Source organism: Ambystoma mexicanum, chromosome 9 (assembly GCF_040938575.1).
Source record: "Ambystoma mexicanum isolate Mex_15411 chromosome 9, UKY_AmexF1_1, whole genome shotgun sequence".
NCBI classification, from domain to species: Eukaryota; Metazoa; Chordata; class Amphibia; order Caudata; family Ambystomatidae; genus Ambystoma; species Ambystoma mexicanum.
The window spans coordinates 724,318,964-724,391,052 of NC_090931.1; positions in this window are offsets into that span (position 1 = coordinate 724,318,964).

The window sequence follows — 72,089 nt, forward strand, 5'->3', positions numbered from 1 at the left end:
TCTCCCTATTTTCCCTGGGAGATGTTTAGGGAAGGGATCTTGCTTCCCTCTTAGAAATCCTGGCCTTCCTTCACTGGCAAAAGCTGTAAGGCAGACTGTAACTTCAGCCAGGGTCCACATTAGTTCTTCTTGTTACTCCTTGTGAAGTCTTTAGATGATCTGTCCAAAATAGGGCATCAGCCTTCTTTTAAAGCCAAATGGGCCACATTGATTGTTGTAGGCTAAGCCTAACTAAATAAGCCAATCCTGGGTCCCCACCATCATTCTCCTGTATGCATGAGGTCATAACCAGAGTGCTTTGCAACAGAAAAGTTAGAGTGGTGAAAACATAGAATGCTAAGCCCTACCCATCCTCGTGTCTGTTGTGGATCAAAGTGTCTCTCTCATTAATTGAGCTCTCTGTGTCTCCCGATTAAAGCGATAGGTTTCCCTTGAAGCTGTGGCAAGACCAGACTTTTGGTCATAGCCAAACCACATACTCGTATAGTCAGAATGGGTTCGCCCTGCGGGGCTGACTACTGTAAATACATAGTCCCTGACATGACATGTCACTGAACTTGGTATTCAGAGGAGGGAGCTGGCTTTAGGTTTACACAGTGAATTTCAAAGGTTGTTGGTATTTCCTGTCTCCTTTGTTCATCTCTACAGCTAGGCCCCATGTGGGCCTGCTTGAAGTATTTTCTACTAGTATGATAACTATGTTAATTGATGCCACCATTCTGCAATGCTTACAAAAAAGGACAGGGCAAATACATGGAGCTTTTGATAGTTAATTAGGTTGGCCATGCCAGGAGGAAGGTTTTACCCTCCCGCTTCTGGGAAACATGGTGTAATCCTGACTGTAATATCCCAACAAAATATGACAGGGTGACTGCACCTGTAGGCTTGTACACCCAGAGTACACAGATCTATGTTTATGTCATGCAGTGAGCATTGGACATGTGTGCACATTATCCCCACATATTTTCCCTACTGATCTACCATCATTCACTTTCATATAAAGTTTAAAAAAAGCCCAGGTGAGCGCACACCCACCATGCAGATGGCTGAATTCCTCACATGCCCCCCAGTCTCAACATCTGAACCTACTGAGGATCTGGTTCGTCACCAAGGTGAAAGTACCAGCTGAGGCCATCTGCATTTCCATGCTGGCATCCGGGCTTGTGCTGGATGTCCATATCCAAACCCTGTAGGGTCATGGCTCAACACAAAAGCTTAGGGTTCTCCCCTTGCAGGGCCATTAACCATCCAAGAGCCTGTTGGTCCGTCTGGATTGTAAAGTGTTACTCAAAGATGTAGGGTATCAGCTTCTTTAGGGCCAACATGACAGTGTGAGCTTCTTTTTCAACGATGGCCCAGTTCCTTTCTCTTTTTGTCAATCACCTGCTAATGTAGGTGACATGTTCCTCTATCCCATGAGAGTTCAGCTGAGCTAACTCTGCTCCATCCCCAAATCACAAGTGTCTGTCTGGATAATAAACTCCTGATCATAGTCTGGCACTTTCAGAACTGGGGCCCTGCACAATCCATCCTTTAAATCCTGAAAGAACTTTTGACAGGCGAGGTTTCAAGTTACATCTTCTGAATCTTCTTGTTAATAACATCTTTCAGGCGCATGGAAATTGTCCCATACCACTTGATGAATGACCGGAAGAACCTGGTGAGACCTAGAAAGGCTCTCACCTGAGTCTTTGCAGTGGGGATGTCACAATCCTTCACATCCTGTACCTTCACTTCGAGAGGTTGTTTCTCACCTCCACTGACTAGGTGGCCTAAGTAAGTCAAGGTGCCCTGCGCTATCTGGCACTGTGGCCTTGCTAGTCAGACTTGCATTCTGCAGAGCCTGAAGCACTTGTTTCAGGAGGGATAGTTAATACTCCCAGGTGTGGCTGAAGACAGCAAAGTCATCTAAATAGGCGACACTGATGTTTTCCATACCAGACAAAACCTGGTTAACCATCTGATGAGAGGTAGCAGGGGCATTCTCCAATCCGAAGGGTATCACAGTGAACTACTAATGTCCTTCTGGGGTTGAGAATGCTGACCACTCTATCGCTCCATCTGTCAAGACGACCTGCCAATACCCTGCTGTGAGGTCAAAGGTACTCATGTACTTGGCAGCACTGAGCTTGTCAATGAGCGCATCTGCCTGAGGAATGGCATGAGCATCTGTCTTTGTGACAGAATTGAGCCCCCTGTAGTCCACACAAAAGCGAACTTCAGTCTTCAAACCACTGGTCTTTTTAGGGACCATTACCACTGGGCTAGCCCAGGGGCTGTGCGATGGCTCTATCACTCTTAGGGAAAGCATCTTGGAAGCTTCCTCCTTGATGGTGTCCCTGACCTAATCGGACATTCAGTGAATACTAATGTTTACCAGCTTACTGTCTCCAGTGTGGACATAATGGGTGCACCAATCTGTGTGACCTGGAATCAGTGAAAATAGACTGGCAAACTGTCCCAGTAAATGGCAACAGTCTGTCAGTTCCTGTTCTTACAGATCTGTTGCAAAGTTGACATATTCAACTGACTCATCTGTGGTTTCAGTGTGCAGAAGGTCTTGGAGGGGATCATTCTCCTCCTCAGACTCTCCACCAGTCACTAATGCCATGACCGAGTCATCCCGGCTATAATGTGGTTTTATCCGGTTGATGTGAAAACCCCTGAAAATCTGTTTAGGTCCTTTCACATCAATGAGATAATTCACCTCACTGACCTTTTCCAGCACACAGTAATGCCCAGTCCACTTTTCCTGAAGGGCACTGGGTTTGACAGGCTCCAAAATCCATAACCACTGGCCGGGAGAATAGACTGTCACTTTGGCCTTCTGGTTATGCTAGTGCTTCATCAGCTCCTGACTGGCCGTTAGGTTTCTCGTTGACTGTTCCATGTACTTTCCCATTTTAGACTGAAGGCCAAGTACATAGTCTAACACATCTCATGTAGAGGATCAGGGGTTGTTCTCCCATCCCTCTTTCAATAGACTGCTCTTTGACACATCACTGTAGGCGAACAGCAGGTATGGCAGGAGCATATCCCATTTTCTCCTCAGGTGCCCTTCCAAGCAACCTATCATGCCTTTCAGGGTATTGTTGAACTGCTCAACAAGCCCATTTGTTTGTGGATGGAAAGATGTAGAGAACCAGTAGGTGATTCCAGACTCTTCACACATAGCCTTCATATACGCTGATATGAAGTTTGATTCCCTTTCAGAAACAATATCCTTGGGGAATCCAACACGGGAGAATATCCCAATCAGACCGCTGCAACCAAAGGGGCTCTGATGCTCTTCAGAGAGACATCCTCAGGGTACCTTGTGGCATGGTCTGCCACCACCAAGATGTATATGTTCCCTGAGCTGGTTTGAGGATCCAAAGGACCCACAATGTCCAGGCCTATTCTCTTGAAAGGCCACCCAACCATGGGTAGTGGAATAAAGGGGGCCTTTGTGGTACCACCTGAATTACCAGAAGCTTGACAAGTTGGGCAGGACCGAACAAATTCCTTAACCTTAATGCCGAACTGCGGCCAGTGAAAGTGCGTGGACAATCGGTCCAATGTCTTAGTCACTCCCAAGTGACCCACTAAAGGAATTTGGTGAGCCTAATCTGAAATAAACTTTCTGTGGCACTGAGGAATCACCAACCTTCTGGTGACCTCGCCCTCAGAGTCTTTTGGCTCACTGTACAGGAGTCCATCCTCCCAGTACACATTGAACAGTCCAGGGGCCTCACCCTTAGCCTGCTCCTCTGCCTGCTTCTGCAGACCCGCCAGAGTGAGGCACTCTTTCTGGGCTGTGAACAGGTCAGTTTGATCTGGGCCACCAGCTCATGCAAACACATCCAGCTTGGGCAGGCCCTTCATATCTTTGCCCACCTGGTCCTTCACCTCAGGTTACTGCGCTGCACCAGGCAACTCTAAAGTCACAGACTCCTATGCTACCAAAGTAGGGTCCTCAGTGGCTACTGGCCTCTCTCCAGCAGAAGTAGGTAACTCAGTAGTCTGTGGAACTGGACTAGGAGCTACCAGGCTCACTGTGCTTTTAAAGATGCCCTGCATATTTGAACTTGCTTGTGCACAGTTGCTCACTGTTTTTTTCCAGCTGCCCTGCATATTTGAACTTGCTTGTGCCTAGCACTGCTATGATTTCATCTGCCCTGTTGTTCCTGTCTTGTTCTGCTCTTCTGCTTGTACCCACTCTTCCGCTCAACCCTTCAGTCCACTCCCACCCCCCTTTCTGTCCTCTTCCCCCACTTCCTCATCACCTATGGTGCTCTCTGTCTCTCCCATCTTCTCTAACTGTTTCTCTATTGACTATCCTGCTCTTCTCACTAAGTCTGGTAGGAAGAAGTGCAAACAGGATATCCTGGTGTCAAGCCAGGCCTCCCTATCGCAGATACACTGGCATTTCCTCCAGACAGACCCTCACTGACATCCTCTTTGCCGTTCCTTCACCAGACCTGTGGACTCTTCATATGGTCTCTGTGCTCTCTCCTTACTCTTCCTCGACTATTAATGGTGGCACCTGGTGGGAAGCCCTCCTGGCTTCCTTGCACTCCTCTAAGGTCATCATTAATGTTTACCTCAATATCACTGTCTTGGTACAAAGCCCTCAGGCCAACCCCCTCCTCTTTGATAGACGCTTCCCATGCCTTTTCATTTTCCTTTCCTCTCCTTTCCTCTCCCGCTATACCTTCTCTCCCATCTTCGGCTTTCTTGCCTCCATCCTCTGCCACAACTCTGGCACCCTCTTCCTCCTCCTCGCCTACCTTTCCCTCTCACCCTGCCTCCTCTGCCCTCCCTCAGGCTCCTTCTACACCTCTGTAGGGAGTACCTCTGATTTGTACCCCTACACGGAAGTCTTTCAAGGATGGCAACCTTCTCCACCTCGCCACTCGGAACTCTCACTCAGCCATCAAACACTCCTCTGACATCTGCTGTCTCCTGGAAGAACTCGACCTTGAAAACTTTGGTCTCATCGAGACATGGTTCATGGCCAGCTCTGTTACAAGCTTTGACACTCTCCTTCCTGATGGCTGCAAAATCCTCTTCGTGCCCAGACCCAACCGCTCCGGTGGGGGTTTAGCCCTGATCTTCCTGGTGTCTATTCCTGCCTCTATCATTCTTACAAAGTCTTACTCCTCTTTTAAATGCCTGGTATGTAGGCTTTCTCTCTCTCCTGGCCACTCTCTCACGGTGGCTACTATCTACCAGCCACTGGGTCAGATCTCCCCCTTTCTCTCCGAGTGGGCAGACCTCTTTTCTTCCCTTCTGGCCTCAACCACTCAACTCCTCCTCCTTGGAGACTTCAATATCCACCCGGATACTTCCTGTTCTGCCACAAGACTCTTTCATGACCTTTGTGACTCTCTCTCCCTCTCTATTCTTCCTTCTGGCCCGACTCACTCTTCATGGCACACTCTCGATGCATTGATCTCCTCAGACCTCCCCCTCTCTAACCCTCTCACCACTCCTCTCTCCTGCACTGGCCACTTTCTCCTCTCCTCGCATCTCTCTCTCTCTACCCCCCAGGCCAAGCCTACCCCCACAATGCCACCCACCTTCTTAGTCATTCGACCCATGAAGTGTGTGTCAGTTGAGGCTTTCACCGCCTCTTTCTCTCCCCCTCCTGCATCTCTAGCCAACTCACACCCTGGCACAGCCCTCTCCATGCTCCATGCTGCTATCTCCGATACTCTCGAAGCACTTGCCCCTGTCATGAGGATTCACATGAAGCATAAAACCAAGTGTAACTCCTAATTCGACTCAGATATCATCACCCTTACACGCAAGTGTAGGGTGGCTGAGAGGAATCGGTTGGCATCTTGTACATCCTCTGACAGATTGGCCTGCCGCCTGCTCCAAAGGCAATACCCGACTCTCTGTCATCACTAAGAAGAGAGCTGACATACAAACCTGTGTCTCGGCTGCATCTATCAACTCAACCAAACTCTTTAAAATCTGCAAGGAATTGGCCTTCCACAGTCTCTACCTCTCCTGTTCTGTCCCAGGCCCTTCATATGGCCCTAGCTTCTCACTTCACCTCTAACACCCAGGAAATCCAGTTCACCCTCTCAACTTCTCCTGCTTCTCTCTCCAGTCTCTCCTCTTTCTCTGGCCCCCTGCAGCCAGGCCATTCCATTCTCTGCTTTTACTCTCTTCTCCCCCGACGAGGTCTATAGTCAAGTCCGATCTATTAAAACATCATCAAAACAGGTTCTTCCCTGTTCTACCAAAACCATTAAGGACCACATTGACATTCCCGCTCCAGCCGTGGCCAACTTCTGCAACCACTCTTTCACAGCTGGAACCTTCCCCTACCCCTGAAGCACTCTCTTGTGCACCCTCTTCCCCAGAAACACTCAGCCGGCCCCTACCTTCTGGCTAATTGCCAACCAATCTCCATCAATACTTTCCTGGGAAAACTCCTGGAAAAGCTGGCCATCTTCCCACTTAATCTTCACACTGAATCTGTTGGTTGTCTCCATGATCATCAGTCCGGCTTAAGAGCAGCCAGAAGCATGGAAACTATTCTCTTGAACATCCGCAAAGACCTGCTCTCTAACCTTAATTCTAATCTCCCCTCTGTCTTCATCCTACTTGATCTCTCCTCTGCATTTGACAAGGTCAACCATGCCATTCTGCTCAACCGGCTCCGTGATAACCTGGGTATCACAGATCAGGCTCTGGCCTGACGGACATCTTTCCTCTCTGACCGACCCCCCCAGGTCCAACGTAGGTCCTTCCTCTCCTCTATCTCTCTCTCCACCTGCAGTGTTCACCAGGGTTCTAACCTTGCTCGCTGGTTGTTCAACCAGTACTTGGCACCTCTGGCCCACCACATTGCTGAACTCTGCTCCAACTTACAGTGCTATGCAGACAACACCCAGCTTGTTTTCAGGCTCCCCTCTGCTACCTCCTCTCCTTCTCCCATCCCTGATTGTCTGTTTGCTATCCAAGAATGGCGAACTGCCAATGAACTGTGCCTGAATGCCAGAAAGACACAGATCCTCCTTATTGGCACACCTACACCTCTCTTTCCCTGCACTCTCTGGCCGGCCTCCTTTGGGCCTCTGCCTGCGCCCACTTTTGTGGCTAAGAACCTCGGGTTATCTTTGCCTCCATTCTCTCCTTCTCTCCTCACATCTCTGATGTCTTTATGAAGGCAAACTACCATCTTCACCCCCTTAGAGGTATTCTTCCTTTCCTCTCCTTCCCCCAGAGGCTATCTGTCTCTAGAGCTCTGTTTCTCTCTAGGCTTGGCTACTGTAATAGCCTCTTTTTAAATCTGCCTGCCTCTACCCTCTCCAACTCATCCAGAACAGAACTGCGAGACCTGTCCTTGGCCTCAAGCCCCGGGATTGTATCTCTCCAGCACTGAAATCTCTTCATTTGCTCCCAGTGGCTGCAGGTTCAAATTCAAGACCCTCTGCATTGTCCACAAGGCCTTCTGGGGCCTGGGCCCAAAATACCTCCAGCTTTCTCTCCTGAAGTATCTCCCTACTCGACCTCTTGCTCTTCCACCTCCAACTCCTTGAGGGTCAATCGCTTTTCCAAGCTAAGAGCTGGAGGCAGATCTCTCTCTCTTCGGCTTGTGCCTCACTCTGGAACAGCCTCCCAGCCTCTCTGAAACCTGAGCAGATCCATCTCTGGTTCCGGAAGCTGCTCAAGACTTTCCTCTTTGCTTCTTCCTTCCCTCTTCTGCTTCTCTGCTGATCTCCTGTCTGTATTGCAGTGGTTACCTGGCTACCCTCTGAACCTCGGGCCCAGGGCCCTGCACCCTCCCCAGTTGCACACCTGCACGACCGCCTGCTAACCCTGTACTTGGGGCTGTAACTGTTACCCTACAGTCCCCTTACCTGCACTTCCCAATCACTTGCTGCCTGCACGTATCCCTTGCAATTCCACCTACTGGCTGCATTTCCTTTTCTTTTTTTGTTTGTACTTGTTGATCCTATGTCCTGCACTTCTCCCGTCCCCTTCCCCTGGCACTTCTCCCTCTTTCCCCTTCCTGCACTTGTGCGATCTCAATGACACTGGGCCTAGTAAGATTGTTCTTGTTTCCCCTTGTTCCCTTCCCATGCATCGTCGTGGCTTGAAAAACTTGTGTATAGGCCCGCTATAAATAAAATGCCATATCATATCATAACAAGCCCACTGGAAGCACTCCAGACCCTAAGTCTCTGAGAGTGTTCAATCTGGCAATCCCTTTGGCGCTCAATCGGGTAGCCACTGTGATTATCTCTGGATTCAGAACAGCATTACCCAACAGACATGGGACAGGGATGGAGTCTTTCACTTCTACACAGCGCTGGGTCATTTCACCTCACAAGCTGAACTCTACTATCACCAAGAGACACTTACTCTTTTTACAGACCCACTGATGCTACAATCAGTCCCATCAATATACTGGCCTGCCTGTACCCACTGCTGGGTGATAGCAGTGACACTAGCCGCAGTGTCTCAGACCGCAGGAATTTTGTTTCCATTGCTATACACATGTTCTAAATATAGTTGAGCATTATTGGAAACAGGGATATCTTATGGAGACCCGGTGCTGTTCCCACTCAGTCTAATGATGGCCTCTTCCATGAGTCCGACATTCACTATGGCTTGCTTGGGTAAGCTCTTGCATGCAGGATCCCTTTTCCTATGGCCCAGCTCCCTACACACCAAAAAATATCTTTGGGTGGTGAGAACTCAGGTATCTCAGTGTTAGGGGTGCCAGTGAGCTTCTTTTTAGTGTGCATGGCTGAACTAGACTTTTGGGAGTACCCTTCATTCTTTTGGGGACCGGACTTCGAAGAGGAGTGGGCTAGACCTCTGTCCTTCCCATCCTTGTTTACATTTTGGTCAAAAGATTTTTCTTCCAGTTTGGGTTTGCTCGCATGAGCCTTTTTCTGGACTTGAGTACTCAGAAACCTGTTGGCAGCCTTTGAAAGCTCATTTGGGTCTGAGATAGTCTTGTCCACAGGATGCTGGCGTAGGTCAACCTCACAATTCTTCAGTACATGCTCACATGCAATCAAATTGAACATCCCTTTAAATGTGTCAACTTTGTTACCAGCCTCCCACCCGCTCAGATATTTCAACAAGTGTGTGAACGCTTCAAATCTCTGCCCACTTTTCTTTCCGAGCTCTCTGAAGCTCTTGAGATACTGTTCTGGGTTTTTACAAACCTTCCTGAGGAGGGCTGCCTTCTTGCTTTCATAAACCGGTCTTTCCTCAGGAGTTAACTGAAGATTTGCATCAGTCCCTGGTGTCGATAAGTGACTCAACAGGGCTGCAACCCACAGTACGTCATCCAACTCGTATAGCTGAAATTCCAGCTACTGTGCTTCAAACCAGTCAAAAATATCCTTCCTCACTTCGTAAGCCTGCACTTAGTCTTTGGGGATGTGCTGTTGGGGCTTATCCTGGGCACTCTGGTTTGTGCCACTGCTGCTGCTTTCGCTAGAGGTGGATCTATTGGCGTTCTTCTTCTCTTCAAATACCAGCTTGCGCAGCTCTATGGCGGCCCTGTCCCGCTCTATGGTGACCTTGACCCGCTGTTTCTGTTCCTCTAGAGCTCCTCTCCTCTCCTCGAGCATGAGTTTTCAAGCTGCTACATCGCTATTTATTTATTTTCTTTTATTGTATTTATTGTTTGCTTGTTAGGCTCTTATACAGGAGGTACATACTGCTTCAAAGCCAGAACAATTCCTGGGCCACTTAGAGATTGTGCTGAGGCCTGGGACTTGTGGGATGCTGCACAAGCACCTGACCTCACTGACACTCTAGAGTGTTGAGAAACCAGGCTTGCTACGGTGGGATGGTTTGCGAGAGACACTGCTAATGCTGTCTTACTTGTTGTCTTCCACTTCCCCCTCCGGAGGTTGACATTTGGGTAAACGGGTCCTAGCTCATCCCCTGGGGTCTTCTCCCCACCTGCCTTCACTTCTAAACTTCTAACCAAGCTTGGAGTCTGGTCAGCAGCTCAGGTGTAATAACCTTAGTGCTGTGGGGAAGTCCCCTCTCTTGACATAGGACGTGCAGGACATCCTTGGTCATGCCTTTTACAGTCTCTATGTCAAAATCCATGAATATTACAAATACCCAGAAGTGCCTAAACCTTGCCTGCAACAGTACTAGGTGACTAAGCTGTGTGCAAGGCTCCAACAAGATCCGAATGCTTAACACCATTGTGACAAATCAATGTTCGGGGCACCAGTGGTGCAGGGATGAATATTTGTTTCTAAACCATCAATCCCCCCCCACAGCTCTGATAAACCAGAAGTAATCTAAACAGATTGGAAACACAAGCACATTATAAACCTCCTTGTGCAATTTTGGTATTGTGGTCGAAAAAGCAGGCTTATCTCTGCAAGATTGTGGATCATTGGTTAGTTGCAACACAGCAAAAATACAATTATTACCCAATGGGACCGTCCAGTCAAGGCTGCATACTAATATCTACTTTATTATTCTCACGACAACAGACAGTTCTAGCACTCTACAAAACACAACCCAACCTGTAAAGGAATACAGAAGACAGACAGTTTCAAGAAAGAAAAGGGATGCACTCCGGATACTGACAAGAGGGTAGTCGGTAAAGGAAACAATCACAATAGTTCAAGGATACTTGATTTCAGCACAAAGGGAGCTATGGGTCGTAAAATGTCACTAAGGGCCTTTTAGAGAAGGACCACAGTGACAAAAACCACAATGTACCTTGTGCTTGTAGAAGTTATTGGTGCTCGACAGGGTCAAGTCAGTTTCAGAGCGCTTTGCAGCTCCTGCACCAGAGTTCAAGATGGGAGACAACTGTGGGTATCAGGCGGCAGGCAATACAGCAAGCAAGGCTGGATGGATAGCTGCAGGCTGGCCTACACAGTGGCTTGGGATTAGGAATCATTGTTTCAGTGCTGCATGGTGGGTCTGAAGCACTGGACGAGGCATCACAGATGACGTTAGTGACGGTGAGTGAACAACAATAAGTGGTGCATTCATTTGCAGGTGGAGGGGCTTGACTGGCTCAAAAAATGTCCTTTAAGGCAAACGCTGGTTGATGCGTGGCTATGCACTCCTTCTAGCTTCTTCTCTGGGCTCATGTCATCCTTTAAGGCAGACGTCCCAAACCCAGGGATAGTTTTGCAGGCAACAGCCCTGTCCTTGGTTTGTTTCAGAGTCTCTCTGGCACTTCCCACCTAGGAAGCTTGCTTGCAGAGCATAGCAGGGCACATTGTATGCTGGCTGGGTACATGTTCTGGAGCTGCTGGAGGGTCCTCTGGATTTAGTACAGCCCTCTTTTAAAGCCAAATGGGCCAAAGTGATTGGTATAGGCTAAGCCTACCTTAATGAACCAATCAGGGCTCCCCACTAACAATCTCCTGTATGTGTGAGGTCATAACCAGAGGGTTTTTGCAACAGAAAAAGTAAAGGGGTGAAAATATGCAATACTAAGTCACACCCATCTTCCTGTCTGTTGTGGACCAAAGTGTCTCTCTGGTTAATTGAGCTCTCTGTGTTTCCTGATTAAAACTGTGGGTTTCCCTTGAAGCTGTGGCGAGACCAGACATTTTGTTGTGCCAAACCACATACTTTAACCTTCTGAATGGGGTGCCCCTGTGAGATGACTACTGTAAATACATAGGACCTCATTATAACTATGCCGGTCCAGTAACAACGGGCGCTGGTAAGCCTACCGGCCTCGTTGTTACCGGACCGGCACAGTACGACTCTGCGGGCAGGTGCTGTCCCACCCACCAGTGTCAGACCTGGTGGGTGAAATGGCACCCACCCATAGAGTTTCACGGAAGCACTGGCACTGTTGTTAACGGTGCCGGTGTTTCCGTGGTCCCCATTTCCATGGACTCCATGAGAATGGGGACTTACAAAATTACTGGTGTGTGATTTCCTGGCCGCCAGGGTCGTAATGCCCTGGTGTTACCGGGAAGTCAGGTGCTGGTAATTTTTTACGGGTCTGGCAGCAACCCCGCCGGTATCCCCGGCAGGGTTACCACCAGACCTGTAATGAGGCTCAAAGTCCCAGACACGACAGGTCACTTTCCTTGATAATGAGAGGCGGGAGCTGGCTTTAGGCTGACACACTGCATATCAAATGTTGTTGGGGTTTCCTATCTCCTTTGTTCCCTCTGCAGCTAAGCCCCATGTGATCCTGTTTTACGTATACTGCAGTACTTACACAAAAGGACAAGGTGGATCCATTGAGCCTTTTATAGTTAATTAGGCTTGCCATGGCAGGAGGAAGGTTTTGGCTCCCCTTTCTGAGAGACAAGGTATAATCCTGGCTGTCATATCCCAACTCAATATGATAGGGAGCCTGCACCTGTAGGCTTTGTCCACCCAGAGAACACAGGTCTACGTGTATGTCATGCAGTGCGCATTGGAACATGTGTGCAGATTATCCCCACACATTTTCCAGAGGCTGATCTACCATCATTCAATTTCATATCAAATTTCAAAAAGCCCAGGTGAGCTCATACCCACCATGCGGATGGTCGAATTCCTCACAGTGGCCATCTTGGAATAGGTTTTCCATGAATAAATGGGACACTGCAAGGCATCCTGTTAATTCATAGAAAAGACCCTGTAATCAGCCCCCCTGATTACCGCTTTGGTAATCCGGGGTGCTAATGGCATGAGTAATCCATCCCACAGGCTATAACAGGGGTTAACATCCCAGTACCCTTGTTAAATGATATGTTTTGCTCTGGCATTTAACCTGCTTCCTGATATAGCATGTGGAACGGGTTACTAACGTCATATTATCACTTTGATTATGTACTGCATTGATAGCTGGAATTCTGCTCTGTCAGGCAATTGTTACATCACAAATGACGGATAGTAACTGATTACAGAGCATTAGTGAATTAATGTTCTTATTATAGCATAGTAGTGATGTCACAACAATCCTGTAATAAGGACATTATTACAGACAACTGGTGTTGCAGGCTGCCATGTATTATAAATAAGTTGGTGCTGTCTGTGTTTTCTTATGATGGTTAATTAACTTTCTGGATGAGGGCAGGATTATGATATGTTTGCTCATTCACAAACATGGAATGTGCATGTGCAACCACAATAACAGCAAAGGAAATGTATGCATTCTATTGCTAATTTAATTTTTCAGGTGCAAATGCCTGTTGCATTTCAATAAAGGCTTAAATGTACATCACTTACTGATGGTTCTGGTGATCCAACCAAGTACCCTGTGCATACGTGCTTAAAGGAAACAATACATGCTTCTTTAACAGATTACCGTTGGGATTTTTATGAATACTTACATGGAATATTAAGGGCAGATCATAGAAAAGTGTGCATTGATTGCACAAAGGCCCAGTTCCGAACACGACTTTGCACGTCCCTATCCACAAAGTTTTCAATGCGCCATCCAACTATTCATGGAATCCAAATAGTCAAGCAAACCAACCCGCAAAGAAAACCAAGCTGCACGAGCAACGCCCACAATATGCCCCCATGCACCCTGGCAACAATGCATGTGGTCCCCTGAAAGTCAAGACTGCACCCCTGCAAATGTGCACAAGCTTCATCTTAAGTCAAGGCTGCACCCTGCAAATATGTGCTAGGTCCCACGTAAGTAATGGCTGCACCCCTGCTAATCTGCACGTGGTCCCCCGTAAATATTGTCTGACCACTGAGACACTGCAAGAGGACTCCCTAAGCAATGGCTGTACCCCTGCGAAAATGCAAACCACCCTCCACACCCTACTCCAATGGCACCCAAACTGCTTGGATAAACCCCTATTGTACAGCAGCTCCCTCAAGCCTAGACACCACCCTCCAGCCCCCCTTATCTCCGCCAATACCCCCATGAAACCACCTCCAGTCCAGACACAACCCACCAGCCACCCTCACCACTGACACTACTCCAGACATCCCCCTCAGGCACTGACACCACCCACCAACCCCCATGACCTCTGTCAATACCCCCAGGCAGCCCCCCCAAGTCCAGACACCACCTAACAGACCCCTTCACCACCAACACTACTCCAGACAGCCCCCTCAAGCCCAGACACCACCCACCAGCCCTGTCACCTCCACCAATACCTCCAGGCAGCCCCCTCAAGCCCAGACACCACCCACCAGCACCCCTCACCTCAGCCAATACCCACAAGCAGCCCCCTCAGGTCCAGACACCACCCACCAGCCCCCTTACCCCCTGCCAATATCCCCAGGCAGCCTATTCAAGTCCAGACACTACCCACCAGCCCCCCTCAACTCTGCCAATACCCCCAGACAGCCCCCTTTATCTCATAGTGCTTACACCCAGCAGCCACGCCAGATGGTGCTGGCACTCCCTCTGCCACATTGCTCCCGAAGATGAGCTGTCACAGGGGAGTGGATGGGGTCTGGGCCTTGGTCTGGTGAATTTGTCCCACATCCACATTTCACAGCACTGCTTCCGCCCTCTTCTCCAGCTGCAGCACCTGTGGGAAAGGGCACACAGAACATTGACATCAGTGTAAAGTGTGGAAGCATGTGTGGCATACAGAACATTCACAGTAACATGAAGTCACCATGGTCCAACCAGCAACAGCCACACTCCCCACACATGGCCATGCACATTACCATGAAACAGATACACTAATCAATGATAAGCACAATCATGACATATTCACATGTAAACACAGCACAAAGACAGCGGTGCACAGACTCATACCAAGAAATATAACATGGCACAATGGCAATGGCAAGGTGACCCAACTGCAACCTGCTGCTTTGCTATGGGAGACATGGCACAGGTGAACAGGGGTGGGCAGGGAGTCAACTGATAGGTTGGCCAAACATGGAATGCATGAAAGCATAAATGGGCCATGGTACTACTGGGTACACATTGGTGGCAAGACACACAGTGGAATGTTGGCTCCACTAGACACTCATGATTGCACAGTATTAGGTCAAATGACCTTTTTCTTTTTTTTCCGAAAGGAAAAAGGGCAGATTTAGAAAGACCTGTCTACACCAGGTATTGGGATGCATCATATCACGTGCGTGTGCATAGGCACATATACATACCATGCACAGTACAGACAAGGAAGAGTTTTATGCCATAGCACACTTCACATATGTAATCTGAGCCATTTATTGCATGCATGTCGGACCCCTGATTGACGGAGAACATTTACCACAACCGGAATCATTGGCATTCCATCAATGTGCTAGTCAACTGTGATGCATATGGAATCATCGTGCATGGAAGCACACATGACAGCTTTATTTAGTGTGGGTCTCCAATCTAGCGGGCCCTGGCATCGGGAACCTTTGGCAACACCTGGCTCATTGGTGAGTATCAACTGTCACGCACATGCATACAGTCTCATGACACTGTACAATAGACCATGACAATCAATGCCAATAACAACCATTTACACATTTGAAGGGGACAGTACCTAACCGAGTTAAGGTACAACACAGTGCGCATAGCCAGATTGAGCATAGTGGTACACACATTCAGGGTGCTCAAGTTACGTTTCCACTGCCTTGACCACTCTGGTGGTGTATTAATATATGCAACATCAGTAGTATGCAAAATCATCATGACTGCTTGTGTCCTGCACAATGTAGACAGTAGAGATGCAGGAGGAACATCACCCTCAGCTACAGGCACCACCTGTGTCATTGGTCTGCCAAAGAGCACAGGGAGAGACTGTATGCAATCAGCTTGTGCAAACCTACTGCACATGAATACCAGCCACTGTGGAGCGCACACAGTGAAACCACATCCCTGGTGCCATTCCGTTATAAATTGGGGCCAATCCTCAGTGCTCATTACAACACCCTCAGAATGTGAGTCTGGGAGAGGCACACTGTGTGTGTCCATATCCATAAAATCAACTGCACCAACCACTGACACAGTCATAGAAAGTGGAAGCAACAAAATACATGTTGCTCATACCAAAGCACACAACACAATCAATGAAATCCGCTACCACTTGCACATGCCCCCAACCAACTATTGTGCATGCAGAATCCTAAAAACACACAGGAGAACACAATTAGTGACTAACACTTGTGAGGACTGCCCTGGCAACCCTATGTGTGTCTCACAACAAAATAGAGGTGGATGGGCCACTCCATTCCTTGACAAAAACAATGCTCCCAATACACATCCACATCTAAATAGTCATACAGACTGAGCACATTGCAAGTCCATTCAAGAATGATGTACATCTCACCTCACCTCTTTCCTTTTGTGAGCCTGCTCCAGCTGTAGACAGAAATGTATCGATGACCCCCTCTGTGGTTGTCCAAACCAGCCTACACTGCCCAGGTGTAGCATGCAAGCATCCCACAGCACTGTCCCCTTGAATAGCAGCAACCATCTTACCTTACAGAATGCCTCAGTCGAGAAAAAAAAAACACAGGGTCAGGGAAGGTAGAACATCCATGAACCCAATCACATTGCACCCTGAGTACCCCCTCGTGTCATGCAACACATGCCAGCAGTGCCTCACCAGCCTCCAGCCTTCCATCACCATTTCTCCCCCACGGCCATGCAGCTGTACCTGCTCACCTCGGGCCAAGGCAACGAAAATAACACACAGCAAATCCCTCCCACCAATTATACCACACCCTCTGCCCCCTCAGTGCCATGCAACAACTACAAGCAATGCCTCATCAGCCTCCCATCACCATGTGTCCCCGCACCCATGTAGCTAGAGATGCTCTCCTCAGGCCAATGCCATAAAATACACCCCACACAGTGACAGCCTCCCTGACACCAATTACACTGCAACCTGTGGCCCCCTGAGTGTCTTGAACTTACCTGCAGAAGGCACACACCTATCTCGCATACATAGCGTATCACCTGGAATTAAAATATGATCTTTCAAAGACATGCATTTCATGAAAGTAAAATAAAAGGACAGCCTTGATTTGGTAACTTGAAAGCTATGGTCCACCCAGTGCCAACAACCGCAAGGCCATATTAAAGAGTATGAGTAACAATGAATCCAACAAAAACCAATCTCATTGGCAGAATAATCACTATCAGTGAAGCAAACAAATGTCCAGCACAGCATGATATGCACTCTGGACACAGGTGTTAGTCTGCCTGGTATGCGGGCACAAGCTGGGCTATTGACTGTAGGCATACAAGTTGTGCACATCCGCCGTCAGGTGTCACGTGTGCCTTTGGGTCACACTTGGATGCAGGGGAGGGAAAGGGACACAAATTGAGGAGATGAAGGTCTGAGGAGTGGAAGTTCAAGTGTAGGAGCTGATGTCAAGGAAGAAAGAGGGAAGGGAGAGAGGAGACAGGGTGATGAATGTACAGCTGTGGAGCAGAGAAAGAGAGAGAGAGAAGTTGGGGAGCAAGGAGTCGTCTGGCTGGTGGGGAGATGAGGTGAGGGAAGAGGCTGTTACAGTGGGTGGGGGCAGAGAGAATGGGGTGAAGATAGGAGACAGAGACAGAAGGACAGACAAAGAAGGCAGCATGGGCAAAGAGTCTGGAAGGCTCATCGATTGAAAAACAGCACAGGTTGGGGGTGAATAAGGCCAGTAGGGGGTGAGGGTGAAGGGCTGACTTGAAACAAAGGCCACCCGCGAAAGGGGACTCCTCAGCTTATCATCACAGAAACAACATGGTGAACACACCATGGTATGTAAACCAGAAGCGACTCATGTTCACAATATCCACAACAATAAGGCTGTTCCACGCCACTCCAGACCCTGCACCACCCAGCAATCCCCTGTTGTGACACTATAGTTCACGGACAGGCCATTTCTACCCAGCTGTTGCTTCCCCATCTAACAGATCACACACCCTGGACAAGCCCTTCTCAAGAAGAGGGCAGGGATCACAGGGTGTACAGCAAACACCTGCCGGGATGACAGATGAACAGAAGCTGAGAGAGGCAAGAGGTGAACAATCAGAATGCAGAGTCCAGAGATTGGAGTCTGAGGATGCTGTCACAGAATGTGTCAAAGACTGCCAATGGCTCAAGGGGTAATAGTGCCACACAGTCTGCTGAGTCTGCTGTCCTTTTTGGAAGTGTAACCAGAAAACCAATGCACATGCAAGGATGTTTAAGAGGACATGCAGACACAAACATGTGGACAACCATAGATCTGCACTGATAATCACCAACCAAAATCATCTGACCTGTCAAAACCCTACATGTGCCATTGCATGCCAACATTGTGTTGCACACTTAACTAGACATGATTGACAGTGCACAACCTTACCTGCCAGCATAGTTGCCCTGTTGTGATTCCTTCATCACCTCCACCAAACACTGTTCGTCCGCATTTGTGAATGGAGGGCGAATGTCGGGCAGACGGCATGGGGTCTATAGCGGTGAACAGGTGCTGGATGGACCTCAGAAGTAGTGCAGTCACTGGATGAGTCAGGATCCCTGCAACCACATGGGACATTGGATTTTACCAGCCATGGGAGTAAATAATGCAGACTGCACACATATACTGCAATGTTTTCACTGATATTCACCTGTACGTGTGATCCTGTTCAGGTCAAGTGAACCATGCCATTTGAGGACCAAATCTCAGCATTGCAGCTTCTTCTCCAGTCTGGAAAACAGTTGCTGCCGATGTACCTGAAAGTTCAGATTTTGTGCATCCAGGGCAGCTGGTGTGGAGATGTTCTCGGCCATGCAATGAATTTCCACGGCCATGCAATGCCTTTTCCCGGAAATCTCATGCAACGTGTAGCCATGCGGGTTGTCTGCATGTAACATCTGCTGCTCCCATACTGTCTCTCTGACATACACATGTCCACCACATGTCTGGACAGACAGCGGTGGGATTTCAGGGTCCAGGCTTGTCGCAGTAGGCCCCCTGTCTTTGGCACAACCCTCTGTTGGACATCATTCCCTGAATCAGAACCCAACTCAGGTGTGGGATATCTTGCAGCCGTAACCACTGTGGACGTGGGTCTTACCACTGACTGGCTAACCTGCTCAGACTCAATGGCCCCATTCAGCTGGGCCATTGGCACCCTCGATGTCCCTCAATATGTCATTCACACCTGGCTCTGCTGCCTCACTTGCAGAGTCAGAAGAGTCAGTAGATTCAGAACCACAACTGAGGATTGTCTGCAGCACCTGCGAATGTTCATTGAATACAATACCACGGCCTCTACTGGTGGATTGACGTAAGACCTCCTCTTCCTCCTCCTCCTCCTCTGCATCCACTGCAGCATCACCTGCACATAGACAGACAACATCATGTTGAGTCATGAGTACCTTGACAAACATGCATATGTGCTATACAATGAATGAAGACACAAAATGACCGGACACACATGCAACACACATTGTGACTTGGCACACTGTGAGTTTTATGTGACAATTGAATAGCACATGGCCGGGCATATCGGACAGTGCAACATGGCATGGTCTGCATGTGTGAAGGTACATACATACACCCAGACATGAGTGGCAGTGAAACACATCATTCGAAGTATGAAGGTCTGTGCATCATCAGGGATCCCATGGACAACCCAGACATTTTCATTTGACAACATGTGGTAGTGTGACCTGCTCATCTGAGGCCGCACATTTCATGCAGGCAGATGTGTTGCCATGACGTCCCCAACCACAATTTCAATATTGCCCCCCCCCCCCCGCCAGCTACATGGTCGGTCACAGTCACATGCCTTGCATAGATGTGTGAGTAGACTGAAACATGGAACCGACAAAGATACCCTTGCACGGCCACTGTACCATTTACACTACATATGCGTAATGAACTACAAAGAGACAACCATTGGCCAACCACATGTTGTCCTATCAGGAGGAGGCCATCATGCGTCTATGAGCCAACATGTTTGCTTATTCATGGCCCCCGGCCGTCAGGGCAAACAAATGGAAGACTCTGTAAACATGCACATAATTCAGTAACACTGCTTGAGTCTTCATTGTTTCACCCGCTGGACAATATACACACAGGACATTGTGAATGTGTACAGTCACCTGTGTGTTTGATGGCATTATCACACATACAAGCTCTACCATTTCATTGTCCATGCAGAGGTAGTGACTTCCTGGGGAGCAGACCTCAAGTCACACAGGGGCAGACACAGGGAGGTTCAGACCCAGACATCTGACTCTGAGTACACCGCTGCTAAATAAAAATGCATACTCATGTACACAATAATGGAGTGCACATTGAGAACACAGCCAGTGAGAAGCCCCTGAGATGCCCTTGATACGAGCACCTTCTGGAATAGCCATCAGCCCAGCATCTCCCCGCTGTGTCCAGCTATTGCCCTTAGTGTAGACAGAGCCGTAAAATTGTGGATCACTCATGACTGATGGCTCATGCAACAAGCTTTTGCTTTCAAAACCTAGGGATAATTACTGCACATGGGGCATTACAAATCTGAAGGTCAGCATGCAACATCAGTTAGCTGACTAAATCTAAACATTCTTTCAAGATAATAAACATGACACACATGAAGAGATACAAACAATGTACTTCATTTCCATTAGTCAGAACCAGAGCAGAAAAAAGAGAAGACACTCAAGCACTAATACAAACACTGTAACTGCCTCAAAGTTGTGGCATACACAAGATAATGAACAAAAGCAGCAGGTGAATGTGATTGTGGGTATACTGCTCAATATACCACAGTCAAATAATGTACAAACACAGGGGTACATTCACACTGCGCAAATGTTACAGTGTTGATACTGCGAGGATCACAGGTATTTTATTATATAACAAATCAACTTGTCATTATCAGCCTGACACGTTTTTCGAGCTACGAGCTCTTCTTCTAAGGCTTAAATGCTCCTCAATTTCTGTATCGATGTCTATTGTGGGTGGTACCACGTGATCGTCTATTGCTTGTCTCTATACATGCTCGCGTATGGACAAAACTAGCCTTTTACGTGAAAGCCTGTTGTCAGGCTGATAATAACAAGTTGATTTGTTATACATTACTTCATTTTCATGTCTCCTCATTTCACACATGGAAACTTTTCAGGAGCATCACTTCATTGCTACATATGACACATGCATTAGAAGGTTAACTGTGGAATCCTTGGCAAAGTGCTCTAGTGGGTGCATTGGCACACAGTGAACATGCATCCCCACACCATCAATATACTCTCCATCCTCTCAACATGCCAACCACTGCCAGATGTCTCCTCAATGTGACTTTGTTGATTCAATAGGGCAGCAGGGTCCATTGTTTCACCATGCAGACTGTAGCCATGTACAATCAATTCTGTGGAATGTGTGCAGAAATGATTAGTGCGCTGGCCAAATCACCACCCTGATTGTCAAAGCCTTCATGTGCTGCCCAAATATGAAACAACGCATATGACAGTTATTGTCTGATGTGTCACATCAGTGCTGACCCCAGGTCTACCAGCACCCTGTGTGAGATTTCATGTGTGTGTGAGCCCCCTGCTGTTTGTTTGGTGCAATTCTTGAATAGGCAGAGTCACTTTACATTGTATTATATGCCAGCACATTTCACATGACAGTGTCATGTAAAGTGTCAGTCAATGACTGTCTATACGTGAGCGATTGGCAGTCATTGATTGGATCTTTACATGACTGTGGTATGTTAAGGCTCCTGCCCGTTTACACAATGTGAAGTGACACTTTACAATGTGTGTGTTGGCTGTGTACTATATTTGTGGTGTCACTGTGTAACCACACCACTTGTTAGTGCCTTGAGGCAGTTCTGTGTTACTTGCACAAACACAGCGCACTTGGAACATTGACATATGCAGCTACAATGAGTGTGCCATACTATCTCCACACTTGGTCACATGTATCAATCACAGACATACCCTCTAATTGAACATCCACTGGGCTAAACACTCTTTCCATACCACCACAACATGATATTCACTGGCTGCATGGCAGCACTAAGAATAGATGCTGCTGCCGGTTCTGTCAAACAAAGCATGGTCCTGCTCCTTTCAGCTGGAATTACCCCTGGGGAATGCTTAATGGTGAGGAGGCAGTGGCTGAGGAAATGTGGACCCCATACAACATATCTGATCATTAATGGTCAGGCTAATGTTCGTAAGTGGAACAATTATTCCCTAAATTCATTCCTCCGGTCTGGGTGATAATTTTGGGGCATGTGTTCCTTTCTATGAATATTATCCTCTAAAGATGTGTCTGTATTGGTGATTGGGCATGCTCAGATTGAGACCCAGCACATCATCATCAGCAATTCTCCTAAAATAAGGAGCAACAGAGCGCTCATGCCCCATCTCAATGGGCGATGTTGCTGCCATGCCATTCCACATCCCAATCAATTCACATCTCTGGGACAAGCATGTATGATACATGGTTAGAGACATTGCATTGTTAGGGTGAGTGTTGTGCACAGTGATGCAGGCGCCAATCCATGTATCTGTCATTTATATTACTGATTCCAAACACAACCTTTTAATCACATACTGATGAATGGAGCTTTGAGCTCTGTGATAATTGTTTCAATTACAAAATGCACATGTGTCACATGTAAAGCAGGCATGTACGCTCATTGGTGTCATTCACCCCTTACCCTTTTTCACAGTCTATCTTCAGACAGTACAGTCTGAGAATGAAGACAGTACCGACTGTCCACCTTGGAATGATGACCCTCTATCAGCAAATTCAAACTATGTTTGATCTAGTGGTGCCCCTTTGAATATACAAGCGAGGCCCTTTTCAACATGACACCTTCAACATAGGGCAGTGGGCACTCAGACCCCGGCAGGCTGGTAACACCACAGTGCAAGCAGCTTGGAAATGCATTCTAACAAGGTGCTAGATAAAAGCAGGTGACAAAACAAACATATACCTCAGCAGCAACTGTATTTTATCATCATGTATCATTTGTACTTGATGTACAATGCAAAGAGACTGGCTCCATTAATTTACCAATGAATCATTGATTTGTAGGATGTTGTTTTGCATGCCAGAGAGGTGTGGCCTGGGGTTGATGTGTGCCAGTCAGGGGGAACATCATAGGAGCTTGCACTGAGCACACATTTGGATAGAAAACCCCTGCATACAGGTACTGGCACAGCTGTGAAGGCCAGCAGACAGTGATGTGTACCGTAAAACAAAGATGTGCCACACATGAAAACCACACAATTACCTCCCAGAATGCAGACCATGTGACAGAGGTGTACATGGTAGCACACATGCATTGGCCATGGATGGCTGACAACTGCAGCCAACTGTACTGTGACACATATATGGGCGGGTCACCTATTTTTGTCTACACATACGATACATACAAATGCAATTCACCAAATGTGTCCAGATTGGCATCCATGCCTCCCACGCCTTGCTCCTGCTCACTGCTAATAAGTAAATGTGCAGCCTCTTTGATTGGAGTCAGCTGCACCTCCTCTCTGGGCCCCCTCCGGTGGACTGGGCAGGAGTCAGGTTGTCACATATCTTCTGCTTGGTCCTTCACATTAGGTTGTTCATCCGCTTCTGGACCTCTTTAGCAGTGCGCCTCTCCACACCACAGACATTTGTGAGGTGTCTAACATGCTGCCATTGTACCATTTGCTGGGCGGGAGTATGGGTGCTGCCCGCCAGGGGGTACATCTCAAAATGGTGATCTGTCACACAATCTATGAGGATTAGAAGCTCATTATCAGTTAAGCACTTAATCCTCAGCGGACCTTCTCCTGTGCCTCATCTTAGGGCGGTGCCTCTTCCTGCTCTTCAGGGCATTCCCTCTTGGACCTAGTGGCCCTTGTTGGTGCTGGTTCACCTCTCGTCCTCCGACCTTGTCCACGTACAGGTTCCTGATCACTTATGGGCTGAGGCACACCACATCCTCCTGGGGTTGGGGCACAAGTGTCCTCACCACATCCCCGTCTTCTCCCTTTCCATTTTGGTGCCTTCCCACTCATGGTGCAGGCAAAATGAATGCATGAAAAGCACCCCCAAATATGCCTCACATAAATATATGAAAGGAAGCAGTATATGTGATGGACTAGATAGGTGGGTGATCCAGCAAGGCACCAAGGCACCACAAAATCAAAAGAAATCTGTATGCAATACGCAGAGACACCCCAAAAATACAAATAGCATACATAATACTCAGAAAGCTTGAAAACCAGAAAAAAGCAGTATGCGATACGCAGCGGCACCTCAAAAGACAAAAAATGCATACGTGATATGAAAGCTTCCGAAAACAGAAAAAATCATTATGAGATATGCAGTTGTACCCCAAAAGACAAAAAATGCATACACTGAAAGCCTAACAATGGACACCAATATATGCATGTATGTGCAGAGACAACCCCCAAAAAGAAAAATGCGGTATGCATTATTTAAAGGAAATGGCTTGCGTAGCACCCCCAAATGTGTGTCAGCGAAGCTCATCCATCATCATACCTTCTCGCACACAACCAGTGATGCACGGCGCACCGCGTAACTATATCCATCATTGCCAGGTATGCTTGTAGGCGTAATGCTCTAAGGCCCCCTTACTATAATATCTTCTGTCTCCAATGCGACACATCACAACAACCCTTCTCCTGCCTCCAGTGCCATTACATTTGCATACTACTGCCCCGTGCTGCCTCCCATCTCACTGTCTGCCACTGCTTGGTCATGAGTGAGTGCCTGCTGCCCACCAACACTGCGCTGGAATGCCTGCTGACCCACCATTGCCTGTGCTCCTATGGATGGCCTGTAAGGCCCTGTGACCACCTCTTCTGCTGTCTTGAGACTCACACCTCTCCATTCCACCATCACAGTGCCCAGCCCATTTCAAGGACCCGGTTAGCCCACCCACATCTGCCTCAGGGGTTGCCATGTCTGCTCCATCCTCCTCACCCCTTGGCAGCACCCCATGGCATCGATGATGGGGGCTGCCAACTTCACTGCCGCTGAAGTTGGCATCCTGGTGGATCGGGTCAGTGGGAAATTATGATGCCCTCTTCAACCTAGCAATTCAGCTGGGACCTGAAGGACGTAAACAGTTCTGGTTGCACATCATGGGTGCCATCAACCTGGAGGGGGTGATAAGTACACATGCAGAGCACTACTAATGAAGCTTTATGGGCAGGGTACCTCAGTCAGAAAGAGAGGTGCAGAAGAAAGAACTTGTATATTTGAACTGTAATTGTTCTTACTTCAGCTGCTGAAAAAAATCTCCAGACATTAAGTATTCAAAAAGGTAGTGGAAAGGATGGTGGAAAAAGATCAGTCCAACCCAAATCCAAGAGATTAATGTCTGGCCACTTTGGTTTAGGTGTATTCGGTTCTTAAATCCCTGGTCTCAGTGCATGAAACAATGGCTGAAGATATCAGGCTGTTGGCCTTCAAACGTTCAGCCTTATACAGACTGTTTATTCAGCAAAGGTTTAATGAGTGTGAGGATGAGAAGGACAGTATTGGTGCGATCACTGCAAGGGATAAGGATGTGGATTGTTTTAGAGGTAAAACATAATAATAACAGTTTGGGGAGACATTTGAGGAATGAGTGGTAGAGGTAATACCTAATAAGAGACCAAACAAGGAGAACTCGTGCTTTGAGGACATATGGTGTAATTTATTTAAATCATGAATGAAGAAGGAAATTCTTGGGAGGATCAGATGAAGGGGAACATCTCTGTGTCAATTCAAATCCCGCGGCATTTAAGGGCAAGGGGAAACAGCAAATATTTAAAGAAAAGTATGATGAAATAAGGCAGGAAGGATGGGGGAGCTGTAGTTGAGGGGAAGGAGGTTAGAGGAGAGGTGCAATGGAGGCAAAATAACACATTTAAAGAAGTGTCAATTAACAATGCAACTCGCATTCCCGCCTAGAAAGTGAAGATGCAGGATTTGCCATCAAATTTGTGTTAAAAAGTACATATTCTCCCTGAAAGAAAAAGTTGAGAAGGGAGAATAAAGTATATGTACACACTGTTTGGTATCGAAGGTCCCGATTGTTAATGGGCTAGACGTGGGGATAGATGTGTAACTGGGAAGACAAGAGGAGTTTAGGATAGAAATTAATGAAAACTGTACAGTCCGTGGATGAGTTTGCATCGAGAGATTTATTACTAACTAAGGAGCTGGAGCCTACTTCATTGTGCACAGTGGAAGATCTGATTAATGTTTTTGAGTACTTGCCTCTTAATAGCAAATATTACAGATTATTCATTATAAAGGCTTTGAGTAGCAAATATATCAGATGTTCTTGCCTCCCCATGCCATTACAATCTCGACTAATCAGTCACATCTAGAGTTGCAATGATGGATTTGTGTTGCTTCCCTGGAACACACATGATAGTCATAGCTCGCTGCCAGACAGCGCATAAGAGCTAAATCTACAGACAAGATGTTATCTTATTTCAAATATCCTTGATAATGTTTATCACTACCTAATTCAATGTGCCAGGAAGGGATGCTGTGGCTGTTCTTTTGGTGGCCTTCTTATGGACCTCAGAAACAGCCTTCTTTTCGAATCTTTGAAAGAGAGATCAGCACCAATCTAGTTTTTGCATGCATTTTTCTGAATTAAATTTGCCTCAGAGGGAAAAATTTCCAGACAATAGCACCTTCAACGTTATTTTAGATGAAATAGTAGAATGTTTTCAAACTTGGAAAATGACTGGGAAAACTCTAAGGAAAGTAATATTTTTATTTTTTTATTTTGTTATTACTTGATTTACTCGGATTAACGATTTGTACAAGAAAAGTACAGAAATAAGTGTAGATGTTGCATGTGAAAAAACAATTTATCTGATGAAAAAATAAATCCAGTTTGTGCCTATTGGTTGCTTCCACCTAGGATATGTGTCGGTGTCTGCGCGGTTGCTATTACCCAGGTGGTTTTTTCCCCACCAATTAATCTTTCCCACCACACAGTTTCTTCTTAAGTGTGGGCAGAAGTCAAGAGTAGCTTCAGATATTTTGTTCTTATGTTTTTTGTTCCAGAGCATGTCAGTAGCAGGTGTCGTAATGCTTCAATCTGGTCATCTTTTTTACAGTAGCGGCAATTGTTCGAATTTGCCAAGCCCCTGACTGCAAGGATCTAGTTGGATTCCAAAAGATTGATACAGGCTCTCAGAAAGGTGTTCCTTAATTACTTATTTGGGAATTTTTTTGATAGTCTGGACACAGTTTAGTTGCTCAGTTGCGCTGGTAGATGAGCTGTTGATTTAAAATGTGTTGCAGACTCCATGGTGTTGATCCAGTCGAGTTCTTCCATTTTCCTTTTTATTTTCATAGAATTTTGAATCAGTTCTTCCTCATCAGTTTGTATTTCATTCAGCTTTGTTTTGAATCTTGGTTTCCATGCTTTCAGCATGTTACCCCTGCTTCCTGTTGTTTCTATTCTGATCACTCTTAGGATACAAGGGCAGTTGTTCAGCAGTGTTTTTCTGTAGAGCATCATATTGTTTCTTTCAATTGAGGCTTGCAGGGAGAGGAGGCTTAATTGCCATCTAATTAGTATCATAGATGAAGATTTCGGAAGGCTTAGCACAGATCTCCAAAAGTACCCTTCCAGCCGAAGCCATATTTTTTCAGATGTTTGAGGCATGGCTTCCATGCCATATGTTAAGGATGGGACCACCTTGGATCTGTAGAATCTGATCACTGGGACTAGAGAAAAGCGTCCACATTTTTTTATCCAATGCTCTTGCCATATTTGTTTTTGAGGAATGGAGGGTCACGCCAAGATATTTAAATTTATGGACCTTTTCAATTTCTGTGCCTTCGAGGAACCATTTCAATCTTTTTTTTGTTTTGTTGATATTTTTCCATAGACAAGATTTTAGTTTTGCCTATATTAATTTCCAGGTTGTTCGCACGTGGGCCAAGTTGTTGAGTTGGCGCTGTAGTCCGATTGGTGTGTGATCCATTAATATCATATCATCCGCATACAAAAGGCAAGTCGTTTTTACCAGGCCCATTGTGAGCGGAAAATATCTTATATTTATCTCAGAGTCTTTGTAGTCGCCCATGTATGCGATGAAAAGAGCTGGTGCTAGGGACAGCCCTGTTTAACTCTTCACGCTGATGGTATGTTTTCAGAGAGCCAGGCCTGTTGGCTCAAGCGTACCCTCATTTTGGTTTTATCATGGAGTGCGCGGATCTGCTGTGGGATTGCCGGTGGACATTTCCACAGCCTTAATTTGTCCCATAGCCTTTCTCGTAAGTAATATTGATAAACTATTTGACTGCTAGGACAAATGATTCTTGGATTGTAAAGAATAGGGATGATTTACCAGCAGATTTTTGCAGTACCCTAAGTTAAATGATTGTAAACTACAACTAACGACCTGGGATGCAATTGTGTTGCTTGCAGTTATTTTGTTGTATTATTTTTCTTAATGCTGGGACTGTCGGTTATATCTCGGTGTCACGTCCCAGTCCTTCCGAGGCTAGCACCCTGTTACCTGATATCTTTACAAACAGTGGTGTCTGAGGCCCAGAAGAGTTGGAGGGTGCTTTCCCAGCTGTGTTCTTCTGATTGGCAGTCATCGGCAGCTTCGGGGCATCAACTGCACCCACGGTGTTGGCACCTCAGTTCCTGGTTCCAAGGCACATGCGATGGGTCGGGACATTATCCCTTGCATCGCTGCATAGTACTTGGTGCTCTGTGTTGCCTTGACAACCAAGTCCGTCATAGGAGACAGCGTTCAGGAGGGATTGACTTCATTAACATTCTTTCCCGTGGAACGGATGCTGCTTAATACGCTCCATATGTTCGCCTATCGAATAAGTTGCTGAGTGTCTATTTTTGGCTCTGCCACTTAGTTAATCTTGCCTTTCCGCTTCCTGCCCCCTGCCACTTCTCCTTGATGCTTCTTCTGCTCCCTTTGCTCATTCGTGTTCCTGCCTGCTCCCTCCTTCCTCTCTTCTGTTATTTTCCTTCTGCCTCCCTGTGGGGGCTACATTATCATCTGCCAGCCTTCCTGGCCAGTGCTAAGTGCTGTCCTTTCACCACACAAATCCAGGAACAGCTGTTTTGTGGTGCGGAGAGTCAGCCCCCAGGGACTCGACTTGGTAGTCAAGTACAGGGGGGACTCTGGAGGTTGACCCCAACGCCATACCATCATCTGTTAGAACACTGGAGGGCGCCAGAAAGACCAAGAAGGAAAGAGCACAACAACACTCCCAAGCGCGCCGAGATAAGGTACTTGACAAATTATGATGCCAAACCACCCCAGACGTCTTGGAGGAAGTAAGAAACGATCTGCAAGCTCTCAGGACAGAGCTAGATGCAGTAAGACAAGAAAACGCTTTGCTGCAAGGAACGGCGCGAGTGACCCTGTTTCAACCTCTGTGTAAACCACTGTTGCCCATTTCATGACCTTGAAGTACGATGGAGATCCCAGGAACTAGTGGAATTTTGTAATCACTGCAAAGTGCAATTCTGCTTTCGTCCCCAACATTTTAAACACGACAAACCCAAGATTGGCTTTATTTTGAGCAACCTGACTGGGAACGCCGTGGGCTAGGCCACACCCTACATTTCTGCAAACAGCCCGAGATTGGACGAATTCAGTATTTTACTCACTTAATTTAGCCGCCACTGCCCAAAATCTTCTCCTTCATCTAAAAAACGGACACATGGAATTAGTAGCCTACCTAAGTCACTTGGCTGCAGATTCCCTATGGCCACAGGTGACGCAAAAGACTCTTTTCCAGCAGGGGCTCCGAGAGGAATACAAAAACGAATTGGTCCATTCTCCTGAGCCAGAGAAATTGCAAGGACTTATTGACCACGTCACATGAATCGAGCAACGCCTTTCCAAAAGAAAAGGTGAACAGCAAAAATTGGAGACCACACATCTCGGCCTGCTTTGCCTTCTGCTTACCTGCCTCTTCCACCTCGGCAAGTTATTGATAAGCCCATGCAAGTTGGTGCCCTCCGAGGACCCTTGTCTGAAGCGGAAAAGAAAAGACGGCACCAGAACAGGTTATGACTGTATTGTGGTGGAAGTCAACACTTTCTGGGTACTTGTCCAGTCCACCCTTCCAAACAAGGGGGGAAAACTAGAGGGCTTGTTACGCATACAGCAGGGAGCAATAAGCATGACCATCACCCAAATCCTTCTAAATAACCCTGTGTTACACATGTCTCCTTCACGGCACCATTCCCTCAAAGTCCGTTTTTTGTGGCCAGATGGGGTTATCTGTAAGACCACCTATGCCCTACTCGATTGTGGGGCCTCCGGCAATCACATCGACAAGCAGTTTATTCAGCAAATGGGAATCTCAGTAATAACCAAATTGGTAGCCTGGGCGTTGAAGTTATTCACGGTTCTCCCTTAGCATCTGGTCCCATTGTACAACATTTTATACCCATCTAGTTGGTTACTGGGGCTCAAAGGGAGAACATTGCCTTTGATGTCATTCACTCACCTTCCTACCCGCTTAGGTTTGGGACTTCCATGGCTGCTTTGACACAATCCTCTGATTGACTGGACTACCAAGACCCTTAGATTCACAGAGCACGGGAAACGTTTACCATCACAAGGTCAGTTATAACCTGCTGGGGGTGCCTGAGACATATACTCATTTTTTCCATGTGTTCGCAGAAACGAATCTCATTCCACTACCTCTGCATCAGATTAATGATTGCGGTATTGATCTCTTGCAGAAAAATCGATCCCACATGGATGCATTTACTCCCTAAATCTACAAGAAAGACACAAACTGCAAAGGTACCTGGATGACTGTTTACAAAAGGGGTACATCACACCATCTAAGTCCCCAGCTGGTGCTCCTCTGGTCTTCGTACCTAAGGAGGAAGGGCCCCTTTGACCCTGCATTGGCTCGTGTGTGCTTAACGACATAACAGTGAATAACTGGTACCCTCTACCTTTAATATGAGATATCCTGGAATCTCTAAAATCATGCAGCATGTTCACCAAGTTGAACCAACACAGTGCATACCATTTGGTACATATCAGAAGCGGTGATGAATGGAAAACTGCCTTTAAAACACCTTTCAGGCAGTTTGAGTACCTTGTCATGCCATTCAAACTGTTCAACGCCCTGGCTGTATTTCAGCACTTTATGGATTCTGTATTTTGGACGTGATTGGAGTTGTCATCTGGGTGCATCTGGATGACATCCTTGTGTTTTCCCGGTCCATAGACGTACATGTAGAACATGTGTCGTAAGTCTTGTCTCGGTTGGCCGCCAGCCATTTATTCGCGAAGGCCAAGAAGTGCCTTTTCATCAAGCACAGATTGAGTTGTTGGGGTAGATCATCAGTCCTGCTGGAGTACACATGGAGCCGCGTAAAGTCAAGGCTGCACAGCCTAAACATGTGAAGGCCACAAAGCACTTCCTAGGCTTCGCTAATTTCTACCAACGTTTTGTTCCTGGCTTCTCCCGTTTGATTGCTGCGATTACTCGCCTACTCAGCACCAAAACTACGTTTTGAAGGGATGCAGCTGCTGCTTCCTCCTTTGCCTTGCTCAAGTTAGCATTTACCAAGTCTCCTGTATTGCCACACCCAGACCCTTTTGCCCGTTTGTAGTAGAAGCAGATGCCACAGCCACTGCTATAGGGGCTGTCCTTCTTCAGGTAATCCAGTGACCTCTGTTGAACATCCAGTGACCTACCATTCCAGGAAGTTGACGAGCTGTGAAGCCAATTATTCCTTTATCGAAAGTGAATTCTTGGCCATCATGGAAGCATTCCAGGAATGGAGACACCATCTCCTTGGAGGACTACACACTGTGTAACTGCGTACAGACCATCGCAAATTGCAATACATGCGCAGACTCCACTGCACCAATAGTCGTCAAGGACGATGGGCATATTTCTTCTTCCAGTTTGACTTTGACTTTGTCATTAGCTACATTCTGGCCTCACAGAACGTTAAAACCTATGCCTTGTCTTGTGTCTTTGACCATGAGAAGAGCAGTCCCTGCCAACTACAACCTGTTTTACCGGAGAAAAATGTTCTCAGTGTCATCACTCCATTTCTACGACAGATCAGGGAGGCCACGTCTGTCTCTCTGGAAAAGCCAGCTTTGATGTGTGACCCCCGGGTGAGGTATGCTGACGGTCTCTTGCTTTGACAAGGTCACCTTTATGTACCATCTCCGGACTTCCATTCTAGCCTTTTGTCTGGATGTCATGACTCCCGTCTTGCTGGATACAGGGGAATGGCAACCACTGTGGAACTACACCTACATCAATTTTGGTGGCCAGGACTTGAAATATGTCCAGAAATACATACGTCAATGCCCAGATTATGCTGAAAACAAGATCATCAGATAACATGCGGTTGGCCTTCTCCAATCCCTGGAAAAACCACCCTATCCCTGGCATACCATCACTGTCGACATCATAGTTGACATACCTTAATCTTCCGGACTCACTTGTATTCTGGTCATCGTTGACTGTTTTTCCAAACTGGCCCATTTCATCTCTCTGACGGCCTTGCCTACTGCTCTCCCGATGGCCCAGGTGTTCCTCCAAGGTAATGTCAGACTGTGGCTCTCAATTCATCGCCTGCTACTGGAAAGGTCTCTGTGGTCTGTTGGGCATTCACTACACTCTAACTTCTGGCTACCATCCACAGTCCAATGGGCAGACTGAGCGCACTACCCAAACCCTAGAGCAATATCTTTTTGGATACAGCCGAAGCGGCCTATAACAACTCCCACCACCCATCTTTTGGTTTCAGTCTGTTCTTCTGCACCTATGGTCAGCGTCTGAAAATCCTTCCTCTATCTCATCCTGCTCGGAGCACTGTGCCTGCTGCAGATGACCAGGTGCAGCAGCTGGCTCAAGTCCATCAGCGGATCTCTGAAGAACCTCTTTGTATTGTGTCCATCCAGAAATCCATGGCTAATTGTAGATGTACTGATGCAACACCATATCGGCTGGGCGACATGGTCTGGCTCTCCAACAGGGATCAACCGGTGTGCAACTTTCCAGCTCCTCGTTTGTTGAGACCTTTTTGGATTATGTCTGTGTCTCTCCTGTGGCCTTTCATCTCCAGTTACCTGTGGACTGGCATGTCCACCCGGTGTTCCACGTCTCTCTCCTGAAGCCGTATGTACCAGACACCTTTAGACGTGATCCATCTTGTCCACCTCCCGTTGTTGTCCTCGATCTCCCAGAGTACGAAGTCCAGGAGGTTTGCGATGCTAAGTACTGTTGTGGTCGCCTGTACTTTCTGATCAGCTGGAGGGGCTATGCTGCCTGTGATAATTCCTGGGAACCAGCTTCGACTGTGCATGCCCCTCACCGGATCCGGGACTTCTATGCGAGGTTCCCGTGGAAGCCTGGTGCTCCGGGAGTGGGACATGGTGTCATGTCCCAGTCCTGCTGTGGCAGGCACCCTCTTACCTGGTATCTTTATTTACAGTGTTTTCTGGGGCCCAGACGAGTTGGAGGGCACTTTTCCAGCTATGGTCCTCTGATTCGTAGTCATCAGCAACTTCCGGGAATCAGCTTCACCCACGGTGCAGGTACCTCAGTTTCTGGTTTCAAGGCACATGCGCTGGCTTGGGACACTATCCCTTGCACCTCCGCACATTACCTGGCATATTGTGTTGCCTTGACAACCCCATCCATTGTAGGACACAGCGTTCAGGAGGGATTGCCTTCATTAACCTGCTATCCCGTGGAACAGACACGTCTTAATACACTCTGTATGTTCGCCTCTCCGGTGAGTTGCTGAGCGTTTGTTTGGCTCTGCCACTTACTGGATCTTGCCTTTCCTCTTCCTTCCTACTGGCACTTTTCCTTGTTGCTTCTTATCCTGCTTCCTGCCACCCTTTGTCTGCTGTGTTCCTGCCTGCTCCCTCCTTCCTCTCTTCTGTTATTTCACTTCTGCCTCCCTGTGGGGGCTGCATTATGATCTGTCACCTTTCACGGCCAGCGCTCCTAGCGTTAGAATTCGCAATAGACACATGGTCCATTTCATTAAGCTCATCTGGTGGCAATTCTGCCACAGTTGCTGGGAAAAAATCAGGTCCCAGGGACATTCGCGCTGCTCCACTCCCTTGGTGTCAGAGGGGGGCGTAATGGGCTGGGACGCAAATAAGATGTCCCCAGCTTGTGGCATCATAGAGTGTTGCACCCATAAATTGTTAGCCAAACCCTGTAGTGAGTATCAAAATGCCAGCAAGGAGTTGTTATTGTCAATCCCAGACAGTGACAGGTTAATGGCATCAATGTGTGCTACATCAGGAGAAGCATTCAAGCGGTTGTTAGTGCACATTCATGCCTTGCACCCCATCGGTGTGCTGCATATTATCAGTTCCAAAGTATGTTGTGATAAACACTGATTTGGGTTTCCTGTCCTGACTGCCTCCTCTGTGGTACGCACAGATGGCGTGTCCGAGAACTCTGTGCTAGTAGTACCTGTGTGTACTTTTTTGTACTGGTTATCTTTTCGGAGACTACGCTTTGAACCGCATTGCAGTTTTACCAGGCATTTCTAAACAAAATGAATGCTTGCAGTGCGTCAAATGGTACTTTTACAGGTACGCTTAAACTGTTCAATTATTGTTCAAGCGACTTTTGGTTAACACGTACCTATGTGATATATTTAATGTTATAGGCACAGGGACCATCAGCTGACTCTCGGTGGAGCACAGCAGGCCACCTCTGCTCCACCTTACTGCTCCCCGTTCCAAAGGGAAATGGGGTTTTAGAAGCCGCAACCTTTTCACAGGAGACACTGAGAAAATCCTTGCACAGCTTAGACAACTTAGACAGCAGACCACCTCTGCTCCACCTCAACATGCTTCTTGTACTACCATTTGGTATCTTTCTAAACATATGAACTACCTGTTAACTCTGATGTCAGTGAAAGGCTTAATTTCAAATGCAGAAAGCTATACACCCGTGTATTATTGTTACTAACACGCTGTAAACTCAGCCCAACGTCAGCATACATCCAAACGGACTTCGACTGAGCTGGCTTGCAAACAGTGCAGGGGCTGCCTCCACTTGGCCCACACTTCACAGGGCTGCCTCCACTTGGCCCACGCTTCGCATGTGCACCTTGAATACATACTTACTTGTGCTACTGGGTGTCTCTCCTCCTCCAATACAGCACAGTAGAGTCGGCTGCAGAGACTACCTGCACTTGCCCCACTCTCCAGGCGTGCTTCGAACCTGCAAGCTGACTAGATGTTCTTCTTATCACCAGATTGGCTCATGACATGGGATTCTCCCTTCCTCCAGCGCAGCACAATAGAGCAAGCTGCAAGGGCTGCGCCCACATGGCTCTCGCTTGTAATTTTGTAGTGTGTTGTTGTTTGTTAAGTAAGAGGATTTTTACACAATATATGTTAATTGTATGTGTTACGTGCTTGCAAAAATATAGCCATATGGAATGAGGAAAGGACCATTATCCCAAGTGATAATGACTCCCCCAGGTCATGGGGATGGATCATTATTCCCTATGATAATGACCTATCACACATTGTGTAAGGCTATAAGTAGATGTAGCTTACAAGAATATGTATTTGGTAGTTGTTGTGCAAAAGTATAAGGGTGTGTTTCAATAACACGTTTGTGTTTATTTGGTTTTCATGTTAATTAATTATAAATGTTAGTAATGTTTTTGCAATTAGAATGTAATGCAAAAGTGAAGGGTTTCTCTAAAGGAAACTAAAAACATGTTCCATGTTTTAGATTTAATTTTGACAGATTAAGTTGACTTTCATAAGGAAGGTGCGTCGGAACAAAGTGAGCTCTGCCAGGGTTTGTCCTGTTTTTCAGCCAGGGGTTTAAAGTAAGGGTGGGTATTTTTTTGCAAGCACGTGCCCTCGGCCTTGTTGTAGAGAGAGAGAGAGAGAGAGAGAGAGAGAGAGAGAGAGAGAGCTCTCTGTTTTCACTTTTGGCACAGGGATCCAAATTGAATGTCCTATTCTTACCTCCATGCCACTTGAGCCTGTTATTTCATCTTTATAACTGTTTCGTTATCACCCGTTTATACCATGCATGGAGGAGGGCACAGGGGCAGCGTTCTGGCCTTGGAAGCAAGACCATGCGGAGCAACAGAAATTCGAATCCTGGATCCGCGTTTAGAAACCGAACTCAGGTACCCTTAAGTGCCAGCCTATTATGCAAGTCGATGCAAGAAGGGACGAACATACTCGTGCTTGGCACTTAAGTTATACAAAAAAGAATAAAAATAAATGAATGGTGCACATTTGGGAAATACGTATTACCATCTAAGACGCTTTTTAAATTAGAACACTAGAATGCCAGATGGTCCTACATGTTAAACTAAAGGCATCTGAAATACTAAATATACAATTTCTCCATCTATTGCACAAAGGGATTGACCACGAGTTGGTCATCTAACAGTGCCCCTATCTGATTTATCTCATATTTCTAAGAATACAAACAATGGTCACTTAGCAATAACAGAGGCAGTGTCAAGTTAGACTTGGTCCGTAAAACTACCGTCAATTTATTCAAACATTGTACCTGCATTTAAATTACTTCTAGAAGGTGTGATCAACGAGTCGACTGATAGCGATAAGACTTAACAGGCAATATGTAAAGCAATTAACCCTACCTGTTACTTGCAAATGGCTAATTCTGAAAAACATGCCATAGACGGACCCAGCACTCTTGGTGGGAGACAGGTGTAGGTGGGCTCTGTAATACACTTAGAGCCTCATCAGGAGTTGCTCAGTAGCCCTCAAATGCAGTGATAAGGCTATTACCGCCACAAATAAGGGTCCGCCCAATCACGAGTCTGGCAGCATTTACCCCTACCTATAAGCTGGGGGTAAATATGCCAACTTAATGACCATTTTCAAGTGAATTAGCGCAGCGCTATAAGCGCGTTCTAATTGGACCCAAAATGCCCCATTGAGTCCAATGGACCCACTGCGGAATGGGGAATAACCATTACCGCGCAACCCTTGATCCGACGTTAATAGTGTCGGAATGGGTGGCCTATAATGCTATTAGCCCTGGCGGTATCCCAGCTGAAATACCGCCAGGATACCATCCAACTCATGATGAGGCCCTCATTCTTAAACCTTTTCTTACTTCTAAATATTTAACCTACCTCTTACCTGTCCCCAACAACCCCAGATTGCCTAAGCTCTGAATCACCTTGGTTGCACCTCTGTGGCAAATAGACATGGGTAGCAAAGGCAGTGGTTAGGAATTTCTCCAAATCCCCTAGGGAAAAAAAAGAGATCACAATACATTTTAACTACACATAAGGAAAGGCAGACAATTGTGCCTCATCATGAGTTGGGTGGCAGCCCTTAAATTCTGTGTAATGGTATTACTGCTGCATTTAAGGGCTGGCCCTATCACAAGTCTGGCTTATTGATCCCCAGCTGGGGGTAATTTACCCAAAAAGAAGTACCGACAGCGGCATTACCACACAGTAATTGTGCCGAAAATTCCCAATGGTGAATGTGGATTAACAGTTAACGCCCAACTCATGATCTGGCAGTAATACCACACTGGCAGTAATACCACCGGACAGTGGGAGCTAATGCTAATAAAGGTGGGCAGTCTCCCAGCCGGGATACTGCCCAACTCGTGATCAGGCCCAAGGAAATGCTGTTGTAGGGTTCCTTTAGTTGTTGTTTGTGATATTTATATACCCCAGTGTTTTTTTGAGCTTTTTTAATAAAAAGATGGAATAAAAAAGACACTTTATACAAACTCTATAACATTTCCTAAACAGCTTCCGTAAATTAAAATAGTTCTTCAATCTAAAGGGAGTCCTTTTAAAATATGAAGAGCTATTCATTTTTTTGTAAAGTTAGTCTAAAAAATGCAAAAAATAGTCCTTATAAAGTGCACTTTAAAAGCAAACTATAATCAAAAAGCCTTACCTGGGAGACAACCTTTCCATGGCTATCTCGAGGTCCTGCCCTGCTATTAGTAACAGTATTGGGAGTCTCATTGGTGAGTATTGGCTGGAATGCATGTGCCAGGCGAAACACGGTATTGGTTGCAGCAGTGGGGGGGGGGCAGTCACTCTCTCAACTGTGCTGTGTCTTTCATCAGCAGCCTGGGGAGACTTTGCAGGGCTGCCTGGGGGGAGGCCCACCAACAAGAATGTAGCTCTCCCCTTCCTGTTTGGGGAGTGATGCACATATGAGGAGCAGGCTGGGTGGGTGCACTGAAGTTAGGCACTCCCTGTCCCCACAGGGAGTGTCAATTAAGTGAGCTTGGGCCTGCTGTGGTGAGGGCCCTTCATAGCAATGGGGTGCCACCAGTGGTCGAAGTGGGTGTTAGCAGTTGGGAGCGGCACTCCTCTACTTTAAAAAAAAAGTGTTACTGTTACCTATACTATTATTTTAAAAAGAAACAGTTCTGTGATGGTTTAGTTTCAAAATAAAAGTGTACGAAGAAGTTAAAACTTGCACATCAGTGCACTGAACTGAACATTCTCTTAAACAGCTGGAGTGTATGTTTGGGGGGTTTGGCTTGCACATGGGAGTGGCGATGGGGGAGTGGGACAGCAGGGAGCATAGTTCCACAACTTCTTTTTGTACACTTCGACCACTGGGTGCCTGGTGAGAAAGCCCAGGGCTGTCCAGCAGAAGACAAAGCACTCAGGACAAACAAGGACATCGCTGTTCGTTCTGAAGTTCAGGCAAACTGAAACTCCCCAACGTTGCTTCGCTTGCACCAAACCCAAAGTCTTTTTGTTTGTTTTTCTTTGAAGTGTCCCATTTTTTTTGTCGATTATTTATTTTATTTTTTTGTTGCTTCCAGCAGTGGGTTTGCATGGGCATGCATCAAAGGGTCATTTAAGAGCTAAATTGAGGGATAATAATACTCTGTTCTGAGGTCAGGGTATAACGCAGTGAGTAAAACTAAGAAAAGAGAGGTTATTCACAACCTGTGTTGCTCTTTTATGTCATCATCTATAAAGAAAAAGAGCAAAAGCCTTTGTTGGGTATTGTTGCAAAAGGAAATGACATCAACAACTGATTAGAAAAATGCACTGTGATTGTGGCTGATGTTTGGTGTAATCATGTTTGAGCGAATATATGCAGATCACACAGTGTGACATTTCACATACAGCAACCTCTAATTATTTAGCTAGCTGATCTCCAACAGCCTTAACATGTTTGAAGCTGAGGTTTGAACTGCCCTTTTTTCTCAGAAGCAGGACTGGAGCGATACAATTGCAAGGTGATTCTGACCCTCATTCGCATCGGGGAGGAAATTGATGCACATACAGCCACATATAGTAAGCTACCTGTGAGTAAGCATGAGAAATGGTCATTCACTGTACCGTGTACATGCGCTGTTTCTGAGAATCCAGCAGAAAGATTAGGGGTCACTCCGCTCCAGTCGTAGGGGAGGGCATGGGCCTAGGACATGGGAGGGACAGGGGGGACAAATCCCCCCACAATTGTAAGTGAGGGGGATGTAATGTCATTTATACCCCCCAGAATATGTGTTTGGTGTGTCCTGCAGGGATATGTTTTTGATGTTTTTGAAAAAGTGGGGGGAGGGTCTGCTTACTATGTAAGCTGCCCTCTCCACCCTGGCCCCCAAAGCATGTACCGTGTACATGCGCTGTTTCTGAGAATCCAGCAGAAAGATTAGGGGTCACTCCGCTCCAGTCGTAGGGGAGGGCATGGGCCTAGGACATGGGAGGGACAGGGGGGACAAATCCCCCCACAATTGTAAGTGAGGGGGATGTAATGTCATTTATACCCCCCAGAATATGTGTTTGGTGTGTCCTGCAGGGAAATGTTTTTGATGTTTTTGAAAAAGTGGGGGGAGGGTCTGCTTACTATGTAAGCTGCCCTCTCCACCCTGGCCCCCAAAGCATGGGGGCAATACCCTGTGGGCAGATGGTTGATCATCTGCCCCCAGGGAAGGGGGGCAAACAAAAAAAAGATATATATTTTTTTAAACGTTGGTTTTGGGTGGGGTGGGTGCGGGTGGGACCACTAGCCACCCGGGATTTTTGCAAGGGGGTGGCCCTCTCCCCATACCCTAAGTGGATGGAGGGCACCTTATGTAGCCCTTCCTGGGGGCAGATTTCTGCCCCTAGGAAGGGGTAGATGAGATGCCCTCCATCCATTTGGGGTGGGGGGGAGTGGCCACTGCAAATATTGGCAGAGCCATCCCTCCCAAGCCTGGGGCAGTACATTTTGACCAACCCCTTGGGTGCAGATGGCCACACACATGTGCCCATCTGCCCCTAGGGAAGGGCAAAACAAAAAAATATATATATTATAACTTGTTTTGGGTGGGGGCGGGGGGCCCACTAGACCACCAGGATTTGTGTGGGGTGTGCCCCCCCCACACTAAGTGGATGGGCGCACCTTATGTAGCCCTCCCTGGCAGCAGATTTCTGCCCCTAGGAAGGGGTACATTAGATGCCCCATCCATTTGGGGTGAGGGGAGAGGTCACTGCCAATATTGGCAGAGCCACCCCGCCCCCAAGCATGGGGCAGTATGTTTTGCCACACCTCATGTGCCCATCTGCCACTAGGAAAGGGGCAAAACAAAAATAAAAATAAACAAATTATAACTTGTTTTGGGTGGGTGTGGGGGGCCACTGAACCACCACAGCCCTCTACCCCCCACCCCAAATGGATGGGGGGCATCTCATGTAGCCCTCCCTGTTTTGGGTGGGGGTCACTAAACCACCATGGATGTTTTTAGTGGAAAGGGGGGTGCCCATGGGTGTCTTCTTTTCGGAAATGCATTGGGTTCTCTGTTTTCCTTGGTGGCTTCGACACCCTAGGCCCAAATCAGTAGGTTATCCACATGAGCAAAATCCGCTTTGCCGAAAAGCTTGGGGTTATCAGTGGGTTAGCCTTTTCCCTTTGCGCCGAGGTAGGTGCATCCACACATGTGAGGTACCGTTTTCGTCGGGACACCTGTGGGAACGCGCAAAGGTGGGACATCTGTTGTTGGCGGCGTGTTTCGGTGGGTGGGCAGAGGGAAATGTCTCTGCAATTTGGTGGAAAAAAACACAATTTTCAGACATTTCACTCTGGCCACTGTGGACATCATACAGATTTGGGCCTAGGGTGTCGAAGCAACCAAGGAAAACAGGGATCCCCATGCATTTCCAAAAAGAGGACACCCGTGGGAATCCACAGAGGTCTGACTTGCGAATCGCCCCAGAATGTCTTACCCACGATCCCTGGCAAAGTCTGAAATTTGGTGAAAAAACAACAATTGTCAGACCTTTCCCTCTTGCCACGCACCGAAACACGCCGCCAACACCACATGTCCTACCTTCCCACGTTCCCACAGGTGTCCCACATAAATAGTACCTTGCGTGTGTGGGGGCACCTACCTGAGAGCAAAGGGAAAAGGCTAAACCACTGGTAACCCTCAAAGGGGTTGTGGAGACAACCTACAGATTTGGGCTTAGGGTGTCGAAGGCACGAAGGAAAACAGGGTACCCCATCCATTTCCGAAAAGAAGACACCTGTGGGAATCCACAGAGGTCTGACTTGCGCGAATCGCCACAGAATTTATTACCCACAATCCCAGACAAAGTGAAAATTGTGTTTTTTCCACCAAATTTCAGACTTTGTCAGGGATTGTGGGTCATAAATTATGGGGCGATTCCAGCACAGCAAACCATTTGTTCCTAGCTCTTACAAGGAAAACACCACATGCTTCTTTGTACAACATTTTATTGGCATTACCTGAAGAAAAAAAAAATGTTCTCCTTTTTGGTTATTTTGTTTCACCCCCCCCCTACAGCAAACTAGGATTCTTGGGTCGTGTTACGACCGCCTACATGTGGGGAAAAAGGGGCCAACTTTGGCCAAGATATCTCATGTAACAAAGAAGTTTAAAGGGTTTGAATGGCGACATACCGAAATCACCAAAAAAGGCCTTGGCACTGGGGGAAATACCCATGGCAGTTAAGGGGTTAAGACGGTAAAGCCCCAGAGGAGATATCATTTGTAAGGTAGCTCTTTTACACTAAAATCTTCTATTTTGTGGCAGAAAAGTAAAAACGTGCGCCAATGGAAGTGATCCACTCCATGCAGTTTACTTTGCGCCTTAATGCTTGGGGGTTTTGCGTGATGCTACACATGCAATAAATAAATAAATACATTTAACATGACCCCAGATAAATGGCAATTCATGATTAGAATGAGTGAGCATGGCATGTCACTGGTAAGAGGGTGTCCTGTGCTTCTTGAGTGCGTTGGCAAATGCCCTTAATTGCCATCTCGCGTTAGGCAGGTGCTTAAACCTATCAGTCTGGATTGCGCAATAATAAGTCAACAGAGGTATTTCAAATGGCCAATTTCGCTCTTTGGGTGACATTGTCAAAGTGGGGGAATGTTGCCCAGCATGTGCCACTTTCTCTGCGGAGTGAATTGTGCCCACCCCGAGGAAGAAGTGTGAAAAACCCACAAGGGCACTGTGTCCTGCTCTTTCTGTGTGTGTCTTCCCATCAGGACGACAGATGCCGACTCAGACATGAGTAAGTCTCAGGTGGCAAGCCTGTACCCTAGTTGATGTGGCAAAGGATTACAGACTTCTGAGGCTGATAACATGAGTAGCATTGAGTTACATGCCACCTGACAGGTATGTGTGATAAAGTTGCAAAGCAGAGATGTTAGTGGGCTAAAGCAGGAGGCAATGTCTGCCCACCCTCAAAGGGTACGTACAACCAAAAGTAATAGACCCCTCCCCCCATCATGGCTGTAGGGGCCAGGCTTCAAACCAGGGCAAGAATGCCCTCCAATCATCCATGCCCACGAGTAGGGTACTCCTCATGCTCCAGGAACCCTGTTGAGCAACCTCTGTGCTTTCCAGGTGATACTAACGTTATTTAGAGCCAGAAGTCTAAAAGGTAATCACTTAATTGCAGCTGAAAATTAGCTCCTGGCATGATCAAAATGTTGTAACCAAGTGTGACATCACCCCCTTCATTTATAAGCAATATGTGTGTTCTCGCATTTCTACATCTACTGAATTACTATTAGAAACAAAGGCAAGAGTTGTGTCTCTTGTGTAGGCATTAGGAAGGCAGTTGCCAGCCTCTGGCATAATATGCCCATGTTCTTCCAATATTGGCTAGCTGTTGCCCCCTTATGGCCAGGTATAACCATCATGGCAGTGACTGGCAAATGCCTTTCCCCTGCAGACAGAAAAGCAGAAACTAAAGGCTAATTCAAGATACAAACAAATAGAATTTAAGACAGACTGCAGCTGCCATTGCTGTGTTAGGGAGAATATGTTGAGTGTTCAAGCAAGGAGGTATGTATTAAGCAAGCAAGCAGTGAGACAAGGGAGAGGCAAACACAGGCCAGAAGGGCTCTTGGAATAATGTAACAGGGCAGAGGACCCATGCTCTAACAGCAGCCTTTAACAATGGCCTGTAACATATGAGCGAATCAAATAGATCAGGCTTTGCAGCAAATGTTAAACGAGAAAGGAACAGAGTCTAGATCTGCATTCACAATAACAAAGGCAAAGAAAGGCTAGGCGCTGAAGCCATCGTGAGATGGCATATGAGGGACCAGACTCATCGTGAGAGGCTGGCCTGGCCCTCACACGGGCGCTAGAGGGGCAGCCCACATAGCGGGCTGCCCCTCTGGCCATCCCCTGGGTCCACATACACCCCACCTACTAGGCATCCCCCGGTCCGACACATCTGGCCGCGGACCTGAGGAGTGCTTATAAAGGGGTGGGCTTGTAATTGCTCATCCTCCTTGTTTGCTGTACCCCCCCACCCCCCGGAGGACAGTCAAAGCAGCAAAAGCACACACTTGGTCCCTCTACTCCCATAACAGGGCTTACTCAGAGGTACAAACAAGATTTCCTCTTTCTTTGAAACCCCCATCCTTCCATTCCAAGAGACACACACGTCTCCTTGCCCCACACAAAAAAGTAACAACTTGCAGTTGGTAGAAATGGCTTCAACTCCTTTATTTGGCAGGAGTCCACTTACAGGTGATCTGCATCTTAACGAGCTGGCGTCCTAGCTGTGGCCCACTGGAAGTAATGCTTATTTCCTCTCTCTTAACATGAGCTCAAAAATCCAGAAATACAACATACAAAGACATGTTCTTTACTGCTGCATCCTTTAATATTCTTCTGTTTTCTGTTCTTCTTTTCTCTTGTTTTATACAGTGATATTTGTAATTTGATACGTACTGCTATTTTATTTCTAATTTTGTAAAACGTCGAGTTCTTTGACTAAAACACAATAAATAAATAAATAAAGCAAAGTCCCCAAGATGTCCCCTGTCCCCCCCAGATTGTATGTGTGTCCTACGCCCCTGCGGGAGGGGCAGAGACCAATGTCTCCGCCATGAGCGAAAACACCCACTTACTTCTGGCACTCCATTTACCTGTGACAGATATTTACCCAGTCCTGTGTCTATACGAGCAGCTGATACGAGCAGCTTATAACTGCGCACTGTAGAATATTAAATGCAATGCACACAAAGGGTGAGTAAAATACCCTGGAACAGGGAAGTCTTTATATGTTCAATGCTTAATAAATTAAGGAGGCAGCATGGTAACTTTAATGCGATAAATGGAGCGGGCTTCACATTCTACCTACCAACGCCTCAGATACCTCCCAGGCCACCTAATGACTTGGCACAACAGTGGACATTAATCCACATTTGAGAAGGGAACTACATATGGGTGTTCCAGTAACTCGGGCAGACAGTGCAATACATAAGGCCCTTCTTGGCTTTCAATATATTTGTCTCTAATAAAAGAAGACATAGACATAACTGTGCCGTGGATACACGCAAATGCACAGTCTTGAATCCAATCGGTTTCTCACTAAAGAACACATTATACAGTGTCATGGATGCAAGTAAGTTCACCACTTCAAATACATTGGTTTCTCCCAAAAATAAATGGATTACCCAGTGTAACGTATAAACACAAGTTCACAGCCTTAAATACATTGGTTTCTCACTAAAAGAACAGATTACCCAATATCATGGATAAACACATTTTCGCAGCCTTAAATACATTGGTTACTTACGAAAATAACTGATTACCCAGTGTCTTGGGTAAACACAAGTTCACAGCCTTAAATACACTGGTTTCTGGAAACCAAGTGAGGACTGAACCCTTAAAGTGTTGCACACTTAGGTGTGACCACCCCAAACCCCAAAGCATGGAAAGTGCTTCCCCAATTCCTTACTTGCCTAAGAGAGTTATCTCTGGATTTGTAGCTTTTCCCTTTAATAACTCTCTGATGCCGCGAGTCACTTCAATATTGAGAAAAAAAAGAAAAAAAAAAAAGAAAAAAAAATGAGAGCAACCCTTTAAAAGGAAAGGTATTCTCACAACGACTTATTGTTTCAAAATGATCCATGAACATTTGTCTAACTCTGGGGCAAAACTAACGGGTGCCCTCTCTTTTCTTTTAGGCTTCCTTATTTCTCTCCTTATAGTTTGGAGGGGCAGCAACCCACACCCGCCGCCACTTTATAAATGTGCTAAAATCCCTTACGATATTGCGCACCACTTGGGGCTGTACTTTGTCAGCATTCTTCCTAGAGCGTTACCCTGCGTCACAGGCCGTGCTTTAGAAACCTGGCAGGCCTCGCAAAACCTCCTCCGAGTACACGTGTTAACAAAACATATCCCCTCCAGTGAGGGAACGAGCCTACCCTCTTTTTTTCTCTGAACCGGGCCCTGCAGGATCTGTGGCAGCTGTTTCACTTTATTCTGTGCTTAAGGCTTAACCGTGGTCATTCGGCACTTGATTTACTTCCCCTTCCGGTAGTGGATCAATCAGAAGGGGATGACGGCACTGCCTTAAAATAATAGTGCACTCTACACAGGAGACGCCACTATGCTCAACCGACAGAGCACACTGTCCCCACATCAGCCACTCCACCCTCAGCTGCCAAACTTCCCCTGGAGGGGAAATGACAATGCGGACAGGACTGGCAGACAGACCTGTCCAATGCCGAACGGGCTCTTGCCCAGGTTCTCTGATCCCTCTCCATCTTCTCTCTCAAAAAGAGAGCGAGAATATCCCACAGGCCGGGCTGGCCTCGTCAGCACTGACAGGAACCCATCACAGAATCACCCTTCCTCTCTCTCTACAGTTGTTGTTCTCTCTCAGCCACAAAAGCGCACTTCTTCTCCCCAAAGGCATAACAGGGCACTTTCCCCTGAGGTGGGCCTGCCATAGTTGGGACATACTTCTCCACAAGGGTCACACAGTCTCCCCTGCCGTGGGACTAGCCAATAGCCACCATTTGGAGAAACTCCACCTAGAGCACCAGGATTAAACAAACGAGAGATGGCGCAATCTCTTGTTGTTTAATACAGGAACACGTGTGTGGTGGCTCTTTGACGAAACTGAATAACATTAATCAAGGATGGAATGTACATGGAAAATGTACAAGATAAACACCCCCCACACAAACAACCCACAATAGCACCATGTTACACATTCTATCAAGGATAGTATACATTTTCCTGTCAGCACCTATTTTGCGTTCACGTTTAACATGTTACCTAATCAATTCAGTGGGCACTGCCCAAACCAGAATTATATTAAGGGTTACACAGTCCTGGTTGACGTTATCCTTAATGATCATCTCATTTGAGTGTCATTACTAAATGCTTTTTTTAGTGTTATCAACTGTAATAGAAGTCTCCCCAAGAGTTGATTGGGTGTGAAAATAGTCCCCATCTTTGAGAAGAGGGACAATTCTAAGCCTTGTGAACCATATGCCCACTTTCTTTTATTGACAGCTTGAGCTAGATCTACAGCAATAACCTTTTGGGCCAGTTGATAGACTAGAGTGAAGATCAGAAGTTGATTTCTGATCTTCGGGGGTAGGGGTCTTTAGAAGGAAGAACAGCACAATTGACTTGAGCTTTCTTTTATTTGGTTTGATACAAAACTATCCATCCTGAAAGAATGTGCCTTTTAACATTCATCAATTATATTCAGAAAAAAAACCCAGAATAAAGGATATTGACGTGCAGTCATAGGTGGATGTGGTACCATTGCAGGGATCGGAAGTAAGATTGGATAAGCAGGACTAAAAGCAGCTTCTGGGTATCCAGCATCAACCAGTGACCAGGAGCTACCGCAGGGGAAGGAGGAGCTAGCACATAGCATTCCACAAAACTAACTTCCATATGAGATGCAGACCTCTTGTGGCCATACTGTATGACTGTGTACACTTTAAATGTTGTATAGATGTGCCCTAATGTATATTTTTAGATGATCCCAAATGCACAGAGTAATATTCAAACAGGGATGCTTGTTTGGCATCGTTTGTCCTGGGGAGCCGAATGTAGCTCATAGTATATGTTGGTGGCAAACTAATCAGGCTCTTGTAGGCCATAACGAGGAGCTAGACAGCCCCCATCTCCCCTCAATTACAAACCCTGCATTTTCCCCCTTGCTTAATTCTGAAGAGGGTGAGGGAGTTGGTGAAAATACCGAAACAACTCTTGGGGAACATACTACTACAGTTGATAAACTAAAAAAGTCAGTGAGTAATGACATTCGAATGAGAGGATCATTAAAAAAGTCAACAAGGATTTTCTCACGCCCATCCTGCTTCTGAGAAAAAAAATACAGTTCAAACTTCAGCTCCAAAAGTGTTAAGACTGCTGGGGAGCGACCACCTAATTATTTAGAGGTTGCAGTATGTGAAATATCACACAGTGTATGATCTCCTCCATATTATCTTGCAAAGGTCTGCTACAATATCAGTGGAGTTTTCTAATTGGTTATTGATGTTATGTACATTTGCAACACTACCCTAGAAAGGTTTTTTTCTCTTTCTTTATAGAGGCTAACATAAAAATGGAACGCACGTTGTGAATAACCTCTCTTTTCTTAGTTTTACTCACTGATTTCTACCATGACTCCAGGACAGAGTATTATTAACTCTCAATTTAACCCTGCAAACGCACTGCTGGAGGTGAAAAAGCAACAAAGGCACATCTCGCCAAACTTAACAGTACCTTCCATTTCTTCAACATCGTTGGGCAAAAGATCCCTGTATAATCTGTAAAATCTTTAGACATCATCTCGACTCCATGCTCAACATGTCCCGTGAAATCAACTACCTCAATTCTACAGCTGCCCACGCCACAAATCTCAATTATGCAAGCAAACCATTCCTTTCATCGTTGCACAAGCATTGTTGGCACAAAACTTGACGACTGCAACGCCTTGCTCTGTGGTACTTCTGAAAAAACCTAAACAGGCTCCAAGTAATACCAAACAATGTGCTCCGTACCACCCTAAGCCTGGGAAAGCATGACCACATCACCAAAGCCAGAAGATCTATTCAGTTGCTCCCCATCAGAGAAAGAATTACATTTAAAACCCTCTCTATCACTCACGGTTGCCTGTCAAACAATGCTCCTTCGTACCTAATGTCGAAATTGAACGGACACTTGCCAGCCAGACTCCTATATTCCCTTCACAGATATTATCTCATCATACCAAGATTAAATCAAGAAAAAGAGCCAGTGGTTCCAGTTTCCCAATATCGGATGCCACCCTTTGCAAAAAGCTACCAATCCCCCTTTGTGCAGAACCATCCTATCACTGTTTCAGGAGAAAGCTTAAGACCTACTTGTTCAATTAACTTCATTATGCATATAAGCATACTCCTCCTCTAACAGATGGTGTTTCTATTGTGTTCGATTGTGAGATTGGTGATGGCACTTGTATTAATGGCGTAGCAGCTGGGAGTGGTGGGGTGTAAAGGTAAAATGCCGTATAATAATCTAAAAATAAAGCAAAAGTAATAAATAAATACAGTGAACAAATTTCAAGAACAAAAATGCTTTTTATTTGCAAATAGGGCCAGGAAAAGCAGACAGCTCTGTGGAACTGTACTGAAAAACATCTCAATATGACCACTAGGGGCTACACCATTTAAAAGCAAGAAACCAAAAATGTTTATGTTCTACAAATGCATAATTAACTCTAATTCTAACATTTCCATTGGCCAATCATCATTCAGCCTCTAAGGAACACTATACATTAAACAATATAATTGGACGTTTCTTTTCTGGTGACATCAAAATACCACCCCACAAAAATGACATAATTTAATAGTCCGCAAAAAATGCATCATTTTAATTGGTTGCCACTTGTCATTGTACAATTGATTAAAAAACTGTGCCCTCATTGGAGAATGACACCTGAGACAGCTTGGGCTGGTGCATCCCATCAAGACGGACCAATCATATAGAGAGTGGAAATCAGTGAGGTCAAAACTTTGTTGCAATCTATGGAATACCACAATCTGTAAAAGCATATTTCTCATAAGACCGCCTGATAATGAACATTGGCCTAACCGCATTCACTTCATACTGTAAATCGCATTTAAATGAACTTGCAATAAGCTGTCTATGCCACCATCGTAAAGTTATCCACCATTGTGATTAACTCATGCTTTTTGCCCCATGCTAGAAATTGTGTTTTTGGCTCCAGGAGAGCAAAATGAACTTTGTACTATGTCAACATAGATAAGCATGTTGAAGCTACTGAGATGGAATTTTTTGTCCTGCACAAAGAAACCTTGGAGCTAAACAAGAGCCTTATTTAAACAGTAATCTAGAGACCATCTGTATCAAAAGTATCTTCTCCATTCAAACAGCAAAACAGAATGTTGAATAGCTGAATATGTGTTTTTGCAGAAATCTGTGTTTTTGCTCCTTGAAACTAAGCTGACTTTGAACTTAAGAACAAACGTTAGACAAATATGAGTACATGAAACAAGGACTGTTAACATTGTGTTTTGTTTGCAGAAAAACATTTCTAGTATTTGAGAAAAACATTGAACAATGTATAGTTGTTTGAATCTGTATTAGTTATGTGAACTGGCCACGACCCCTAGTGAATGGGTAACTCAAAGATGGGCTGGACGATGTGTCCGGGATTGTGGGAGAAATGTATAAATATGCATGCTTTGTAATGTCCAGCAGTCTCTCATCTCATGGTGTCCGCTACCACACATTGCAAGGTGTTGAGAGACCAGACAGCTGTTCTGAAAATAAAAGTGTGCTTGTACCATTGTACTCGTGCCGGGCATATTCCAATTAAGTGGCATTAAGCCTTGATATTTCTTTAATCTTTCAAATCCCTTCCCCATAATTGGCCCTCTTGGCTTCCTGCCCCTTGCACCTGCTCACTTTGCAACTCCCATCTCGATACATGTTGCCAAATCTGGAAGCAACCTCCTAGCTATCTTCTCACAATGCATGAAAAACCAGGTCTCAGGCCCTGCTTCTGGAAATTAAGTTCATCTATGTATTTGCTGTATCAAGGCACTCTTACCATTGCACTGAGTGCCCTACTTTCAGTGGGGGCACTGTGCTCACAACCTTATTCTTCATTCTGGCAATGCTGCTGTCTTGGCCTTCTTGTGTATCTCACTATTTCCTTCACAAACATTATGTATTCCTTCATCGATCATCTGGGAAGGCACTTGCTGTCACAAGTCTCATTTCAGGCCCATAAGAACTACCTCCCTCACAACAATTAACTGTAAACTGTTCAGCATCCCTTTGCATCCTGTCCTTGGCTGCTAGTAGCTTTCCGCCCAACAGCAGAAACAAAATTCAATTAATTGACCATAGCTAAAAAATGTGGCATAGTGCCCTAAAATGGCAAAATCTGCAGCCTTTAACAAGGCCTATTCTAGATTGGCAGCTGTCTTTCTCATTACAACAACTAACAAATATGCTTAATAAAGCTCAATCTACATATTCTTTTTAAACCCAATCTACATAACCTTAATTAATAGCTAAGGTTTGGTGAAAAGAATAAAAAATAAATATTTTGCTACATGTGTGTTTTACAATGCAGCAGACAGCCTGAAAGCTCCCTAGAAGTGTGTCAAAACGATGTCTAACCCAATACAATATCATACCACAAAAAACAAGTGAAAGTCTCATCACTATCAGGTTTATAATACTTTGATAAAAGAGTTTTCTCAGCGTATAATTGTGCACACATTTAGGACGTTGGACTTGCATATGATGGTGAAGATGATGATGAGGGTCAGGAGAACAGAGAAGGGACAAAGGGGAGCATACAAGTGAGAGGGTGGTACAAGAAAAAAAGCTTGATTAGTATACAGGAGTGTGTGATAAAGTCACAGTACAATCACCACTATGGTCTTAAGCATGGTGTGAATGTGACTCAGTAGTGACCCAAACAAAGCAGTAATGCAGTCCAAAATAAAGGGAATGTCCAATCAAGGTACTATGAATAGCGGCCATGTAGTTATGGTTAAATTGCTAAACCCATAGGAAGAACACTTTTTGGGTGGCTTATAACTTCGCTCCCCCTGGACGAATCCTCACCACACTTTGCAAAAAAGATTTATGGCCCACTCTGAATTGTTTTGCAAAGTTTGGTGAGGTTTGGTCTGGGGGGCAAAGTTATATGGGGGGTCCCAATTTGTTTTTTTTTCCCATAGACATAATGGGAAAAAACTTTGCTCAAACTAAGGGGTCGATTCATGGAATTAATGTGCGCCGAAAATTCCTGCTCAGAGGTGCCAAAACTTGCGATTCGCAGTAAAAGTGCGAAAAGCGCAGTGAAAGTGAGAAAATCACAGAGAAACCAGCGCACATCGATTCATGGAAGTCCGTGCGCGAGAAAAACATTGGATGTGCGCTAAAAATGTGCGCCGGGCACGCCGCCGCACAGGTCATCCAACAGCGTGCGCCACGGCCACTGCGAAATCGCACATAGCGCGGCGCACATCACAAAAGTAGGCGGAACACGGGGCGTAACACTCGGAATGGGGAACAACGCGTGAAAATATGGGCATCACGGGGGAAGTACAGGAGGCAAGTGCGCGGAATGCCGACACGCTCGCCTACAACACGTATTCATGGAATCGAATAGGGCAAACAAGCGCAAGTCAAAGATGCGCACAGGGCCAAACAAGTACGCCACAGGAAAGCAGGTGGTAGCGCCCCTGCGCCTGAAAAAAATGTGCACCAAAATGTGCGCTAACAAAAAGCACCCATATACAGCCATGATGAATGGTCCATACAGTGTCCCTCTAGGACAATGAGGTGCAAAGGGGTACCGACAAACACAGACACCCGCTGTGTGAAAAATAGCATGTGCGTGTGTTCCTGGGTGCGTGGGAAGTTCCACACGCGATTAGCCTGGGTACGTGTGTTTCGTGGTGCACGGGAAGTTCCACACGCGATTGGCCTGGGTACGTATACTTCGGAGTGCGCGGGAAGTTCCGCACACGATTAGCCTGGGTACGTGTACTACAGGGTGCGCAGGAAGTTCCACACGCGATTAGCCTGGCTACGTGTGTTTCGGGGTGCGCGGGAAGTTCCACACGCGATCGGCCTGGGTACGTGTACTTTGGGGTGCGAGGGAAGTTCCACACGCGATTGGCCTGGGTACGTGTACTTCGGGGTGCGCGGGAAGTTCCACACGCGATTGGCCTGGGTATGTGTACTTCGGGATGCGGGTGAAGTTCCACAAGCGATTGTCCTGGGTACGTGTATTCCGAGGTGCGCAGGAAGATTCACACGCGATTTCAGCAGGGTACGTGTATTTCGGTGGTGCCGGGGAATGCTACACGTGATTTGGCCGTGTGGGTCCTCCCAGGTGTTCCCTCGACACCCTCCACGGCCCGTTCAGGCAGCCCACACCACAGGGGACTACCCTGCACCCCTGCTCATGTCCCACAGGCAACCCATCCACCATGGCCATGCCCACCAGCCAACCCACATGTCACCTTGCACTACTGATCACCAACACATGTCTCCCAGCACCCCCACCCCCCAGCATCCAGGGGCACCATCCACCAGGCCCCCACACATGTCTACCACCACCCCCACCCCCCAGCATCCAGGGGCACCCTCCACCAGGCCCCCACTCATGTCTCCCTGCACCCCCATCCCCCAGCCACCAGGGGCACCCTCCACCAGGCCCCCACTCATGTCTACTACCACCCCCACCCCCCAGCAGTGCAGGGTCACCCTTCACCAGGCCTCCACTCATGTCCCCTATCACCCCCACCCCCCAGCAGTGCAGGGGCACCCTCCACCAGGCCCCCACTCATGTCTACCATCACCCCCACCCCCCAGCCACCAGGGGCACCCTCCACCAGGTCCCCACTCATGTCCAACTCATGTCTCCCAACACCCCCACCCCCCAGCCACCAGGGGCACCCTCCACCAGGCCCCCACTCATGTCTACCATCACCCCCACCCCCCAGCAGTGCAAGGGCACCCTCCACCAGGCCCCCACTCATGTCTACCATCACCCCCACACCCCAGCAGTGCAGGGGCACCCTCCACCAGGCCCCCACTCATGTCTCCCACCACCCCCACCCCCAGCCACCAGGGGCACCCTCCACCAGGCCCCCACTCATGTCTACCACCACCCCCACCCCCCAGAAGTGCAGAGGCACCGTCCACCAGGCCCCCACAAATGTCTATCATCACCCCCACCCGTCAGCAGTCCAGGGGCAGCCTCCACCAGGCCCCCACTCATGTCACCCACCACCCCCACCCCCCAGCATCCAGGGGCACCCTCCACCAGGCCCCCACTCATGTCTCCCACCACCCCCACCCCCCCAGCAGTGCAGGGGCAGCCTCCACCAGGCCCCCACTCATGTCTCCCACCACCCCCACCCCCCAGCATCCAGGGGCACCCTCCACCAGGCCCCTACTCATGTCCAACTCATGTCTCCCACCACCCCCACCCCCCAGCAGTGCAGGGGCAGCCTCCACCAGGCCCCCACTTATGTCTCCCACCACCCCCACCCCCCAGCATCCAGGGGCACCCTCCACCAGGCCCCCACTCATGTCTACCATCACCCCCACCCACCAGCAGTGCAGGGGCACCCTCCACCAGGCCCCCACTCATGTCCAACTCATGTCTCCCACCACCCCCACCCACCAGCAGTGCAGGGGCAGCCTCCACCAGGCCCCCACTCATGTCTCCCACCACCCCCATCCCCCAGCATCCAGGGGCACCCTCCACCAGGCCCCCACTCATGTCTCCCACCTCCCCCACCCCCCAGCCACAAGGGGCACCCTCCACCAGGCCCCCACTCATGTCCCCTATCACCCCCACCCCCAGCAGTGCAGGGGCAGCCTCCACCAGGCCCCCACTCATGTCTACCACCACCCCCACCCCCCAGCCAAAAGGGGCACCCTCCACCAGGCCCCCACTCATGTCCAACTCATGTCTCCCAGCACCCCCACCCCCCAGCCACCAGGGGCACCCTCCACCAGGCCTCCACACATGTCTCCCACCACCCCCACCCGCCAGCAGTGCAGGGGCAGCCTCCACCAGGTCCCCACTCATGTCTCCCACCACCCCCACCCCCCAGCATCCAGGGGCACCCTCCACCAGGCCCCTACTCATGTCCAACTCATGTCTCCCACCACCCCCACCCCCCAGCAGTGCAGGGGCAGCCTCCACCAGGCCCCCACTTATGTCTCCCACCACCCCCACCCCCCAGCATCCAGGGGCACCCTCCACCAGGCCCCCACTCATGTCTACCATCACCCCCACCCACCAGCAGTGCAGGGGCACCCTCCACCAGGCCCCCACTCATGTCCAACTCATGTCTCCCACCACCCCCACCCACCAGCAGTGCAGGGGCAGCCTCCACCAGGCCCCCACTCATGTCTCCCACCACCCCCATCCCCCAGCATCCAGGGGCACCCTCCATCAGGCCCCCACTCATGTCTACCATCACCCCACCTCCCAGCAGTGCAGGGGCACCCTCCACCAGGCCCCCACTCATGTCTCCCACCTCCCCCAGCCCCCAGCCACAAGGGGCACCCTCCACCAGGCCCCCACTCATGTCCCCTATCACCCCCACCCCCCAGCAGTGCAGGGGCAGCCTCCACCAGGCCCCCACTCATGTCTACCACCACCCCCACCCCCCAGCCAAAAGGGGCACCCTCCACCAGGCCCCCACTCATGTCCAACTCATGTCTCCCAGCACCCCCACCCCCCAGCCACCAGGGGCACCCTCCACCAGGCCTCCACACATGTCTCCCACCACCCCCACCCGCCAGCAGTGCAGGGGCAGCCTCCACCAGGTCCCCACTCATGTCTCCCACCACCCCCACCACCCAATCGTGCAGGGGCACCCTCCACCAGGCCCCCACTCATGTCTCCCACCACCCCCACCCCCCAGCCACCAGGGTCACCCTCCACCAGGCCCCCACTCATGTCTCCCACCACCCCCACCCCACAGCAGTGCAGGGGCAGCCTCCACCAGGCCCCCACTCATGTCTCCCACCACCCCCACCCCCAGCAGTGCAGGGTCATCCTTCACCAGGCCCCCACTCATGTCACCCACCGCCCCCACCCCCCAGCAGTGCAGGGGCAGCCTCCAAAAGGCCCCCACTTATGTCTCCCACCACCCCCACCCCCCAGCAGTGCAGGGACACCCTCCATCAGGCCCCCACTCATGTCTCCCACCACCCTCACCCCCCAGCAGTGCAGGGGCACCCTCCACCAGGCCCCCACTCATGTCTCCCACCACCCCTACCCCCCAGCCACCAGGGGCACCCTCCACAAGGCCCCCACTCATGTCTCCCACCACCCCCACCCCCCAGCCACCAGGGGCACCCTCCACCAGGCCCCCACTCATGTCTCCCACCACCCCCACCCCCCAGCAGTGCAGGGGCAGCCTCCACCAGGCCCCCACTCATGTCCCCTACCACCCTCACCCCCCAGCAGTGCAGTGGCACCCTCCACCAGGCCCCCACTCATGTCTCCCACCACCCCACCCCCCAGCAGTGTAGGGGCAGCCTCCACCAGGCCCCCACTCATGTCTAGCACCACCCCCAACCCCCAGCAGTGCAGGGGCACCCTCCACCAGGCCCCCACTCATGTCTCCCACCACCCCCACCCCCCAGCCACCAGGGGCACCCTCCACCAGGCCCCCACTCATGTCTCCCACCACCCCCCCAACCACCAGGGGCACCCTCCACCAGGCCCCCACTCATGTCTCCCACCACCCCCACCCCCCAGCAGTGCAGGGGCACCCTCCACCAGGCCCCCACTCATGTCTCCCACCCCCACCCCCCAGCAGTGCAGGGGCAGCCTCCACCAGGCCCCCACTCATGTCTCCCACCACCCCCACCCCCAGCAGTGTAGGGTCATCCTCCACCAGGCCCCCACTCATGTCACCCACCACCCCCACCCCCCAGCAGTGCAGGGACACCCTCCACCAGGCCCCCACTCATGTTTCCCACCACCCCCACCCCCCAGCAGGGCAGGGTCACCCTCCACCAGGCCCCCACTCATGTCTCCCACCACCCCTACCCCCCAGCCACCAGGGGCACCCTCCACCAGGCCCCCACTCATGTCTCCCACCACCCCCACCCCCCAGCCACCAGGGGCACCCTCCACCAGGCCCCCACTCATGTCTCCCACCACCCCCACCCCCCAGCAGTGCAGGGGCAGCCTCCACCAGGCCCCCACTCATGTCCCCTACCACCCCCACCCCCCAGCAGTGCAGGGGCACCCTCCACCATGCCCCCACTCATGTCTCCCACCACCCCAGCAGTGCAGGGGCAGCCTCCACCAGGCCCCCACTCATGTCTCCCACCACCCCCACCCCCCAGCCACCAGGGGCACCCTCCACCAGGCCCCCACTCATGTCTCCCACCACCCCCACCCCCCAACCACCAGGGGCACCCTCCACCAGGCCCCCACTCATGTCTCCCACCACCCCCACCCCCCAGCAGTGCAGGGGCACCCTCCACCAGGCCCCTACTCATGTCTCCCACCACCCCCACCCCCCAGCATCCAGGGGCACCCTCCACCAGGCCCCCACTCATGTCCCCTATCACCCCGACCCCCCAACAGTGCAGGGGCAGCCTCCACCAGGCCCCCACTCATGTCCCTATCACCCCCACTCCCCAGCAGTGCAGGGGCAGCCTCCACCAGGCCCCCACTCATGTCTCCCACCACCCCCACTCCCCAGCAGTGCAGGGGCAGCCTCCACCAGGCCCCCACTCATGTCTCCCACCACCCCCACCCCCCAGCATCCAGGGGCACCCTCCACCAGGCCCCCACTCATGTCTACCATCACCCCCACCCCCCAGCAGTGCAGGGGCACCCTCCACCAGGCCCCCACTCATGTCTCCCACCACCCCCAACCCAAGCATCCAGGGGCACCCTCCACCAGGTGCCCACGAATGTCCCCTATCACCCCCACCCCCCAGCAGTGCAGGGGCAGCCTCCACCAGGCCCCCACTCATGTCTCCCACCACCCCCACCCCCCAGCAGTGCAGGGGCAGCCTCCACCAGGCCCCCACTCATGTCCCCTACCACCCCCACCCCCCAGCAGTGCAGGGGCACCCTCCACCATGCCCCCACTCATGTCTCCCACCACCCCAGCAGTGCAGGGGCAGCCTCCACCAGGCCCCCACTCATGTCTCCCACCACCCCCACCCCCCAGCCACCAGGGGCACCCTCCACCAGGCCCCCACTCATGTCTCCCACCACCCCCACCCCCCAACCACCAGGGGCACCCTCCACCAGGCCCCCACTCATGTCTCCCACCACCCCCACCCCCCAGCAGTGCAGGGGCACCCTCCACCAGGCCCCTACTCATGTCTCCCACCACCCCCACCCCCCAGCATCCAGGGGCACCCTCCACCAGGCCCCCACTCATGTCCCCTATCACCCCGACCCCCCAACAGTGCAGGGGCAGCCTCCACCAGGCCCCCACTCATGTCCCTATCACCCCCACTCCCCAGCAGTGCAGGGGCAGCCTCCACCAGGCCCCCACTCATGTCTCCCACCACCCCCACTCCCCAGCAGTGCAGGGGCAGCCTCCACCAGGCCCCCACTCATGTCTCCCACCACCCCCACCCCCCAGCATCCAGGGGCACCCTCCACCAGGCCCCCACTCATGTCTACCATCACCCCCACCCCCCAGCAGTGCAGGGGCACCCTCCACCAGGCCCCCACTCATGTCTCCCACCACCCCCAACCCAAGCATCCAGGGGCACCCTCCACCAGGTGCCCACGAATGTCCCCTATCACCCCCACCCCCCAGCAGTGCAGGGGCAGCCTCCACCAGGCCCCCACTCATGTCTCCCACCACCCCCACCCCCCAGCAGTGCAGGGGCAGCCTCCACCAGGCCCCCACTCATGTCTCCCACCACCCCCCAGCATCCAGGCGCACCCTCCACCAGGCCCCCACTCATGTCTACCATCACCCCCACCTCCCAGCAGTGCAGGGGCACCCTCCACCAGGCCCCCACTCATGTCCCCTACCACCCTCACCCCCCAGCAGTGCAGTGGCACCCTCCACCAGGCCCCCACTCATGTCTCCCACCACCCCACCCCCCAGCAGTGTAGGGGCAGCCTCCACCAGGCCCCCACTCATGTCTAGCACCACCCCCAACCCCCAGCAGTGCAGGAGCACCCTCCACCAGGCCCCCACTCATGTCTCCCACCACCCCCACCCCCCAGCCACCAGGGGCACCCTCCACCAGGCCCCCACTCATGTCTCCCACCACCCCCCCAACCACCAGGGGCACCCTCCACCAGGCCCCCACTCATGTCTCCCACCACCCCCACCCCCCAGCAGTGCAAGGGCACCCTCCACCAGGCCCCCACTCATGTCTCCCACCCCCACCCCCCAGCAGTGCAGGGGCAGCCTCCACCAGGCCCCCACTCATGTCTCCCACCACCCCCACCCCCAGCAGTGTAGGGTCATCCTCCACCAGGCCCCCACTCATGTCACCCACCACCCCCACCCCCCAGCAGTGCAGGGACACCCTCCACCAGGCCCCCACTCATGTTTCCCACCACCCCCACCCCCCAGCAGGGCAGGGTCACCCTCCACCAGGCCCCCACTCATGTCTCCCACCACCCCTACCCCCCAGCCACCAGGGGCACCCTCCACCAGGCCCCCACTCATGTCTCCCACCACCCCCACCCCCCAGCCACCAGGGGCACCCTCCACCAGGCCCCCACTCATGTCTCCCACCACCCCCACCCCCCAGCAGTGCAGGGGCAGCCTCCACCAGGCCCCCACTCATGTCCCCTACCACCCCCACCCCCCAGCAGTGCAGGGGCACCCTCCACCATGCCCCCACTCATGTCTCCCACCACCCCAGCAGTGCAGGGGCAGCCTCCACCAGGCCCCCACTCATGTCTCCCACCACCCCCACCCCCCAGCCACCAGGGGCACCCTCCACCAGGCCCCCACTCATGTCTCCCACCACCCCCACCCCCCAACCACCAGGGGCACCCTCCACCAGGCCCCCACTCATGTCTCCCACCACCCCCACCCCCCAGCAGTGCAGGGGCACCCTCCACCAGGCCCCTACTCATGTCTCCCACCACCCCCACCCCCCAGCATCCAGGGGCACCCTCCACCAGGCCCCCACTCATGTCCCCTATCACCCCGACCCCCCAACAGTGCAGGGGCAGCCTCCACCAGGCCCCCACTCATGTCCCTATCACCCCCACTCCCCAGCAGTGCAGGGGCAGCCTCCACCAGGCCCCCACTCATGTCTCCCACCACCCCCACCCCCCAGCATCCAGGGGCACCCTCCACCAGGCCCCCACTCATGTCTACCATCACCCCCACCCCCCAGCAGTGCAGGGGCACCCTCCACCAGGCCCCCACTCATGTCTCCCACCACCCCCAACCCAAGCATCCAGGGGCACCCTCCACCAGGTGCCCACGAATGTCCCCTATCACCCCCACCCCCCAGCAGTGCAGGGGCAGCCTCCACCAGGCCCCCACTCATGTCTCCCACCACCCCCACCCCCCAGCAGTGCAGGGGCAGCCTCCACCAGGCCCCCACTCATGTCCCCTACCACCCCCACCCCCCAGCAGTGCAGGGGCACCCTCCACCATGCCCCCACTCATGTCTCCCACCACCCCAGCAGTGCAGGGGCAGCCTCCACCAGGCCCCCACTCATGTCTCCCACCACCCCCACCCCCCAGCCACCAGGGGCACCCTCCACCAGGCCCCCACTCATGTCTCCCACCACCCCCACCCCCCAACCACCAGGGGCACCCTCCACCAGGCCCCCACTCATGTCTCCCACCACCCCCACCCCCCAGCAGTGCAGGGGCACCCTCCACCAGGCCCCTACTCATGTCTCCCACCACCCCCTCCCCCCAGCATCCAGGGGCACCCTCCACCAGGCCCCCACTCATGTCCCCTATCACCCCGACCCCCCAACAGTGCAGGGGCAGCCTCCACCAGGCCCCCACTCATGTCCCTATCACCCCCACTCCACAGCAGTGCAGGGGCAGCCTCCACCAGGCCCCCACTCATGTCTCCCACCAGCCCCACTCCCCAGCAGTGCAGGGGCAGCCTCCACCAGGCCCCCACTCATGTCTCCCACCACCCCCACCCCCCAGCATCCAGGGGCACCCTCCACCAGGCCCCCACTCATGTCTACCATCACCCCCACCCCCCAGCAGTGCAGGGGCACCCTCCACCAGGCCCCCACTCATGTCTCCCACCACCCCCAACCCAAGCATCCAGGGGCACCCTCCACCAGGTGCCCACGAATGTCCCCTATCACCCCCACCCCCCAGCAGTGCAGGGGCAGCCTCCACCAGGCCCCCACTCATGTCTCCCACCACCCCCACCCCCCAGCAGTGCAGGGGCAGCCTCCACCAGGCCCCCACTCATGTCTCCCACCACCACCACCCCCCAGCATCCAGGCGCACCCTCCACCAGGCCCCCACTCATGTCTACCATCACCCCCACCTCCCAGCAGTGCAGGGGCACCCTCCACCAGGCCCCCACTCATGTCTCCCACCACCCCCAATCCCAGCATCCAGGGGCACCCTCGACCAGGCCCCCACTCATGTCCCCTATCACCCCCACCCCCCAGCAGTGCAGGGGCAGCCTCCACCAGGCCCCCACTCATGTCTAGCATCACCCCCACCCCCCAGCCACCAGGGGCACCCTTCACCAGGCCCCCACTCATGTCTACCATCACCCCCACCCCCCAGCAGTGCAGGGGCACCCTCCACCAGGCCCCCACTCATGTCTACCATCACCCCCACCCCCCAGCAGTGCAGGGGCACCCTCCACCAGGCCCCCACTCATGTCTACCATCACCCCCACCCCCCAGCATCCAGGGGCACCCTCCACCAGGCCCCCACTCATGTCTACCACCACCCCCACCCCCCAGCCACCAGGGGCACCCTCCACCAGGCCCCCACTCATGTCTACCATCACCCCCACCCCCGGCAGTGCACGGGCGGCCTCCACCAGGCCCCCACTCATGTCTCCCACCACCCCCACCCCCCAACCACCAGGGGCACCCTCCACCAGGCCCCCACTCATGTCTCCCACCACCCCCACCTCCCAGCCTTGCGATTTGCCTGGGTACATGTATTCCTGGGGTGCGTGGGTAGTCTCCCATGCGATACCATCAGGGTACTTGTATTTTGGGGTGCGCTTGAACTTCCACACTGGACTGGGCCTGTGAGAGTGGGGTACGTGTATTCCAGGGGTGGGCGGGAATATTTACTCACGACTGGGCCTGGGAGAGCGTGCTACGTGTATTCCTGGGGTGGGCGGGAAGATTCACAAATTCGCCTACAACGCTCCGAAAAATAAATGGTCCAATCCTCAAACACGTACGCCAGCATGAAGCAGGCGTACGTCGACCCGTGCAGCATAAAAGTGCGCGCAAACAACAAACAAGCTCAGATGCCAGGATGAATATACCGTTCCTAGCAGCAGTGGCCGTGGTTTACCAAAGGAGGAGGAGGAGGATAGTGAGGGCCCGAATTTTCACTCCCAGAACCAGCCTTTTTGGGATGCCTGATGACCAGGTGGTATAGGTTTCCACCACACATAATACTGGACCTGGTCAGTCAGTGGGAAGATGACCTCACATCACCCACCCTGTGCTCCCAAGCACTCAGCCCCCTGGAGAAGGTCCTCAATGTACTGCACTTCTTGGCCACAGGATCATTTCAGCGGACAAGTGCCATAGTGGGTGGGGTGTCACAGGCCACGCAGTCATGCTGCCTACACCAGGTCTTGAACATCATCACTGCACGCCCATCAGTCCGTAGGCACATATACCTGCCCAGGACACCTGCAGAAAGGCAGGCTGCCACCCTCAATTTCTATGGTGTGGTACAATTCCCAAAAGTGCTAGGTGCCATTGACTGCACCCATGTGGCACTATGTCCCCCCAGGGCATCTGAGCACATCTATAGGAACCGCAAGCACTGGCATTCCATCAACGTGCAGGTAGTATGTAATGCCAAGGGAATCATCACCTCAGTATATGCCAACTATCCAGGGTCCACCCACGACAGCTTCATTTACCGAATGTTTACCCGAAAACCGGGACCTAGAAGCTGGGCGGCATGGCGATACATGGCTGCTTGGTGAGTATGCATGCATGTCAGATGCAGAGGTATGTCACTACCCCACTAATGATACCCATCACCTCCTCACCAGGGGACAGTGCCTACCCTCTGAGCACCCACATGATGACGCCAATTCGGAACCCCATCACGCCTCCAGAGGTAAGATACAACACAGCCCATATTGCAACCCGGGGCATAGTGGAGCGCACATTCGGAGTGCTCAAGTCACACTTTCGCTCCCTTGACCGTTCTGGCGGGCAGCTGTTATATGCGCCCCCAGTAGTGTGCAGGATCATAGTGGCAGCATGTGTCCTGCACAATGTTGCAACACGCCGGGGCCTGGCTGTGGACCTGGTGATGCCCCCACATCCCCAACCACATGCACGCCCGCTGCACATGGGAGGGGAGAGGGCACGGGGTGAGGCAGCCTGTACGCAGCTGGTGGCTAATTACTTCACATAGAAATCACACCCCTGTGGAGTGCACACACCCCTGGCACATACCATCTGATAAGCAATGATGACTCAACCTGACAATTATGACGAACAAAGGGACAGTCAACTGTCAGAACCATAGCAGCCTGAGATTGTTCATGTGGGAGTGTCACAATGTGTGCATCCCTACCTACACAAACACCACCAATGCAGTGTCATCAAAAGACACACTTCCATCCTGCAGAAATGAATACCCACTTGCAAAATACTACATGAAAACATTGCCATGTCACCCAACCCCTCCCCGGCACGGCCACACAACACACCATGGCATGTCATGCAATGTGAGAGCAAACAAATTAATCCCCACAACATGCCCCACGTGTCACCAGCTACAGTGTCCCTAATGGAAACATGGCCACACATGAAATGCTCACAGTAATGCAGGACCTACAACAACATTACCAAATACTTACCAAGAATACCAATCACCTACACAACCTCCAACCTACCTTAAACATGACATTACAGACTTAAAAATGTGCTAGTGTCACTACCTGATGATGCCAGCACTCCGAACACTTTCCAAGTATACAGTGTTAGCGCACGCAAGAGTGTAGGTGTACTACTTACAACATGGACTCCAGTTCCAAGGTGGACCGCCTTGTGAAGACATGAGAAATGGACCTGCAAATTAGGAGGATGAGATGGATGCAGAGGCACATATCAATACACCATGCAGTGTACAATACAACAACAATATGCACTATGAATGTATACACAATATTGACTACAGACTGCCCACACATCGAATGGGAGTCCAATGTCACCATGTACGTCAATGTCACTTGGGCACACCCTTTGCAAGCCCATGGAAACGGGAAGCAGGAGGGTGTGTGTCACAAAACCCAAGCATCTGAACCAAATTCATGACCAAGCCTGCATGTGCCCAGCCACAATGCAGCGTATGCCCACGGGAGACACACAAGCAACACACTTCCCAAAAAAAAAAGAAAAAGAAAGAAAAAATGGCCATTAATGGGCCTGGGGGGGTGGGGGAGGCCACCCAGGAGGTCCGAGGACAGGGTGCACACCAAAACCCACCTGTGTGGATCTTGCAAAAAAAAACACCTCCATGGGCTCATGGCCTACACGGCTACCCTATTTGTGGAGAATCACTGCTGTCGCTCTCCTCACCCTCTGCAGCTGCATCAGGAGGTGGTGGCACTATGGGAGGCAGCCACGCAAAGCCTAGTCTGTTCCTCCATGGCTGCAAGCCTCGGGTGTGGTAGGTCTCGTTCTGGAGGATAATTGTGCAGAGATCCCCATGCAACAACTCACGGGCTGCCCGGACCTCCGCCTAGTTGCCTGCATCTCAGCTGAGAGCTTACGTGTGAGATGCTCCAGCTGCTGTTCATTCCTTCTGTTTGTTGAAGCCTCAAGCTCAACAAGAGTCATCCTGAGGTGAAGGAGTTCCACCCTCAGGGCTTCCCTGTGGCCCTGGGACTCTATGGAAATGGCTTCCTGCAGAGTCACCAGTGCCGCCCGCCTGTCCCTGTCGGACGCCAACATGTCCTCCATTTGTGACTAGCAGATGGAGTCTGTTGCCTGCAGTAGTTGCTCCATCAGCCTTTCGGGGGGGACAATGGAAGTGGCCACCCTATCCATGGCCTGAGCCATCATCTCTGATGATGCTGCCTGTTGGGTTGCCATACCGTATATGGAGTGCTCCCATGCGGTATTGCCAGGTGGCTGACGGCCACCATGTCGGCGGGCACCACACCTGTCTGGCGCAAGGCGAACTGCGCCTTGCTGTGCCGGCACTGCCTGAGGCTGCAGGACTGCATTCCCCCTGCTGGCCCAGGAACAGGATCAGATGTCGCAGAGTGTGACCTGCATCCGTAACCACCAAAGGCGTACCTGCCAACACTGACATCCCCATTGAGGGTTCTAACCCTGGTGCAGGTGGATCGGACAGAATAGAATCCCTCCCAGGAACACTCACCTGTGACGGCACATAGGTCTCATCATCCGAATCGACACCTGGGAATACAGCTCGGGGGAGGTGCAGCCAGAGACACCCCTTGAGAGCACGAACTGCAGCAGTTGTGGGTTCTCACCCACCACCACACCACGTCCCTCACTGGTGGTCGGTCGGCCCTCAGACCCCTCCTGGGTCTGCACCATCTTCACAACCCCAGCAGTATCAAGTGCGTCATCCCCTGCAAAGACATAAAAAAACAAATGGAAACAGGCATTAGCACTATGGCACACAATTAGGGCTGAGAGGCTACAGAAACAGTACTTGATTGACACATGTCCCACATGACTAAAACCCTCCCATGCATGCACCGTCACTGCGTGTGAAGGGTAGGCAGATGGCACACATTCATGACACCAAGATGGAAGATGAACACATTTGCTGCATGCTGCCTAGCAGTGGCATCACACACTGGCCAGTGATTGGCAGGTCAAATACACATGCCATCACACAGATGGCATGTACCCTAGCCATGAAGTGAAGAGGGAGAGGAGGTCACCAATTGTTCATTCAGTCCAGTTTGCTCATGAAATTGATTTTTTCATTGAAATGCTTCAAATGTTTAACCTGGAGCTGCCAGTCCAAAATGGTCCTATAGCACAGGGACATGTCTAAACAAATCATGTCCAGGAAACAAAGCCAGTCCACTGTACCATAGCCATGTCAGACATGTGACAATAGGAATGAGAAATCCCGAGTAAAAGTGGTGGTATGCAAACAATCTGCTTGAATAAACAGAGGTAAATAAGCAACAATGTTGTGGCAAGATGACACTCCAAGGGCAACTGGCGTGGTGTTGGGCTGGATGTCGAATGTTGGCAGAAGGGATGCTGCTATACCCAAATGCTGGTGCCAAGAATGTATAGGATGAGGCACATGGGTGAACCAAACCACTCAGGCGCACAGACCCTCACCTGGCACCCAAAAAGAAGCCCTCCCACACACACCATGCACATGGATGACACACACATGCATGTGCACTCACCGGACAATGCCTCGTAATCTGCCAGTTCTCCCACGCCTTGGATCTGTTCCTCCGTGACGTAGGTCCCAGCAACCTGTCATGTGGAGTGAGTTCTATGTCCTCTGCTGGAGACCCACCTCCAGTCACTAGAGTTGCGGTATGACTTGAGGCCAGCTTATTCTTTGCCATGTGCTTCAGGTCATTCCAGAGCTTGTAGCATTCAGTAGCTGTGCGCCTCACGATTCCAAGGGCACTTATGATGTCCGCAATGGTCTGCCAGTGTGCCTGACGTTGTGCAGGTGTGGTCTTGGATCCTGCAACAATCACCATTTCGTGGTCATGTGTGAACACATACTCTACAAGTGCATCAGTTCGGCCTCATTGAAGCTGGGCTTCCTTGCCGGTCCGGACTGTGTAGCTGTGTCTGGGGCATCAGCCTCTACTGGACGAGCACTCTTCCTCTTCCGCTTGGAAGGTGGTGGGGATCTTGAGTGTCCTAAGCCGCTCTGGACACTAGGGGCAGGAGCCCCGGTGGACTCTGTACTAGGAGTGTGGGATTGCACACTCAGCATGGGAGTTGTTGCAGGCATTAGCTCAAGTGTGATGGTGTCAGGGGGAATGTCAGTATGATGGACTTGGACCGACACTGTGTGTGAGAGGTGGGGTGGATGGAGCCGCAGCTGCCCCTGCAGCCTCCCCAGCCTGCCTACGCGGGGCAGCAGATGACCTAGCTGCCCCTGATCCACGTGGCCTGATGACACCAACGTGCACCGGCGCACGTGGCCTAGACCTGCTGACCTGGAAGTCAGCCATGGAGTCACCCTGTGGCAGGTCTGGTTCCACAGTGGGCTGGTCCAACAAGGGCTGAGCATGGATGGTGTCAGCCACGTTAACCTCAACCAGGGGGGGGCATGGGTGTCCCTGACTGCTCCTCCACATATGGGGGGCTAGGGGCACCCTGCAAGTCACGGCCGCGTCCCCTACCGGATCCACCACGGCCACCACTTGGGGCTCGGCCACCTTTGCCACCCTTACGGCTTGTTTGCCTCCCAGCCATAGCACTGATGTTATTGTGCGTATCGGAGTCGATGTGAACTATTGTCCTGGGCAATTGGGGGTCAAAGGGGTTGGGTACCAGATGGTAATCGTACCCTAGTGCTCTAGCAAGGCTGTATGTCACCCCTGGGGAAAGATGACGGGTCACGCAACGCACAGGCACCCCAAAAAAGGGAAGTAAGGTGCACGCAACCCGTCCTAGACCACGTGCATGGAAAAATAAACCTGCACTACGCTGTGGCACCCAGAAACACAAGAATGAACGTATGCGTGTCACACGCAGCCTAGAATGACCTCTGAAGGGGTACCCGACACACGGGGCAAGCACAGATGTTAAATACGTGCGCGACTCACCGTCTGCCAGGAACAAAAGCGTGAAAAATATGCGCGTGTGCACGTTGCCAACACCCCTGCCAAAAGAAGAATTGTACGCTGTCTGAGGAGACAGGACAACTGTAGAAGGGAACGCTGTTTGAGGAAACAGGCCCAGGAAAAAGAGGAAAAGAGAAAAAGCTGTCAGAGGTAACAGGGAGTATGAACTGGAAACGTCATGAAGTAAATCGCGTGTGAACTGACAAGAAGTACAGATTTCACCCACTCGCTCTCCATGAAAAGCACGTACAAGGAAATGGCACGTACCTTTTATACACACGTCACAGACGCGCATACGCGATGAGGCCATTTCCACCAATTACACGCTTTGACACTCGGACGTGTATCTTTTTTTTTTACACGCGCCATTCTCTACGGCCATGCGCGTAACGTCACAGCTGCGCATGGGGGCCTTTGGGCTAATGAAATCGCGTATGCGTGCAGACGCGCTTACGCTCTAAGGGCCTTTCCTCGAATTACATGCAGACGTGCAGGACTTTTCACGTGCCAAATCACTCCGTATCAAGCTGGCCACACGTAAGCACACAGAAGACCACGCTCCTGCCCAGAAAGCCGATTTACTGCCCCCCAGAGCCCCGAGCACGCTCCCACCTGCCATCTGCTGCTGCCTGACTGCCTGCTGCCCACGTGCCCTGCCATTTGCTGCCTGCACATCAGCCAGGGGTGCTGTTGCTGTGACCACCCCTGCTGCAACCGAAGACTCCCAACTGGGATTCCATCGCTCCACAGCCCAGCCCCAGGACCCAGTTGCCCACCCACTCCTGCCTCTGGGGTTGTCATGTCAGGCACTGCAACATCTGGCACCACTGACAACCCCCGGCGAGAGAGGCAGAGGGGCACCAGCTTCAGTGGAGCAAGTACTGGGGCAGTATGATGACCTCTATGGAAGGTTGCGCGCCGACAAGGAAGGACAGACTCGGATCTGGACAGACATCGTGACTGCCATCAACGCGGAGGGTGTGGCAGTCCACGACTTCCAACATGTCAAGAAGCGCTGGGAGGTCTTCAGGTCCAGGACCCTGAACAAGGCCCAGTGCCTCTTGAAGGCAGCGGATGCTAAGGGGCACCGGGGCCACTTGTCGGAAGATCAGATGAGGGTCCTGGAACGCATATCCCCAGCGCTCCACGTCCAGGTCCTTGAGAGGCAGACCCGTCTGGAGTCGACCGGTAAATGTACATGCATCATGATTGTAAGCTGTGCGTGTGGTGATGTGCCAGTAGGGTGCCGGTTGCACATCTGTTGGTATGGGGCAGAGTATGGGTGGGGGTGTACAGGACCGTGAGGCTCACACATGCAAGCGCTGTCATGTGTGAGACATGGATGGTGCTTGTGTGTGTAGGCTTGCATGCCAAATGCAGTTGTGTGGACACACATGTTTGGATGAATGTGTATGTAAGTAGGCATGTTCGTGATGTCACGCAGGTATGTTGTTTTCAGCTGAATGTATCAGCACTGTGTACATGTGCATGTGTGTGTATTTGACAAGGGTGCAACAGTGATGCAACATGGTTGCATGTGACAGCGGGATGTGGAAGCCTGATTGCCAGATGTGACATGGATGCCCATCGGAACACTGCGACAGTTGGCTGAGGTGTACACATACATGCAAGTGTGGTGGTGTACGTGCATGTGTAGTGCACTCCCTGTGTTGCATGTGATGTCTGGCTCACCTTTGCCTGCTCATGCTGTTGTATGTGTATGGATGGTGCTGGCAGTTGCGATATGGCTGTGGTATGGCTCATGTGTGCATGTAGAAATGGCATGCGTGTTGCCAATTGTGATGCCATGTCTGAGGTTTGCCAATGCTACTCATGTGCAACTGTCATGTGTGTATGTGTCCATTGTACAGTGCCCTGATGCCTGTGTTTTATTTCTCCCTGTCTGCAGCGTCAACTGATGAAGAGGGCGGAGAAGGTGCTGTGGAGCACAGCAGCGGGGATCGCACCGCCAGCTGGAGACGCAGGCCTGGCTCCCCTCCCAGGTTGTGATCTCATCGGGGAGTAAGGAGTCCGGTGCCGCGTCCCAGGCCGCAGCTGCAGGGGGGGAGGTCCAAGAGACAGAGGTCGGAGTTGGACTCCTCGGCAGCAGAGGGGCAGCTGGGACCCCACAGGGCCCAACGGGGGAAGATGGCATGGAGTCATCCAGGTTGGTGTGGGGTTTAGTGGAGGAGGAGGCCGTGCAAGCAACAGAGATGGGGTCTGGAGGTGGGGATTCCACTGGTGCTAGTGGTGCAGTGCAGGACCAGGGACAGGAGGCAGCACAGGTCGTCGCGGAGGTGCCTGTGTGCAATCCTGTCCCTGATCCTGTCACTGCATCATCTTGCACCAGCAGGGATGCCTACGTCCAGACCCGTTTTCAGGCAGGGGATGAGATCACGACAACTGGCCTTCTGCCTGCGGACCTGGCTATCCGGGTCCGGGTTGAGCCTGTCCTGACTGGTGTGGCGTTGCGTCAACGGGCCATGCGAGGTGACCTGCAGTCTTTTCATGAGGAGACTGCACGTCATCTCGAATGGCTTGTTGACCGCGTCGGCCTACTGGGACAGGTCACCCAGGCCGGATTCCTCCGTTTGATGGGGCTTACTCAGACCCCCTCCTCAACTGAACCCCCTATGCGCCAGTCATCCTCCGTGCCATCTTCCCACCCATCAGTCACCTGGGTGCCCTGTGGAGCTGCCTCTGACTGTGCGGCCAGGCTGGTGGAGGAGGCATCCCTGCCACAGTCGGGAGTCGGACGTCCAGCAGGGGTGGCCACATCAACGACTGCACCCCAGCCAGCGGAGGATGTTCAGGCAGCAGGAGGCAGTGCACAGGCAGAGGCGCAGCAGCAGCAGCAACATGGTGGGAGCCATGATGGCTCGGGGCCTTCGATATTGGAGGGGCAGGGATCGGCCGGAGGGCAGGAGGACCCAGGACGGGAAGTGTCTTCCGTGTGGCAGCGGTTGGGCCACGCCATAGATGCGGAGCGGCAGCGGGCGGAAGAGGCATGGCTCACGATGGTCAGGGCGGAGAACTCCATGCGGAGGGCACTGAGGCGGGCCGAGTGCCTCGAGGCAATTTGCAGGGAGTTTGGGGGGAACATGTGGACGGCCCTGCGGACCCTCGTGGCCATGGAGGAGGAGCGCCTCCGGGACATTGAGCAGGAGTTCAATGATGCCCTGGCCCGGAACATCCCGAAGTGAGCCATCGGACTAGCCCACTGCCCTTGTAAATAGTTCTGTAGTTAGTGTTAGGTTTCCTTTGGTTTAGCATTTTTTTTGGACCTTTTGGACAATGGGCCACATTTTGTATATATTTTTTTTTTTAGGTAGTGTTATTCGCTAGGTTTCATTTCTTCGTTTGGGATCATGGACCCTGGATTGTTTATCTGTATATAGTTGACTTTTGGATTTTCACTTTTTTTCTATGATTTCACCATGGAGCAATGGTTTTCGATTTTAATTTTCCATTGGATTTACTTTTGTGGACTGTGACTTTGGACACCTTTCGTTTGCATTATGATTTGTGGTTTTGCATTATTTCACATACCTGCTGGGTTTTCTTAAAAAAAAATCCATTATTGTTTGTTTATTTTTGATTCAATTTATGTTACGTTTAATACATATTTTTTCTTCAAACTTCAATGTGTAGTATCATCTCATTGGTTTCATCCATATCATGATATGAGTTTTGACATTCACTGACACCCATTGGGTGTATGTGAGGGACATGTGGTCATTTCCAAACTTGCAATTGGGGGTTCTATCATGTTTTTGCCATTTCTAAGTGGGTGGATGCAATACTCAGGTGGTGTTTGGCATTTGGAGGCTGACCATAAGGGCCAGGGAACTAGATTGTGGTGACATGTTGGCTGGGGGACATGAGTGGGGGCCTGGAGGAGGGTGCCCCTGGATGCTGGGGGGTGGGGGTGGTGGGAGACATGAGTGGGGGCGTGGTGGAGGCTGCCCCTGCACTGCTGGGGGGTGGGGTGATGGTAGACATGAGTGGGGGCCTGGTGGAGGGTGCCCCTGCACTGCTGGGGGGTGGGGGGGTGGGAGACATGAGTGGGGGCCTGGTGGAGGGTGCCCCTGGATGCTGGGGTGTGGGGGTGGTGGGAGACATGAGTGGGGGCCTGGTGGCGGGTGCCCCTGGGGGGTGGGGGTGATGGTAGACATGAGTGGGGGCCTGGTGGAGGCTGCCCCTGGTGGCTGGGGGTGGGGGTGGTGGTAGACATGAGTGGGGGCCTGGTGGAGGCTGCCCCTGCACTGCTGGGGGCTGGGGGTGATGGTAGACATGAGTGGGCGCCTGGTGGAGGGTGCCCCTGGATGCTGGGGGGTGGGAGTGATAGGGGACATGAGTGGGGGCCTGGTGGAGGGTGCCCCTGGATGCTGGGGGGTGGGGGGAGACATGAGTGCGGGCCTGGTGGAGGGTGCCCCTGGTGGCTGGGGGGTGGGGGTGATGGTAGACATGAGTGGGGGCCTGGTGGAAGGTGCCCCTGGTGGCTGGGGGGTGGGGGTGGTGGGAGACATGAGTTGGACATGAGTGGGGGCCTGGTGGAGGCTGCCCCTGCACTGCTGGAGGGTGGGGGTGGTGGGAGACATGATTGGGGGCCTGGTGGAGGCTCCCCCTGCACTGCTGGGGGGTGGGGGTGGTGGGAGACATGAGTGGGGGCCTGGTGGAGGGTGCCCCTGGATGCTGGGGGGTGGGGGTGGTGGGAGACATGAGTGGGGGCCTGGTGGAGGGTGCCCCTGGATGCTGGGGGGTGGGGGTGGTGGGAGACATGAGTGGGGGCCTGGTGGAGGCTACCCCTGCACTGCTGGGGGGTGGGGGTGATGGTAGACATGAGTGGGGGCCTGGTGGAGGGTGCCCCTGCACTGCTGGGGGGTGGGGGTGATGGTAGACATGGGTGGGGGCCTGGTGGAGGGTGCACCTGGATGTTGGGGGTGGGGGTGATAGGGGACATGAGTGGGGGCCTGGTGGAG